This window comes from Photinus pyralis, unplaced genomic scaffold (assembly GCF_008802855.1).
Source record: "Photinus pyralis isolate 1611_PpyrPB1 unplaced genomic scaffold, Ppyr1.3 Ppyr1.4_LG7, whole genome shotgun sequence".
Lineage (NCBI taxonomy): Eukaryota > Metazoa > Arthropoda > Insecta > Coleoptera > Lampyridae > Photinus > Photinus pyralis.
Window position 1 is genome coordinate 23949094 of NW_022170738.1, and position 72089 is coordinate 24021182.

The following is a 72089-nucleotide window of genomic DNA, read 5'->3' on the forward strand; positions in this document are numbered from 1 at the left end:
TTTTTTTTCAAAGAATTTTCCGTATGTCATTGGTGGTTGCTGACCACCATCTACAGCGATGAATGAAGCGCTTGAAGAGGAAGTCGATAGCGGAACACATCTATCTGCTGGTCTGAGACTGTCTCGGAGAGAGATTACAGGGCCTGGGTATATATATATAGCACCTCAGCAGAAATAATGTGAAACTTTGGCGGTCCACTAAGCTCATCCAAAAATAACATAATACTTTGTCGTTGAAGAAAAAAATGTTATGCTCTCAAATTTTTTGCATTAGCTACTTTCAATGTTCATTCTCATTTTCATATTCATTTGAATAATTTTGAAAGTTGAAGATATTAGTACCTATCTATGGCGTGTTTAGATCATTTAGGGGTATCGCGTAAATTTTTACGGAAACTTTTGCACAGGTGTAGGCAGCTTTAGTTTAAGATTAATATACAGGGTGTTGATACAATTTAGTTTATATTTTTTTCAGTTTTTTTTTAAAGGTAGCATTTTGAAAATATATTCCATAAAAACTAAATTACTTACAATAATTAGGACAAAAACTAGAAAAATCGAAATTGGTGATACTACAAATTTTATATGTAGACCAATCGAAGCCGTACGGGACCCGTATTTTATATTTTAACAATTCCCAGGAAAGTGATTTTAAAATTAAGTTAAGATGTTGTCGGCTTGTACGATGAGTCGGTTTTTTTTTCCGTTTGTTTTACATGGGGGCGTAAAATATTGATATTCCCATTATTTTATTTTGCACAAATGCAAATCTAATAGAGTACACTTCCAAGAGTGCGGGAGTTTTAATGTGTTTTGTGCGTTGAAAAATAACAAGGCATTATTTTGGAGTTTTTAGATGCCATTTTTCAGTCAGGAAGTCAGAAACTGTTAAAGATAGCTATATAGCACATTGTAATGTCAAAATATTCCAATTTTGATTCTCTATCAAATGCAGTAGTAAGGAAATGGTCATGTCATTTAAAATTTTTTTAAATTTGAATTTCCATAGGTGCGGTCGTACGCAACCTAACTTTATTTATGTACACTAAAAGAAAGCCCTGTTTTTTCTCTATGCACTGTTAAAAATGGGTTGCAATACGTACAACCGTTTTCAAGTAATAAATTTTCAAGGTACCGTCTGCATCCGCTATTTTTTTTCTTGAAGTCAAAATAACTTAAAAACCATAAATGGCAGATATCAACATGTGGGATCAAAGGGACTGAAATTTCACGTAGAATCCAAAAATGCAATAAAAAATAGGGGTTGCCATTTAAAATCACCAAGTTACTATCTACTTCCGGTATTTACGGAAGTGCCACCATTTTGAAAATATTTTACATCGATCCGGACTTCAAAGTAACTACAAATTTTCAAAAACCTACCTACTATTTCACTATCCCAGAAACGTTGAACTAAAGCTACCAAAAAACACCCTGTATTGCATAATATGACTGTATTCGATTAATCAATATTATCGTATCTTCATCGGTTAATTTGATTGCTCCGAATATTAAAAATGGCTCATTGACTGCAATGAAAGAACTACTTCGTATATAGATCATGCCTCACTGAAACAAATAAAACTAAACATTATCACATGAATCATTTTAATTGCGGTGGAATATGGGGCTGGGTCGCAATTGGCGACTTGATTATAAAACGCGCCTTAACCTGTATAACACATTTGCTAAATTTAACTACGTGCAAAGCAGGTCAGCTCACTTCCTCGTTTACTAAAATATTCGTTACGGCAAAATTTCTAAATTTACCTTTCCTCGCGCACTTAAAATTTTAATTCAAAGGAAATCGAATAAAAAAGCTACTAAAGTCGAGTGCACAATACCAATTTTACGCACCAAAGAAATGCATTGTACAATTTGATTAATCTCGGAAAACTATTTTGAGAATTCCTATTTCTATAAAAATGAGGAAAAGGGAACGGCGTACCGAGCATTACTACAATGTCAGGAGCGTATTTATTGGGTGTCACAATTCTGCTTTTATATAACCTCCCGTTTCATTCCATTTCAACTTTATACTCAAAATGATTAATTCCGGGAAAAGTGTTCTCTCGAAACATATTTTCAAAATATGAAATATGAGTTCCATACGTTTTGTTTATATCCTTCTCATTTACTTGGTATGAAGCTTTTTCATTTATTTCAAATGGTTCGTTTCTATATTCTAACAATATGTTTAACCACACTTTGTGTTCCATTTCTATTTCATTATACCGTTCAAAGCTTTGTAGTTCATAATATTGGGAACTAAAGAACACAAAGGAAATTTTATTTCAGCGGGGATTCCGATAGTTACTTCATCTAACTTGCGAATCGGGTAAGACTTGAGACAAAAAAGATGCGTAGTTAATTGAAGAGTAAAAAGGCAATGCAATAAATGTTAAACGCTGGAATAGAAGTCTAATGATCTACTCTTTGTTCCATACGTGTAATCTAAGGAACGTCACGAAACGAGCGAATGGGGTGACAATAAAGGATTTATTATTTTCAAAATATTTTGAAGGAGTACAAAACGGAATACCTTCAAGACAGGCTGATCACTATCCACAATCATGCCATAGATTTCAAAATCTCCAACGTCTATATAGAAATCGCTCAACCCCTCCTCACAATCAAAGAAACTACACGCACCCAAAAAATTCGCCAAACTGACAATGAGACTACGAGAATTTTAGTTTAAAAGTCAGCGGTGTACCCTCTCCGGTAAATATTGTTCAGCAGGGTACCGACGCGGGAACCGAGGGTATATTTCCCATATTTCTGGCATTCATACCTGGAAGCTCAATGCATACCATAAGCCTAACTAACTATGGGAATAGAGGAGAGAGGGCGAGTTTTGATGAATTCGCATCTAGTTCCTGGGCACCTTTTCAAATGTAATTTTTGCACAATCAAATCAATTTGAAGTTTTAGTATTGCTCTTGGACCGTGATATCAGAGAAAATTACCTACATCCCAGTTTCATGGGCGAATAGCCAAACAAATCTATGGACACCAAGTACATATTATTTGGTTGCGGATCAAGTCCTTGTAGCATAGAATGGTGTACCCTTTTTTGATTTGCCTATATTATAATAATTTCATAATTTCCTTTTTTTAAATGCGCGCCATTCAGTCGGTTGATGTCATAGCTGAGCGCTAGTGGTCTCGTTCGAGAGGGCAGACGATAAAGCTTAATCCCGAAACAGTTCAGTTGCCACCATGCGTTGGAACAGCGAGGAGCGTGCTTTGACCGTGTAGGCCTACCTTTCGAGCGGATATTCTGTGATCGAAACCCAGTCCGCATTTCTGAATCGCTTTAATTTAGCCCCATTTGGCTCATGTCCAGGACGGGAAATGGGAATTCTTATGCCTTTGCATGCACCTAGTCACAGTGTGGTGTGCAATTTCGTCAGCTAGACTGACTGGTCCCTGGTTCTGTGAGGAAAATGAACTCACAGTGACAGTGAAATCGGACCGGTGAGTCAACATGTTACAAAAATTTGTTTCCCGTGGCTAGTTGAGTTAAATGTAGGGAACATTTGATTCTAACAAGACGGTGCAACGGCACACACTTCAAGAGCATCGATGACTGTGTTGAAGGAACGCTTCCAAGAGCGCCTCATCTCAATTAGGGGCGATTTGGAATGACCGGCACACTCTCTCGAATTCGAGCTCGATTTGGATCCTTGTGATTTTTTTCTATGGTTTTTTTAAATCCCGGTCTTATGTGAACCGGCCAAAGACTATACAAACATAAAAAAAAATTGCCAACATAACGCCTGCTATGCTGGCAAGAGTCCTGACAAACGCCAGAAATCGGTTTACTCGAGGCACGAAGAATGGGAGACGTCACCTAACTGATTTGGGCTTCAAAACTATGTAAATACAAAACCTTACGCATGCGCGTACATTATAAAAAACAAATAAAACTGTTCTGATTCATAGAATGGGTTATTTTGTACCTTGCACCTTGTATAATAAGTAAATAGTGAAGTATTGGTATATCAAAAACTTAATTGGTGTAGTTTTATGATCATAAAATTCGGGAAAATCGGTAGTTTTCCTCAATTATTCCTTTAAATCAATAGGCAATACACCGTCTGATTTACATATGATGCAAATGTTATAAGCTACAATTTAAATAAAATAAACTACTCCATGTAAGGTTTCGCTTAAATTGCAAAATTTATCTTAAATCAATACACAATTTAAATGAAAATCCTAATGATAAATTTCAACTGTAATGTACCCCAAAGCGCAAACAATATAACGAATTGTTCAGAGCAACCCAGACGCAATTCAATTCATTTAAAATACGTAGAATGTAAACATACGCATACCTTATCTTGACCTGCTGCTGTAACAGTGACGTCGCAAATGTACATGCAGATAAAGGCTCAAGTTTCTACAATTTACGGAAAACTATCATGACGACAAAGGCAGGATTATTACACCGAAGGCCTCTCTACGTATCTCACGTCCTTGGTCTTAACGGCAACTGCTTCATAAAAAATCCGATACAACTGAATATCGAAACAATAGCGACCTTTCTTATATCGTTAACAGCATGTGTCCCAATTTTCAAAGCGGTCGGACGTTTCAAAACAAAATTATCGTGCACACGGGCTGACTGACGGGCGAACAGACAGACAGACAGACAGAAAGACAAACAATACAAATGTCGTGTTAGTAACGAACGATGAAAACTTTTCATGCAAATGGTTGCTTTCTCCTACAAAACGTTAAGTAGGCCAAACGCAATTACCTCTTCTACACTGATCGATTGGTGTTGCAAATTGTCTGTACACGTTGATCTACCCTTAAGGTGTATGAGAAAACACTCCTGGAACAATATTTAGCACTTTTTCCACTAAACAAAACTAATTTAAATGCACATATAAATATGACTCACGCTTCTCTTGCATACCTCACGCCTCTTTCTAATGAATACCAATGCGCGCACTCGTCTAATTTACCCCGCGAAAGTTTCTACCGTTTAAGCAGTCATCGATAATGTTTCTTCTTATTTATCAAGTCAGTTCGAGTCATTGAGTTCAGTTTAATAAAGAAGAAGTGAAGTTTCCTGAAGCTGTCAGCGAGTGATAAATTCGCCTCAATATCGCAAACCTTACAGGACCACATTATTTGGATTATTAAGAAAACAACTGTAAGCAATTTTATGTTTTCTTATTGTATTTGTGAACCGCCTAAGTGCGGGGTAATGCGTCCAAACAAGCTTTGTAAGCTTTTCTTTATTATTATGTTTTAATTTGTTTCGGAATAAATTTTTTATTATACCTGAATCACAATCTCCGTTTTAAACACTCAAATGCGTGCGAAAAAGGGCCTTTAAAACACACGTGCTTTAAAGTTGCTAAGTAACGGTACTTCAAGTATGACTTTTGAAACTGTCATCTGGATGAAATAAAAAATCCTCGCTTTCTGTAAATGCAGAACATTTCTTTGGCTTTTGTACCTATCCTTTGGTTGAAGCTTTCACAAACGCGCGTAATTTAGGGTATGCTTCCGAATCTGTTCCACTTTTTAATCGCAGCATTGCTTTAAAGTTTTGAATGAATGCACCAAAATATAGAAAATTTAAATACCTTTGACATTTCCTTCATATATGCCAGCATTATGGATGCATTTAAGACTGTATTCGTAAGTAACTTCCTATTCATCCATGGAAACAACTTTTCATATTCTTCATAATAGGCTTTACTGGAGTTGGATTTTACACCTACCAACGTTTGTTTATATTTTACAACAATCGATTTAATGGGCGGTGTATTATCTTTTTCAACGGAAATCGTTTAATTCACAAAGACGATGATTTTTATAAGAAAACGTCAAGTGACATTTCCATGGCAATCGTGAAATTACGAACACCCAACCCACTTAATTAGACACGTATTCGAGTATAACGTCAATATGACTTCATTGTATAAAAAGTAATCGTACACGATTTACATAAAGCGCATTTCCACTTGCATTCATTTTTGTAAGATGCAACTTCTGTTAAAATCGTAAAAATCCGACCACAAATATGAAAGATAGCGTTGCACATGTGCAATCCATTTTTGACGTGCTACTTCAATTTCAGTTTATAAGAAGAGTTTCATTTCAATGCTTTTCTAAATAAGAAAGTTGGAACTGCGCATGCGCAAACCTAAATTTTGAAGCTAACGTTAGATTTTCCTTTGTTCCAAGTGGTTATGTACCGAATTTCATTTAAATCTCTCCATAAATAAGAAAGTTGGCACTGCGCATGCGCAAAACCAAATTTTGAAATTGGCTTTTATTCCAAGTGGCTATGTATCAAATTTCATTTTAATACTTTTATAATTAAAAAAGTTTGCAATTCGGTTTATAAATGGCCAAGAAAGGGCACTGTGAATTTTGAATCGATTCGACTCAACTTTTGGCATTGCCTATTATATGACTAAAGCTATGCCCATATTGAATTTGCAAGACTCGACTCGACACTATAACGAACCAAATAGCGAAAAAAGTAGAACAATAGCTCTTAAGATAAAAAACTAGTAGCGTTTCAAAGCGAGCGGACGGACGGACGGACGGACGAAGTGGCCACAATAGCGCATTTTTTTTAATTTTTGTGGAAATGCGCTAAAAATGCTGCAGCTGTATGCCAAGGCCCCACAGAAAGATGGCCTTCAAGAAAAGAAACAAGAAGAAACCCCACTAAAAGGGGGGAGATGGTATGAAGCCAATTTAAAGGTCACCAGGGAAGCGGAGAAATAACATCATTTAAAAGTTGTCATTTATAATTGATTGAATGTTAACGATCAAGTTGTGAATAAACCATATTTGTATTGTTTAACTTACCAAAAAGCTTCCCCAAATTTCCATTTAAATCATTATTGTAACTAGTTTCCGCTCTTTGTAATCGATGAACCAGTTAGCAGAAATTAGAATCAAACAAAAAAGATCAAACGATACGATTTTGTTGGGATAATTAAAGAATAAATAAACAACATAGGCAGTAGGAAACGTAAATCGAAATCAAATTTATTCGGTCATCATTACAGAATAATTGTTTCTGCATCAATAGATACTCAAATAATAGGTCGAAGATAAAGTCATCTGGGAGACTACGAATTTTACACACAGAAATTCATCCAATTATATAGATTATTTGATTATAATAATTCGAATCATCGTTTACTTGTTTATTGAAGAACCTACGGAGGGTAAGTGGGATCATTTTTAATAATGCAGAATTCTATATTTTCGATTCGTTTCTAGCGTTCAGCACGCCAAATAATTCTATGTATAGATTATCTTTTACCTTTGTAATAGAAACTGAAGGGAAAGACATCGCGCTTCACTAAATTGGAAGTCAGATTCCCCCTACCGTACTTCCTACTCTAGTGATGAAACTTTATTGTTGCGTTTGTTGGTGTTGGTATAAATGGGCAAACTTGCCCCTAAAACTTTTAAAACGCCCACCTGCTGTATTATTGAATACCCATTATACCGCATACAAGTCTTTAAAAACATGCTATTTCCAATTACCTACAGCAACTTTAAAAATTCATACGTGTCTATCATCGCATTGTTTGCTTGTGGTAAAAATTGAAAAGGCAGTAGGTATACTTTACTGAAAAAAGTACATATTTCCAAATTAACGCGGTATGAGTTTACGGAAACGTTAAAGAATGACAACCATCTGGTAGTAGGTATTCATATCTTTCGTGTAAAAAAATAAAGGCCGGCTAAAATCTACAAAACGGCGAATATATTATATTGTCAGAATAGAGGGTTAAGATGTTATGTGAGGGGAATACGCAACGCCGTCCGATATTAATCTTCCAAGTTTATATTCCTTACGTTTGTTTATGCGCTCTGTACTATACAAAACTCCGGCTTCTCTTTCAACGGAGAAAGCTCTAAAGCTCGTATAAATATTTAAAATGTAATCAAGATATCCTATGGCTCACGATGTTAAAATTTGATGTCAAAATGCTTAGTGATACTTCTTCTGAACATACATCAAGCTTCCGGGTAATGTATTTGCTTGTGTTCACAACGGCGCAGATTGACACCATTTGAGATTTTCATCCGCTTCGCTCTTATACTAAAATCGTTAACTCATTTAAGATGCCTAAATTCTCATACTCAAATTAGTTGTCCGTTATTCATTCCAGTCTGGATGCTTTAAAATATATATTTCAGAAGCATAAAGCAAAAGTAGTAAACTCACATGCAAACATTTTTGAGCGAAAGCGAAAGCGAAAGGTAAGAGAATATTAAAAAATGATATTCTGTCTTTTACAGCGGAGAGATAAAGCGCGGATAAGAGTCATAAATGTTATTTTTTGTACGAGATGAAAATGTACGGAAGCACTATGCTACGGGGGTTCCTTCTGGACTTGAAAATTACCATCGGTTCCGCCCGGCAAGGCAAACCGTCTTCTTCTTAGGCTGCTCAATCGATAAAAATAAATGCTCCGGCTAACTCAAATCGGTGGGCTTTTAACTCTTTTGAAACTGCGTAACAAACCTTAAACTGCCGCCTACCAGTCTCCTGCCTTAACTCCTACTCCTCCCTTTCCTTCCCCTCGTTCTTCGTTAAAGACAGGCACATTGAAACCAAATAGATAATATATTGAAATGAGATTAGCGATACAAACAATTGACAGGGATCTAGCAGTTCTTCTCTTCTCCTTATAAAAACACTAGCTTAACAATGATAACTAAAAAATCCTAACAGGTGAAACTAATTTACTCAAGGGGTGGCCATCCTCTACAGTTTGAAAAAATGTAACAACAGGTAATCAGTTTTTAATCCAGCGTGGGCTGGGACTTATTTAAATAAACACAAAAATTTATCCTACTCTTTGGTAATCGTTCATTGGACTTTAATAAACAATCAACTCAACAATTTTTTTTACGATAGCTTAATTACCAAAAAGTGGAATTTTACAGAATATTACAAATTTAATTAGACTAACCTCTACAACATTTGTACAGCCGATCTTGTGAACTGCTCTTTCCTCTGGTACAGGGTGGATGTGAGACACCTAGGTCTCTGTGACTTCCTAGGGGTGGCTTGAATTTAACACACGGAAACCAAAAATCCACGGTGCCTATCCTTCCTCGGAACGAAAGCAAAGTTTAGTGTTTGAACGGAAACTTAGTCCAGGAAATCCTTCGCGTGGCGAGTGGGAGACGGCTAGTTGCCAAAGTTTCTACACAGCACAGTGTATTTAATTTTTATTTTATTAGTTTATTAGCTTTGATCGCCGGCGGAATACAGATTTTTGAGTTAGCGGTACGGCAGAACACAAACTTTTATGATCACTATCCGACGGGAAACTGTGATGGTTCAAAGTATTATTTCACCAGCTCTTCTTGGGGCAAATATCTCTCCGAAACGCAGCGCTCCTTCGACAAATGACCTTACGGCACTAGTAGGAAATTCCACCTGGGGCGGATCCCGAAATTCTGCGCCTTGAGGACTAGGGCAGCACTTTGAATTATATATCCTCGAGAAATCACAACGTATCCTAACGCGATTCACTGCATCCAAAGTAAACTGGGGTGAAGCTCAAGGGTTCGCCAAAATATCACCTGATTGAAACTTGGGTCTTCTTCGCCAAAAAATCAACACGAAAAGAAAATAACACTTCGGAACGGGTGCAAAAAGCACGCAACTGGGAGCAACCGAAATAAGCCGGTGGCTCAAACCGCCAAGTGTACCAAAACTATCGCTCAAGGTACGTGTTGACCGCTTGAAGTACTAACCGCGAGTCTTCCAAAAATGATCCCCTTCTTCAGAATTGAAATGAAAAAACCACACCCAAATTACCATAAAACAAAAATGGCTCCCGCTAGAAATTCTCCCATTGGTTCAGATAAATAAGACTTAACCCACTCTAACTTCGTCATTAACCTCAAAGAACTGCTGACCCAACTGATCTCACGGTTTTCTGCTGATGACGTGGAAAGGCCTTATCTGTTGACGGCTCGATGCTACATCCGCTCCTTTTCTCGGTCCAGACGGCGCCAACGTTGATAAACTAACGACAAACAAACTCGCATTACTCATGATGACGTCAATCAGCTTTGCACTCTTCCCACGACGAAATTAAATCTGAGCGAAATTAAATCTATCGGACCATAGTCTTGAGCGAACCGAAATGCCCAAACACAAAATTTCTAACCGGAACAAATAATGAAATATACAGGGTGACCTGCACTATCATGACAAGAAATTCGAAATTTTTAATGAAATTTGGCGCGAAATAAAACCACTCGTTACAACTATAGGTACTTGAAACGTCAACACTGCAGTTGATTAGCACATTATTTAGTGGCAATCTTCAGCTGCAAAAACAGCTTTCTGGGTGCACCGAGAAACACCCTTTAAACTTACATTACCTATTGTTTGAATAACAAATCTGCAGAATGTTACCGAAGTTTCTAAATATGCAATTTCTCAAGAAATTTATGGAATAGAAAATAAACCCCTAAAGCAGATCTAAAAAAGTGGCAGAGCAGTAGCACCTCGGTTTGAACCTACGAGGTCATTGGATTTGACCCATATGCAATAATAATAATAATAATATATGAAATCTACTGTTATAGTTCCCATTATTCTTAGTGCTACCGGAGTTATACCAAAGACAATACACCACAATTTACAACAACGCAACAACCTTAACAGCACTACAGGCTCACAAAATACTGTAATGTCTCCACCAATAACCCAAGCAATAACACAAATACAACCTCAAGAACAAAGAAACACCATAAATACAAGTAAGGCAACATGTACCACAAAGACAGGTCCACCGAATAAAGTTACACGTCCTAGCACAATTAAAAAACACAAAAGTCCTTCTTCACCTACACACCACGTTATCACAACCCACTCGTATTCAACCCAAACGCAAAGCCAAAGAAACACTTACACAATAAACTCTATTTAACAAAATTACAGGAATTATTATAATGATATTTTTGTTTTGTTTTCTTCTTTCCTGATAGCGTTGACTATTGTGGCCATTAATAGCTATGTTGGTAAGTATGAATTACATACTATCCCTAGATTTCCAATGTGAGTGTGCGAATATTTATTATTTTTTTTTTCTTTAGAACCCTACATAACTTCACTAGACACAGACACAGACACTAATCGTTACTTGATTTTAATCCGTGCGATTAGTTAACCAGGCTAGACCTGAGTTCTCACAAGAAACACCGACAATAATAATAATATGATTTATTGCCCAACAGAATCAAATTCCAATTATAGGACAATTACTAATCTAAGAAAGCACAATAACTAAATATACTAATCTTAACCGCTAACCTAATAAAAACCAAATTAAATGGTATTAAACTTAAACAAGATTAAAAATAAGATTAAAAATATTCCATCAATCTTTTAAGATCAGATACTGAGCAAGTGTTAATGTCACACATATTAGCAATTTTGTTAAAGTTGCTTACCATAACAAATATTGGTGATTTACAAAGTAAGTTTGTATTGGCCTTAGCACAATTGAAAGTATATACATTACGAGCCGAAGAACGTGGCACATGGAACCGAATTTGGGAAAGAAGAGATGGACAATCTAGGTTATTGTGTAAGAAATTGAAGAGAAAGTTAAGGCTTGACAGAGTTCTGCGAACTTCTAAGGAATGTACCTGAAATCGAGATAACAGTAGTTGATGATCAGTACCAATCGCGGGATAAACTCTGTCCAATTTAAACGATAAAAACTTCAGAAACTTACGCTGCACTGCTTCCAGGGTTGTTTTATGGCAGTCATAGTAAGGATACCAAATAAGAGAACCATACTCCAGTTTGGATCGCACATAAGCAGCATATAGAGATTTGATAGCAAAAATATTGGAAAAATCACGACAATTTCTGATAATAAAGCCAAGCATTTTTAAAGCAGAGGCAATAGTCACCGATATATGTTCCGAAAAGGAAAGTTTAAGATCAAATATAATACCCAAATCCGTGACCGATGTACATCGTTTAAACTGAATATCATTAAATTGATAAGGATGTACAAGAGGTTGAGATTTTCTTGAAAACGAAACTACTTTGCATTTAGACATGTTTAAGTGAAGGTTGTTTTTTGAACACCATTCACCAAGTTTATTTATTTGTGTTTGGAGGTAAACGCAATCATCACTACTATAAATGGATGTAAAAATCTTTAAATCGTCAGCGAATAATAAGGTGTTACAGGAAAGTAGAGAAATGTATTGAACAAACACACACACTCTCCAACCCAGACTACGTTCAAAAGGTTCCTTCCTGAAAGTGAATAGTCATGGGCACTACAATATTTTCGCTTGACGAAGTGTAGAACCGGGGGATCTGGAGGTATGGAAATAATTTGTTCTAATGAAGTCTTGCATCTTGAGTTGATGATAAAGTAATAAAGATTTCAGGTACTCAGTAAAACACAGTATACGAAGTTCAAATGGTATGGATACACAAATAATTTTCATGATGACGATTGCAGAGGAGGGAGGCCAAATTTCTCTGTTACTGAAGAGTACTCGGCGCTGCTCAATACCTTAAATCTTCAACTCTCACTTACATAGGCCGGGCGCTAAAGGGTTTGAGCATGCATTGAAAGTCTAACGCAGTTTGACTTTTGATTATTGTTGGGAGCATATAGTAGATGAAAAAAATCGATGTCGTTGCATTTCCGCGGAGGGCATCACATGAGGGGGAGGGAGTGAAGTAGCGCGCGTGGCGATTCACTTTATCGTTTCTAACTCAAAGACGGTAATAGTTAGAGCAATGCTTGAAACGGCTATATTGCCTACAAAAAATGTCCCAAAGATAGAAGTCGTACTTTTAACCGTTTTGGTACAAATATATTATTTCGGAATATATCCAAATCCACTGAAAATCATATTTGCCACGTACTTCATGTACCTACAAGACAATTTTAAGAGTGTCGTGCCAAAAAAAAGGCAGTGTATAACCTTCCTTTTTTACCAAAAATCGACTGCAACAAAATTTCTCAGGAAAAAACTTTTTCTAATTAATTTTGGTGCGTAGAATCCAAAACGATTAGTACTTTTTCGATTAGACGTCTCAAACAAAAGTTATAGGCAAAAAACGAATTTCGACAAACAATTCAAAGGGCTGTAACTTTTGATCTAGTAGCCCGATCTTGGAACTGTTTGAAATTATGGATTCTACAGGCCACATTCTATGAGAAAATATTTCTTTCCGATCGATCTGAGAAAATTTCTTTTTTCGGGCCAAAAAAAAGGCAGTGTATAACCTTCCTTTTTTACCAAAAATCGACTGTACCAAAATTTCTCGGGAAAAAACTTTTTCTAATTAATTTTGGTGCGTAGAATCCAAAACGATTAGTACTTTTTCGATCTTGGAACTGTTTGAAATTATGGATTCTACAGGCCACATTGTATAAGAAAATATTTTTTTTTATTATACTTCATTGAAATCACTTTATTTACACCTGTATTAGAAATAATGGTATCTGGCCTTTTCCAGGCTAGCGCACGGAAAAACTTTTCCCGGTCCCTTTGATTCTTTCCGTGCGCTGAATATAAATACCCAAAATATTGCTTTAAAATACAAATTCACAGGGAAGTAAACTAATTTTCAGAAATTCTATATGCGTTGTAATGTTTCATATGTAAGTATTTTGCGTTTTAATTCGTAGATGTTTGAATATTTAGATAAACTTCTTTGAGATTTTGTGACATTTTTTGACGTTTCGTCAACCTTATCTGAAATAAACTAATTAAACAAATCGCCTTTGAAATGATTTGAGAGTAACCATGAAAACGCATTTTCTATAACTGTTGCAAAATAAAAATGTTGGCGAGTTTGTTGTTTTTTGTTATCGATTTAAAAGAAGTATAATAAAAAATATCGTTCATTACATGTCCAGAAATGCTTTTTCCGTGCTTGCATGACTTCCCGTGTTCGGCTACGCCTCACACGGGAATTTGTCACGCGCGCACGGAAAAAGCGGGCTTTCCGGACTCGTAATGAAATATACTATTTTGAATCGGCATTAGTTTTACTTTTATTCGACAAAATTTCATTTAAAATCTTAACAAATAAAAAAACTGGGATTGCACAAATATAAAAGTTGGAATGAGCATGCGCAATATATTTTTTTGAATTTGCATAGTTGCGTGAGATTTAAGGAATATTTCCTAATAGAGAAAACCGGACATTCATATGTTCTTTGTAACAAGAGTTATAACAGAAACCCTTTTTAGAGGTTTGGGCTGTAACTTGGTCTACGTAGCCAAAAAACAATAGCGACCTTTCTTATATCCTGAAGAACATGTGTAACAACTTTCAAAGCGATCGGTCGTTTCTACACAAAGTTATCGTGCACACGGACAGACGGACTGACAGAAGGACAGAGAGACAGCAATACAAAATTATAAACGATCTCGAGGATCGTTAATAATGGAGTCTTTCCTGTATTGTTTTTGTGATGGTAGCTATCTAGAACGGACTAAAGAACATGGATTGAACGCGCAATACAGAAATTGCAACGAATCTGTAGATTTAAAGACACACTTCCGTCGATATTACGGTTCATAACTGCGAAAAACCTCCGGTAACATTTCGCAAGGTCGTATAAAAATGTAGATTTCAAAATTAAATTTAGGTAGGAAATAAATGTCGTCATCCGGCAGTTAAATTTTATTAGGGACAAATGTAAAAATTGGTTAAATAGAGTTCCCGTACTGATATTTTCAGGTCATAAACTCGAGTTGTATAGTAAATTGAGTGGTCCTGTAATATTTTCTTTTGTTTACACACCAATATAATGAAATATTTACTTTCCCATGAGAGCATGTCTGTAATAAAATACGAATTATGAGAATTAAAAGGATTAAATTTCCTTTTTTCCTCGGGGCCGTTCACATTGGATTATATAAGCGAATTTGAATGACTATAAAGGAAGCTTGAAAATTCATTTTTATTCTTTCTGACATAATTCCTCTCCGATCGTGGGTGTAATGGGTAGTTAACAGATTAATTAATGTTGAAAGTGTAGTTACCGTAATCGTGAAGAATTTTTATTCGCTAATTTGTTTATTTGTGGGAAGTTTGTAACCTTTCCCCTTTTGACCTAAAATTTAATCGAGTGCTTACTTGGACCAGAAAGAACCGATACACCAAATGCAACAACCTAAGACCTTTCGTTTGAAGATCACCTTAGTCCTTAACACATGAATGAAAAATTGTATATACAGTGTGAGCCTTTGAAAAATTACAATGGGCTGCCAACAGACCCTGGAAGACGGTTTAATGAAGGAATTGAAAAAAAACTACTCTTGATGAGCCTTGAAAGCTTGCAATTTTTTTATTTCAAAGGTACGAAATACCACTTCACGAAACATGTTTGCAGATTAAAAAAATGAGCAACTTTTGTATCTTCACTATTTTCACATAACCTCCAATTTTGGTAGAAAAACCGGAAAAATTGTTTTTTTTTAATTCTTATTTTTGCGAAAAAAAGTCGTAGGGGTTTGAAATTTGGAGGAAACATAGCCTGTTTTATGATAAAAAAAGAAGATATTTTTTGGGGCCGTAAAGTCGAACCGTTTCCAAGATCTCACGATTTCTGAAAATAATCACCTCTTTTTGAAGGAGATGAAAAATCTATTTTTTTTCATCGTACAGAGGTGCGCGGGTTAGCAAAATTTTCGGGAAGATTTATATTTTAATAAACAAGATTAAAAAATATTATTCCTATAACAAAAATTCGAGAAAATCGCCAAAAACTGGGAAAACAGTTTTAAGATATACACGGTTTTTGACATGATAAATCAACATGTTGGATGTTAATAAAGATTTTTTCAAAATCTGTCTTCTTGCTTCTTTAATGTTCGCTTAAATATTCTCTTTTGTTATCTTATGCTCAACTGTTTTAGTTAAAACATCTTCATTATTTCTTTTTTCTGCATTTTTTTCGCAAGAAAAGCAATTCGAAATAAAATCGGATTATCTTACTTCCTGATTCCTGAACAATTTATGTTCACTGACCCTTCTTCCTGCCTGTTCTATAGCAATTGCTTTGGGCCTGTTGAAAACTTGCAAAATCTGCAATAAGAACGTTAGTTTTACCGGCCATTGGCCAAAGCAAATGATTTGAGATGTAAAACCTGGAATAAACTTTATGAGGATTTTATTCATAATTCCTGTAAATTAACGATCAACAGGCCCCGCTTAATCCCATCAGCTGTAAAACAAGCAGGAAGCAAAAGAATTCGATTTTACTTCGAATTGCTTTTATTGGGGTAAAAATGCAGAAAAAAGAAATACCTAATAAAGATTTTTAATTACGGTAGTTGGGCACTGGGAAATAAAAGAAAATATTTTAGCAACATTAAAGAGGAGAGAGAAGACAGATTTTAAAAACATTTTATTAGTGCGGATCCAATACGTTAATTTAGTTGCAAAAAAACTATTTACCTACTGTCAAAAACGGTATATCTTAAAACGGTTCCCCCAGTTTTTGCCGCTTTGCTTAATATTTTTTTATATTTTGATTAACTAATGTAAGTCCCTACGAAAATTTTGCTACCCCGCGCACCTCTGTACGTTGAAAAAAAATAGATTTTTCATCCCCTTGAAAAATAGGTGTTTTTTTTTCAGAAATCGTGAGATCTTGGAAACGGTTCAACTTTACAGGCCCAATTATCTTCTTTGTTATCATAAAACAAGCTATGTTTCCTCCAAATTTCAAACCACTACGACATTTTTTCGCAAAAATAAGAATAAAAAACGAAAAAAACAGTTTTTCCCGTTTTTCTAGCAAAATTGGAGTTTATGTGAAAATAGTACCGATACAAAAGTTTCTCATTTTTTTAATCTCTATAACTTTTACATTTAACATTTTCGTCTAAAATTAATAGTTTTGCCACAATTTGCAAAACACCACTTTCCACCCCTTTCAACCCCGTGATTCCACCCGCGGAAAAATTCAGCTGTTTTAATTATTTTTTCCCAATTTCTATTCATTTCACCTGCCTGAAAAACCCGGTTTCGCCCGGTAACTAATTTTTTTTGAAAATAAATTATTTTAGTGCTATTTAGCCTGGACTAATCATAAATCACTACACTTACAGATTTATCCCCTGGCCAGGTGTCGTACATGCAACATTAAAATTAGCCAAAAAGTTATTTCCCTACAATTCTGATTGTGTTTCTTCATTAATTACTATACAGATTAAATATTTAATTATCATTCAAGAAACCGTACAAAGTAAATTTCAAGAGTAATTTATAACTTTTGTCATGTAATAATATAAAATTTAAGACATTCGCTTTGTTCTGAGTTAATAATTTATTACAACCATAACGGAATGAGCGTTTAACACCTTCCTGTTGGATAATTAATCTAACAATTTTAGATTTAGAACTTGCCCTTTCGCATTTAGAAAGAAATTTCGGTGGTCGATAGACAGCGAAATTTTTTTAGGCAAAAACAATTGAGAACATGCAATACATTCTATCGTTTGAAGTGTAGTGATAAGAGTATCATAAACATTTCTGCCCATTTCAAGCCCGCACCATCTCGGGGGAGGCATTGTACGATCTGGCTCCAACAGAGATCGTTGCGACCAAAATACGATGACATTTCTACTAGTCGAGGGTGGTAGACGTAGCTCCAATGTCCTGCCTGCGTGTATTCCAGCTTCTTTGAGGTTGTATAATTATAATCTTTGTGCGATAAATTTAAGTTAAGGTAACAGCTAGAGATTTTGAGTTCAGTTATGTCGTATTAGATGTATTTATTGTACCGTGTGATAGGATAAGGTTTCCGCATCGACCATCGACTTTCTAATATCGTTTATACCTTGTGACGCGTATAAACTCACGTGCAGCAATCTTGAGCAATAAATTTCAATTCTGGAAATGTCAAATTTGTAAGTGACTCCGTAATTGAGCCCCTCAATATAAAATCCAAGTTAATCTGTTCGACTACACAAGCGTTTTCGCACTGGTGTAATTAGCTAATACGTAAAGCGTAACGTTGGTATCTGATATGCTTGAATGTGTTGAACATTGCTTGGAATTGTTTACAAGGTGGAAGAGCCGTTTTAATAGCTAATAGTAATAGTGAACAACAATAGCGCTTTTGCTACGACTCTCCCCTATTTACATCATGAGGGGTCTGTGAGCTTGCGAAGGGAATTTGTGACACACGTTAATGTTCAAAGATAAAACGTGCAATCCCTAACCACACACATGACCAAACTTAAATGTGGTGTGCAAGTAAAATCATAACATGTGACCGTGAAAGCACTCAATCATGCTGTTCAAAGGGTAGTAATTGAAGATTATAGGTAATCTTTCATCATCCACTATTTTGAGCTTAATGAGTCCGAATCATATAATTTAGACTGTGTTTCAATCAGAGGATGCACTATTTACAAATATGCACAGGTATTTGTTGTATTTGAAGTAATCCAAGTTGGAGAAGGGGGGAAAATAAATTTGTTTATTAAGGTCCAGATAGAGCCATTATGATGGGCTGTACTCTAATTATACAGCGCGTCCCAGGAGGGAAGGGGAATATTTCAAAGTAATATAAACTATAGGTATTTTTATTCTCAATCAATTCGAAGATAGAACCAACAATGAAATTGTCATTTTATTTGAATTACCTAGTTTTATTAAGGCCGCTACAAATCAATAATTGTCTTTAGCCAACTATAATCAGCTTGGGGTAACAATTGAGTATAAATAAACAGTGCATCATTGTACAAGTTAAATATCGTATAAAAAATTTACTGTGTAGAGTCGTAAAGATGGTCTCTGAACTTGAGAAGAACAAAGCAAGCTCGAAGAGTTAATTCTATGGACTTCATTCAAGACGATTTGAAACTCTTTTCTTTCGGTTAGCCAACATATTCGAAGAGAGGGGTCAGGTCTGAGAAAAACCATTCCCGAAACCCACTAAATCGCGTCCTACCGAATCAGAGGAAATGATTCTCATTCGCAGTTCTGAACTCGCTTTAGTGGCAACCATACCTGGGAGGTCTGAGGTTTCCTTTTTTTATTTTTCTTCGAAAACCAATTATGCTATTTTTCTTTAAATGCATAATCAATTTCTAATTAATAAAAGATTACGGCAATACAAGAACAAATTTAATAAATATTTTACACCTCCACATAAAAGAAACAACACCCCTCATCGCACACGCCAAAAAAAAACATCGTAGTTGAATTAAAGTCAACTTCTTGCAATCCACACTATCTCCCTACGCATAGACGAATATTAAGTAACCACCTTAAAATTTTAAGAGATAACTATTTAAACACCCTGTATATTATTCTCCAATGAAAGCTACCCACAGCTGTGAAAAATTCCACTCTATCTACTAAGGATCGCCAATTACAACACAACAGCTTGTTTTAACACCGTGTACTAATCTTCAACCTCCCCTTAGACTACCATAGCCGATGTCCACCATGAACCCAGCCATGAGAGTTTTTCTCATCGATCTCGTGAGGTATAGCGTTGCATATTTTTTTAAAGTGTGACCAAGTTTTGAGTTCTTTTTATATAAATTTTGGATTCCTTTCCCAAATAAATGAGTGGAAATTACAATAGCTGTGTTTTAATTACAGAAAGAAAGAATAAATCGATCACTTTGGGCAAAAAAGTTATCTGCGAAAAATTCTCGAACGAATGATCCTGTAATTTCTTATGGCGCGAGTAATGCAAGGTTAAGAAATGCTAATGCTGAAAGAAATTCTAGATATTAACACGTTGAACTGATCTTTAGGTTCTCGTTTGCCCTACCAACTTCAAGAGAACCTGGACTCTATTAAGGAGCTCCTAGCGAGTTTGCTGTGTCTGCCCGTCTGTCCGTCCGTCCGTTAGCACGATATCTCAAAAACGAATGGACCGATTACGATGAAATTTTGCAGGAGAATTCTTTATTAAATTTGTAGATCGGGGTTCGTGAATTGGCAATGTGGGTCAAAAAATAAGGAAGGCCCTTTTGACATCTCCGTTAGTTATAAACCGAATTGCATGAAATTCAAAATGAGCATAGCTTTAGCTATGTAATAGGTAATGCCAAGCCGATCCATATCCAGGAGCTCGTTTGCTATATTTGTTTAATTTATTTGTAGCAATTCTGGTTTAGATTATCAATTTAACTGATTTGTCCCGTTTATGTTTGCCTTATTTAATGTCCTTTAGCGCCCTTTGACTCCTTATCAGCTGAAATTTCGCTGTATTGGTTCATGATCTTCTTACTTTCTTACCTAAGCGTTACTTTTTGTGCTCAAGGACGCCATTTTGTATGGTTCTTCTTAGTAACATGAAATTCCAAGTTGTAGACCCATCCTAATTCGTTGGCTGCCTTGTTTCTTTGAAAAATGTTGAGCATGGAAAAATAATATTCTGAAAAAATGTATAAAGCGTTGGTGTAATATTTAAAAATCTGTTTGATTACCGTCTGAAATCAATTTTCCTTCACTCCACTGCCTAGTTGTAAATAAAAACTATTCAGAACTAAAATTGATTTGTTTTCCAAGAGAAAATCAAAATTGAACACATGAACTAATGTATTACAGAAAAAGTAAAGTGAAAACATTCGTGATAGACGTCGTAATGCTCACACAGAGCTCGTAAGCTTGTGGCAATTACAATTATGAAATTAATCAAATTACAAAGAGGTTAATCAAAATTTTGTAATATCAAAATATTTGCGTATAACATAATGACAACAATGTATCACACAGATCACGTATACCCTGTGAGGTAATTACAAAATTTACATGACGTTGTTTTTGCCTAAATACTCCACTTGGTTAAATATAATACCTATTGTGCAAAACAAACAATTTATTACGTATTTGTTTAATCGTCGACGTTATAATCTCGTCTCTAGCGCAATGAGCGCAGAATTAAGGCCCAAGCGGATATTCGATAAACATGAGCCCAACAAATTAAATCAAATATCAATTAATTTCTATTTCTATTTAACCATTGGACGTGGGTCGTCTTGGAAATGTATTTCGCGACTAAAATGGGAACCATTTACCTCGCCGATACTTTAGAATTGTTGATTTAGGAAAGGTCAAATGAGAAAGGGTTTGCTTGTTACCGTATCAATATATAGATTTAGTTCAGTATTGCGACCTTCTGTATATTAACCGTATATTCACCGTTCCCGTATCATTGCGATAAAGCTGAATTGTTGGCAATTTTCTTATTAAAACTATATCGAGTGTATTTGGACAACATCGAGGGAGATAAACTTGAATTACAGTAGCGAAGTAGCTTCAACTTTCAGTTTGCCATTATTCTAAATTATCGGGAAACTTGGAGATTTTATACTTCTTTACGCTCTATCGACTGTTACATAGAAAATCTTGTAGCAATTCGCATCGCTGTTGAATCAAACTGGTTTAAATCGGTTTTGTTTACCGAAATAATTATCAAATCGGGTTTAACGTACACATTCACATGTCGAAAATACCCAGTAAAACCTTTAGAAAAGAGAAACAGTTAACAATTTAAACCAAAACATTACTACACCACTTGACACTTTAAGAGCTAGCTTCTGATATTCCAGTTAAATCTATCTGTACGTTCTGTTTCTGTTATGTAATAATGTACTGGTCATACGTTTATTTGAACCATTATAAACCCATTTGTAGAAGTTTTTCTCGAACTGGGTTGTCGTCATCTAAGCAGTAATTGGGTGAACTGTCAGCAGTTTCATGATTTTAATTGTGTTTTTCCGTTTTTAGCGGTTTTTAGGTTCAATGCGCTCGCGGCATCTTGGTGAGCATGAGCATCCAGCATATGCTAACAGTAGAACGTGGACGAGTTAAATCCTGACGATACATAATCAAAAGTGCCAAAGCGGTGATATTACATTTTATTTTAAATATTTGATTTGATATATGGTTCAGACTGCCTATGCCCAGATTGAATTTCATGCAATTCGGTTCATAAATGGCCGAGACGACAAAAATTATCAAAATCCTGGTGAAATCGAAGGGATTGCAGCGAGTTTTTATGAGGCAGATCAGTATTCTATTAGCCATTTTTGACTGCACCATCAATAAGGTATTGTCGTAGGCTACTACTTTTTCTTTGTCGGTACCCACTGCTGACGCCCCCAGACTGCGAATGTTGAATCGATTAGGCTCAACTTTTGGCATTGCGTATTATATCGCTATGCCCAGTTTGAATTTCAAGCAATTCAGTTCATATCTAACGGGGTGGTCAAAGGGCCTCTTTATTTTTGGCCGACATTGCCAATTCGTGAACTTCGATCTACAAATTTGATAAAAAAATCCACCTACAAAATGTTTTCGTAATCGATCCATCCGTTCTCTTTTAAATCGATGGACATGAAGCCATCGAGCGCCTCTAAAAAGAGAGAAATAAGTAAAAGGACGCCTGTTGCTTTTATGCAATGATGCCAAAGTGCGAACGCATACTCATGTAACCCGGGCCCTTAAGGATTCGTACTTTCTGTAAAATTCTAGCGTAAACAATTGCTATGTTATAGTTGCTTATTTTAGTTGCGGTTCTCAGGCTTAAGAAGAGTAATTTTGCTTAGAGAATTTTTTTGGAAACGCTAGTTTATCTTTTTGTAATTTTTAGGTACCCCCTGAATCAGTTGGCCTCTAGGTTGGCCTTCTCTCAGTGTATCTGGGAGTGGTTTTTTCCATAAAGATTATGGTATTTAGAGTATACCGTTTTGGCTTCATTACTAGATATGCTATGTAGCGATTTATTTTCTCCATTACAAAATGATCCACTTTCATTTTACTCTTTCTGTCAACTAAAACAGCTGACAGTAAATTAGAATGCATGGAATTTTAATTGCATCATCCATATTTATTAATCTCTGGCGATTGTATTCATTAAATTGGGGATTCCCCAGTAATTAGGACGTATTCACCTGTAAACTCCAATAGTGAGGATTTTAATTGCGTTTTTCCTTTCTATCGTAAGTACCTCCAACGGCATTTGCATTTCGCGTAATTGAAGTGTGCCTTTCTTTAGGTTCGGCTGTAATGTGTGTACGACAATTTTTCCATCGACATGCTTCATATACAATTAGCCCTCTTATTTAAAAGGCATGTGCATTTTATGGCATCAGCGAAGGAGGAATTTCTTTTAGGATTCGGCGTATGTTAGTACATTTCATGCTTAGTAATGCTGCCGGGTCACGGCCTTCTCAGTTTAATGATAACTGCGATATTCAATTTTTACTGTATATCTACTTTTTGAAAAAACGACCAATTGCGGCTAATCGCCTAATTTTAGATATCATGTGTAATACATAAATCCACACTAAAATTGACCAAACAATCGAAATATGTAATAATAATATATAGGGGGTTCCATTTAAAAAATGCAACTTTGATATAAATCAGCCTGTATAACAATTGCAATTTCGGTGAACATATTTTTAGGTTGTAGCCTAAAGGGTTCCTCAACATGCCCCGACAATGAATTTTAAATATATGCGTTAATAAACCTACAATCTTCCACCCACACACTAATGGCCCACCCTGTATAAACAGGGGAGTCTCTAACTTGGAATAAATTCATCAAAGAAGGTTTTTCCATGTAATATAAAATTGTATACAGGGCGTTTCAACTTTGAGATATAACGTCATCGACTATTTTTTTAAATGGCAACCCTAAGACATTAAAAGGGTACGTCAATTCTAAAAAAAATGACAAACCCATACCTTTCGGGACACCCTGTATAAAATTATATTAAATCAAAAATACTTATCGACGTGTCCGAAGATACTTCAGAAAATATCGGCGGTATTTAAAAATAAAACTGTGTTTTATAAGATACGTTCGTCAGATTAATATGGATAGGTTCACAAGGACGACCAAAAACCAGAAAAATAAAATGAATAGCAAGGCAAACACTGTAGTATGTTGCATAAATTTTATCGCTTCCACGTATTTCGAGCACGTGAAGGAGTAACGAAGGGATAAAAGCCATTTCCTAAATGATTTGCGAAAATCTATCTTTCATTAAATTCAAATGAATTTAAGGGAACGGCGTGAATTTTTTTTAAATCGGATGTCAACACTGTTTGGGATTTTTTTACTTAGATCCGGTGCACTTTAATACAGGGTGAGGGGCGTGATCGGATATAAATGATTTGCGTGCACCGTAAGCAAATTCCCGTTTAAATAAAACGGCAAATGTGTAAAGGAATAAGTCACGAAAGAGAAATTGCCACAATTTGTCCTTTTACTGTTAACTAGCCCCGAGCTCTCCATGGACAATGTATTTATTACAGAGCTTGTTTGTTGTATTAAGGCTTATTTTATTTCCTTATATAAATCATGTAGCTTTCATGTTTCATTCGAAAAATATATGTATCCTTACATATTCGTCTTTCCTTTGTGTGTGCAATTTGTTGTCCGAAACACAGTTGAGAGCAACAAGCACCTGAGGGATTAGGACGCACTTTACTCCTTTGGTATATACGTTATGTTTTGTACTCCCGAAATCAATTAGGTACAGCAATTTCAATGTTATAGTTCAAAGAAAAAAAAATTGTTTGATTGTAGAATTAAGATACCTTGTCATATTAATTGTACCGATATAATAGTCAATGTCATACTCAAATGAAGATCCTCGTTCAAAACGACGGCGTACAAGTGATTGTTAGCTCTCCATTCCAACTGAATGATTCAAAATTCATTTCTACTTGCATAATTAGATCTAAATGAAATATACACTGAAATATTGCGTTGCAGTTCTATGTTCAAACGGTGTGCGGTAAATTCGCCCCGGAAAACTCGCCCCGGTAAATTCGCCCCCGAAAATTCGCCCCCGGAATATTCGCCCCCAAGTAAATTCGCCCCCGGAATATTCGCCCCCAAGTAAATTCGCCCCCGGAATATTCGCCCCCAAGTAAATTCGCCCCCGGAATGTTCGCCCCAAGTAAATTCGCCCCCAACAAATTCGCCCCCGGAATATTCGCCCCCAACAAATTCTCCTCCGAATAATTCGCGCTTAGAAGATTCGCCCCCGTAGGATTAGCCTCATAACATTTATTAACCCTCGGAAGTAATAGGTTGGTTTGGTAACATATTCCAATCCCGTAGATACCTCATTAAACTTTTTTTATCGTTATCCCTTTCAAAATTACGTAGTTCTTCACTTTGTTATTGTATCATAGTCTAATGGAAATAATGTATTTTTACCAAGAAAATATGGTTGGCCTACAGGAGCAAGGTACAAACTTAAAAACAGTGCGGTAATGGAGCTCATTATCAAACCGCAAACAATTGACAACGGTTCGCAGAAAAAAATTTATTCCGTTTCATCCCTCGCTATTTCATCTTGATCTTGCGATCCATAATCTAATTACACAATGACAATTTTAAACAAGATACAGTTATTTAGAAATAGCTATTTGTGTATTAAGAGCGCAAAATGATATATTGTCGATTGAAAGAGACAGTTGACGCGCGACGAAGGAGCGCGGCAATCTCTTGAAATCGACAATCAATTTGCGCTCGAATTACACACAAGATTTTTTCTACAATCGATCAGTTCACATATTTCCAGAAATTTAAATTTCTCACTCAAATCATTTTAATCTTATTCCCAAATGAAAGATGTCATTTACTCGTTGTCATTGGATACTCTGAGCAATGCATATTTGATTTATAGTTAATAATTGGGAGAGCGAGCGTTTTTTTCTATTTTGCGCTTATAAGCGACAAAGTGACATTCCTCGAAAAAGATGACGTTTGCGTTGTCAGATACGAGCGTAAATGCCTACTTTGGATATCGATTGTAGAAAAAGGTATTTAAATGTTTGTAAAATAGCACACAGGAATGATATAAATACGAAAATGTAACACGATTTTGGCTTTGGTAACACCTCAAATTAAAATAAATAAAAGAAGAAATAAATTTTATTATATAAAATATTATAAAGTATTACTTATAGTTGCTACAAATGCTATTTACCACATCAAAATGCACATCACTGCTGTGGTCCAGATAGACTGAACCACGAATATTATTATTGCATCGCGCCGGATCTGGAGAAATGATATGCCACGTCAAAACGTTTCCAAACTTTGACCATACATATATCTTTATGCCCAAAAGATTCGCGGTGGCCATTATTTCCTCGCTAGCCGCCCATGTTCCTTCAGAAGCCATCTCCGGTCTTGGGTTGTCAGCTCCTTCCGCAGACTGTGAATACTCTTCACAGATGATCCTACGGAACACTGCATGTTGTGATTGGTCACCTGTGATGGTAAAACAAATTGATCTAAAAAAGCAGTTCCCGTCCCCAACTATGCTATAAGTTTTACGTGGTGGGTTCCTTCTCGCAAAGGGAACTCCTAATGTGTTCGGAACAGTAGCCGATTTCCTAAAGAATTTTATGGGGCCCAAATTTTTGCATAAGAGCCGCTGCTCTTTCACCGATAAGGGTACGTACATTAACTCTTCTTCCATTGTTTGTACAGATTTTAACATTAAATCATTGCTGTCAGGTTCTTTAACTTGCATCGTTTCTGATTGGCATTCATTATCACCGAGATTATCACCACCTTCTTCATCTACATCTGAGTTGTCATCGCTTGAATGAGATGATTCTTTTGTAGGAACTAAACTTCCCGAGACACATGCCCCAACTGCCGCTAGATATACCAAATGTTCGTGGTTACCTTTGTAGAATTGGTACCTTTGGACTATTGTTACAATTCGACTGTCCAGGTTTTCGTATAACTTCATTCTGCAGCGCAATTTTCCTCCAACCTCCAAAGCTTTTCTGTCAAAAACTGCGTCTGATTCTGCTTCCATTAGCTTTTGTATAAATAAATAAAAGGACAGGTGTTTCCTCATGCAAATTTATGTTATGTTATGTTCAACCATCTTTTTTAAGTAAATTTCGGAAGGCATTGTTTGAGGATGCTGTTTAGCTGCCATTTTCATGTTTGCCGTTATCACTTTAGAATGTGCTGAACCCCAATCGGAACCATGGCTATGATTGGGTATTGGACCTCTAGCAATTGCCTCTTCATTTGGCGTAAGCCAAAGTCTGGCCTGACAAGTGCTACCTAGAATCTTCGTACCTGCTCGAAAGCGACATCTCCACGCTGATGTTCCATCTTTCAGTTGTTTTCCGAAAACATACATAAAACCATCATGCACTAAGCATTTCTTGCCTCTTTCAGTTGTTGTGAAATTCGGCATGGTATTATCGTTGAGAAGGTGTACAGAATCTGCTTTAAGAATGCTGCTGTCGTGTTTTTATTCTCACTTATAGATTCGTACGAGTTCCAAAGATGTGAAGTACAAAGAGTGGTTATTGTCTGAAGACGAGACATACAAACATTCCTCTCTCAGTTACATTTGAACGTAGGCGTCCTTCGAGACAGGATTACACATTGTCTTTGAAATTTTTAAGCAACCGATGCATTTTCCCGATTAAATAAATATTTGCAAAAATGACAATATTTGGAACTCAATACGGCGAGACTGGCAACTCGAAATTGTTCATATTCAATCGTCTTTCACCTGTAAAAGGCTGATTCAACGGTTCAACGTCAACCGTATGTTTACAATACATTTTACAACAAATTGCGTTTACAAAGGAGTCGAATTACTCATTTATGGATGTATTGAAATGTTTTTTTCATCAATGTATAAACAAAGGGTGATTCTTTCTTTAGACTTACATTTGAAAATTGGTCCAGATTTGATGTAGGTACCTAAATTAGTGTTGAAAAACACCAACTTAGGTGAAGTTTGCTGAAGTATCAAATCATAATTAAAATAATCTAAAAAAATCTAACTCGAAACTCCCATTTCTTTAAAATATTAAAAAAAGTTGGCTGATATATATATTAGTTAAGTAGGAATTAGTCTGCTACGGTACTCTTGTACTCGTTTCAAATTCATCCCGTCGGATCAAACTTAAATTTGAGAATTTTGATTTTCAATCAAATAAACTCTTCGTCTATTAGGATTGTAATATTTAAAATCTTAGAAAATCGTGCACAACATTCGGTTTTTTAAGTAAATCTAACTACCTAATTAAAAAATAATGCAAAACTTACCAGCACCACGTGAAACCGATCTTCTTCAATACTCAAAACTATTTTTTTTCCCACAGGTTTATACCAAACTCCGAAAGTTAAAAAAAACACCGTAGAATATAATCGTTACCTAACCAAAAATCAAAGTTCGTATTCGCGCCAAAATATAACAAGTAGGAACATAAAAAGTTTCAAAACACATACATCACCAATGACCAAACGAGCCATCAAACGTTCTGTTAGGAAGAAATTAAGAAGCTAACAACTCAGTCAATCAAAAATGTCATTTAAATTAGATTATAATATATTACCTTCTTTTGTAATACAAGAATTAAAGTGGATTTTCCATATGTCATGTCTGAAATAATAGAAGTCATTAAGTCATTTTGAATACAGGATTTATTTTCTTTGGATGTCAAATCCTTTGCAAATCACCCTTACTTGATTCAACCTTATCTTAATAGCCTATTCATATTTTAGTTAACAGGATTAATAAATCTTATGGGGCGAATCCTACAGAAGTGGAATCGCCGGGGGCGAATCTTCCAGAAGCGAATTTGTCCGGGGCGAACTTGCCGGGGGCGAATTTTCCGGGGCGAATCTTACGGAGGCGAATAGTCCTGGGGCGAATTTACGTGGGGGCGAATTTTCTTGGGGGCGAATTTTCTTGGGGGCGAATTTTCCGGGGCGAATCTTACGGAGGCGAATAGTCCGGGGGCGAATTTACTTGGGGGCGAGTTTTCGTGGGGGCGAATATTCCGGGGGCGAATTTTCAGGGGCGAATTTACCGGGGCGAATTTTCGGGGGCGAATCATCCTACGATCTCAATACCTAATTCGAACTGAAGCTGCAACTTCTATTTCAAATTCTAAAACTAGAACTGAATGTACCAACCTTCACATGAAAGTTTCATCTAATAGATCTATAGTAACATGTTGATACCTTACATTTTGGTTCAAAGTACAAGCGCGTCATTCATTTCAAGTTACATAATTAGCTCTAAAAATTACACGTTCGAATTTTTTATGTTTTATGTTTTTAAAAATCCATACTGAAAGACAAACTCGAGCTCATTTACTTGTGTAAATGGTTCATTTATCTAAACTGCTAAGAGGAACATCTGCTGCGGCATGGGTACCTAATTTCTGTCAGAATTTCTTTAGTATAAAATATAAAATGAAAGCAAAAAAATCAATAAACGGTGGTTTATTCAAAACGAGATGTGGCGGGCTCTGTAACGAAATAAGTCCGACCAATCAGCTTCTAGAACCATTCAAATGGCATCACGACTTGGGAATAGTGCAAGAGATTGTCATTTCTAACTTGCGTCACCTGTCACAGACGCTTGTCATTGGCTCTCGCGTGGGAGTTTGAGCCTCGCACAAGGTTGCCGGCTCACTTCTACGTGATTGGTTGTAGGTTTGTGATGTATTTAGACTGAAACGTTTCAAATTCGGACTAAAAACGCAGCTTTTCAGTAAGTTATTTTGGGTTTACTTTACTGGCATATAAAAATTGAGGATACATGGGTCTTTTTCATTTTTAATGTATTTTGTAGATCAGAAATGAAAAATGAAGCCTATATGCCCCCCTATTGTACCAACAAAATTATGTATTTTACGGGATGGCTCCTTTCTAACAATCAAAATGTTTGTTTCGTCGTAATATGTAGCACAAAATTAGCACAAAACTAACAAAATCTTGATTGGGATTAGAACTAGATTCTAAATAAATGACAACAAGAAGGAGGCATGAAGCAAAAAAGAAATATCCAACTCTTAAAAATTATATCAGCATAATGCCAGCAAAGTTAGTAAAAACCAAAGAATAAACGAATGCCGAATATTACCGCAAGAAAGGAGAAAATGTCTGCGTTCAATTTAAAAAAAATCCCCCTCGTTTTTCTTTACTCTAAGTCTAATTCATATTACGTGCTGACAGCATATTAGCAAACTAAAGAGAAAATGTCTACCGCCTGTGATCGATAACAAATTTTCATTAATCTCAAAGTGAATTATAAATATAGCAACACTTGATATACGAGTTTTAATATCTATAAAAGGAAACCACATGAAATAAACCCCAGTGTATCAATATCAAGAACTTAATTAATAATATATTTTGTATGAAAGGCGCATATGAGGATCGTATAAATCTTTGAGTCGCGTATAATAAAATTTGTTAGGCTGGTGATACAAAATTATTTTGTGGAAATTAATCTAAATGATTTGGAGTATTTTGTTACACGAAATTATATTCGTGACAAATTTGTGTGTGCTGAATGAGGTTTCTAAGTAATACTGTGCGAGTCTGTCGTGCACTTCTCCTTATTATATTTCGAATTAACAGATATCAAATTTTAAACCGACATGAAAGCTTGTATATGAATATATAATTTGAACATTATTGTTTGTAAAGCAACCTCTATAATAAATGGAAGGGTGAAGGCTGATAGCAATTAAGGACTTAATAGAGTTATGTTGGTCCAAGCTGATTGGGGTATTGAGTGATTGATTTTATGACGTCATTACGCAGCATTTGAAACATCGGGGACGGTAATTAAATCGATTAGCGGAGACAAAAATGAATTGAAATCCATTCAAAGGTAGTTGATTTTGAATGGATTCAAACGTATGGGAGATATCTTCGCTTTCGAGATGTATTTTTGTATGAGAAAAAAATTTAATAAAACATGTTTTCCATAGATTTTTATCTTGTCAGCGAGGGTGAAACTGCCCCAAGGAGCAAATAACTCGATCGTTCGTCATTTACCGCCCCGCCAATCATTATCAGGTTATATTTCCATCAGCTTAATATAAATAGATCGTTCGAGTATTAGTATTTTTTAGAGAAAATCGAAAAGTGGAAGTGTAAGAAAATTGCTTTGGTAATGAGACGTTCGGTTGCCAAGAAACATCTTTTACGTACGCGCGTTTGGTTGCCTGGACCAAGTTCTAATAAACTTGTTTTTGATATGGAATTAATATATCGTCACATTCGTAATTACTATTTGCTGCCTGTGTGTTCAACATTTAACTAATTGAAAATACAACAATGACAAAAAAGGCGACAGCTTGCTCTTTGCACTCACATGGTAGCATGACTCTTAAGAGTCGTGTAGCGTTAGAACGGTACCCCACAAAACGTTCCTTAGGGTCAAATACGCCGGCAGTTTTATACCACTTGTCTCATTTTCTACGGTTAGTAATGTTTTTTCAGGAGAGAACCGTGCTAGAAATGAAAATGTATTGATTTTCCTAATAGGGTTGAATATGAGCCTTTCTGGTAGAATATAATTCTTATCTCAGCTCAGCCTCAAATTGACAGTCTCATCCGACAATTTTACACGCATAAGATGGCGCAACCCTAAATTGTCGGTGCATCCCATCTCGGCGATGTACATCCCGGCGACGTACACTCCGGCACCGTTTTCCCGGCGACAACCCATCCCTGCGACCATTACTATCTTACGGCATCGGTCATCCCGGCGATTTATACCCGGTGACTATTACTTTCCCGGCATCGATTATCCCGGCAATGCACACTTTCCTAACCACGTCTGCCCATTTTTCTTTTTTTTTAAACAAGTTTAAATTAGGTACGAAAGTGGTTGTTATGGTTGAAATATGCAAGGAAGATCAAATAAGCCATCTTGTTTACACAATTGCAAGCGGTCAAAGGACGCATTTTTTTTTTAATTGCGTTTTACCGTTTACCTACGCAGGTATATACCAGAAAACTTTACAACTATAAATGGCATAATTTCAATTTGATACTATAGTCCCTATTCAGATTGTATTATATCTAGAAAGGAAAAATCACACTCTATACAGTAACAAATAAGAGAACTTAATTCCGGTGAATTGTTTCAATATAATAAACATGAATTTACTTCATATGTTTACTGCGTCTTAAATGTTCAAATTCCCGGGACGACCGAAGCCGGGATTGCCCAATGCTCATAGCCGGGTTTAAATCGCCGGGGTAACCGAAGCCGGGAAGTAAATGGTCGCCGGGATGGCTTGTCGCCGTGAAATCGGTGCCGGGATGACCGTGGCCGCTAAATTGTCGTGCGAAACATATTTCGATCTCACCTAAACTTAACAGGAAGTTCGCTTTCGAAAATTCCATGTTTATCGAGGTCGATTAAATTCAGATTTGTGATCAAATTTTTAAAACCCAGTTTCGGGTCGTTGTATTCCTTTTCAAAGGATTTCGTCAGGAATTTGAAGAAATTTTTGCAAAATTAAAAAGAGCGTGCCTACCCAAAAGCATAGGTAAAGGTTAGTTCTGCTGCTTCTGCACTCTGATGTGTTATTGTTTACAAAAAACTAAATGAGAAACGCAAGATTCCTTACTTTTAGTGGGGTAATTTTGGTTTTTAGTTGGGATTTTCAAATCCTAGTTGGATTTTCTAGTTTAGGTTTTACCTTTATGAATTTCTGATTTAACTTGTAGATTTAGTCATAAATTCAAGAACTCCAGCTTTAGGGAGATCGAAAACCACCTATTTAGAATGTTAGAATGTTCCACCGGAACGATTTCGCACTACGCAATATTCTTGGGATTTATTAAGAAAAGGAGAAAAACCCTCCAACCCCTCGTTAATACCTTATTTAACGCATTTAAAAGAAAATAGAAAATGGTATGTTTCTATTTAAAAAAAACGAGAATGGCGCCACTTACGGTATTTCCGGAAGCGGCGCTATCCTGAAATTATTTTATTTCAATTCGCAATGATCGATTATAGCTGCCAAATTTCACATTTATTTTCAACTGCAAGTTTAAAATCTTCTAAAGGACAGATTACTTGAACCACCCTGTATATAGGTATATGATCATGTTCGTTTCGACGCAAAACATCAAGTCCTAAGAAATTGAAAAGGGTTCTGAAAATATCGTGAGCAATTTTCTAAAGGTGTAAGAATGTATAAAACATGGACAGTTCCGGAACATGTAAAGGAGCACCCGATTTCGTACACAATTTCGACCAGCTTTAATGAACACCCGGTACATGGACGAGCGTTTCTCTATGAGAAACTGTAGTTTCCTCTCTGTTCTAGGAGTTCGAAATAGAAGTGAGAAGTAGTTGCTTTAATTTGTAGAATCATTTTAGCCGCTGATACGGAAATCAAGATACAATTTGCCGTTTGTTGCCGTTCCCGTTGAGGTAGTTAATATTATCTTTGCAGCAACCGAAGGCTCTTCTCAATTGCAAGCTAACCTATTTTAGTTTCCCAAGTTTTGGAATTTTAACTCGGTAAATTAGGTTGGTAAAATTAATTAGCATCGTTTTGTTGCATTGACCTAACATTTTCTAACACGCTGTGTACTGTGTAGGTATATTATTATAATAAATAATCCGGAGACTTCGCAAATCCAACGTTAACATTGAAACCACGGCAACCCACGTCCGTTTTACACTTCGACGTGTCTAAATTTAAACACTACTGCAATTTTATATCTTACACAATGTCAGTAATCGGGACACCATAGGTACTGAATATTGGTAAGATTGCCTATGTTTTTAAACGCGTGAATGCGCTATCGTCAACAACAAAACATGCGGCGTAAATTTTTAGGTGAGCTCGACACCTGGCTCGACATAAATTTCTTTGGAAGCGAATTTTTATTGGATGAGTATTTGTGGGGCGAATACTCAAAACCCAAATGTTTATGGAAACGCATGTATCTGCAGACAATCCTCCTTTTGGGGTGAATATTCCATGAAGGAACGATTTTAAGAATTGATTAAGAAATTTTTGTTCTGCTTCAAACTTTGGAAATCCACCGTACAGTTACCTATTGGAAACCTCGACAATCTTGTGGCCGTTGAATGAACAAAAACTGAATCAAAAACACCAAGAAACAAATAATCTCCGAGCAACCAATTGGTTTATAGTAAGACACAATTCATATGCGACCTACATTACGTCCAATGTTCAAAATTAAAAGACAAACTTGTATTTGGGTTGCACATTTTGTTTATGATATCTCGCTCAAGAATAACCCAACCGTACATTTACAGAATTAATTACACAGCTAAGAAAATAATAAATTGCTCCATCTACCATCCAACGCCATAAAATGTTTCTAATTTCCCAACCTAACCGAACGTAAAGACCGTTGCCTAAATTACATGGCGCGGAAGGTGCCGTAACCGTGTTAGTAAAAGTTTCATAAGGTGAGATCTTAATAAGATAAAGAGCATTATCATTTTGGCCACTCTCTTACAACAACAAATGTTAAACGAAACAGCCTCCTTAACCCCGTCAAGGGTTACAAAGTAGCTAAGATGTTTTTGTATAAAGGCGCACCTTAAAATTTCAATTATCTTTATCCTCTTCAGTGTGAGAGCGAGGCACTTATTACAGCGCCGTGGGTAAATATGACATTCAAGTTAACATAAAATACACTTCAAAGCCACTAAAAGTAAAAAAGTTCAATTTGACATGAAATCAAACAAGGAGTTTCCAACTTTCGATATTAAAATTTTTGTACCTGCCTTTGATCAATTTCTTTTTCCGGTCGAGATATCCGATACATGTTGACTCTTCAACAAGGCTGCGTTTATGAAACGTTTTCTTAAAAAAATCGTTTTTTTTAATAAAGTTGCCAGAAATTTACTGCTGCAATAGGATAGCAAAAATATTTGCTTAACTTTCATATACCTACGTTACGCTAAAAATAATGAAATTTTTGAATTTCTTTTTTGTTGGGTGAATATGAATGTAATCGTACGTTATCTTGTCAAACTTCAAATTATGCACATCGACCAAAAGAAAAATGGAATTTGCAGTCCCTCGCGTCGTGGATGTCATTTTTATAATGTGTGTTATAAACGAGGTTTTAATTCAGTCCTACCCGTTTAAGTGAGGCGGTAGGGAGAGAAGTGATAATAGTTTTTTGTGTTAAAGTGTCATCTTTCAAGGAGTTGACATGTTTACAAGCAGAAATTGTTCCAGAGTTCGATATAATACTTTCATATTATGTTGCTATTCACTTTATATGGAAAATCAATGTCTCTGAGCTCTTTCCTTGTAGATTAATATGTTTCGTTCTTGTTCTTTCTTCACACATATACCGGACGTTCTAAAATTAGGCATCTTATGATCATTTCCGCGTATTTTTTCAGAAATTCTCAGGAAAGGTCTTTTTATTTTCACCGATATTTCAAAGCATCTTAAGATTGTTTCAGTAAAGGTTCTCCGGGGATTCTTCAGAAGCTTTATTAGAATAGAATAACTTACGAGGTCCTTTCCAAGATTGTATGCTAGCTTGGTTCCATTTACCTCGACTCTAACGCAGCCCTAGCGGATATCCGGAGAACAGTTATGTAACTTATTGTTCTAAACGTTAAAAAAAGTCACCATTATAATCCGTTGAGATTTTTGACCAATCGCTGTAATCATTTTTGGTAAGAAAGCAAAGGTTTCAAATTATATGAAGACTTTGACGTAAACAAAGGTGAAGATTATTGCGCAATTGCGGGGGTTGTTTTTAGTGGTTAGTGTTGGCAATATGTACAATACAAATGGAGGGGTAAGTGTCAAATACCCCCGATTAAAAGATGATAGCGATTTTCAGATAAAAATATTTTATAAAATTAGCAACTTTAGTGGAGTTAAATTTAATTCAATAACGATTTTTTCCAATCCAGGTACATCGGATTCTTCCGATTCCAAATCTTCCAATTCTTTTAATTATTTAGATTAATATCTTCAGATTTAGATCTATATGGATTCATCAGATTATTTAGATATTTCGGTTTTCTCAGTTCCTTCGCAAGTTTCCGAGTAAACCACGTACTTTTTCGGATGTTTCAAATCATTTGGGGTCTTCGGATTCTTTAAACTTCTTATATTCTTCAAATCCTCCGAGTCCTTAAAATATTTATTAAATTTAAAAATGTCATGATTTTCATAATGCTGTCGTTTCTGAGAATCCTTCTCTTTGGGTGCTACATACGCCTCATTCCTTTCGTTTCTTTAAAACCATTTAAGTAAACTCTTCAAATTGTTCTGATATCAATTTATCCAAATTGTTAAATTTCTTAAGCTTCTTCCACTTTTACACACCCTTAACAATTGTTTTTAAAATTCGTCTTGATGGTAAGGGTTTTCGGATTACCTACTCCATTTCATCGAATTCTTTTAAACCATTTACTTTATCCTTTTGGTGCCTCGGATTATTCAGATTCCTAGGATACCAATAGGATATTTTTTAGAGATTATAACTAGTTTCTCCAAAAATTCTTCAAGGGATCAAATATTTCCGAAATATACTTTTATAAGATTCATCAGAAATTCAAATTAGGGAAATTATACACTGTGTCCCCACACCCTCAATGTTGGGCCTTGTCGGGGTTGTGGGGCTTGAGTGATTCAGTGTCACGCCAGGCACCCTCGTGTGCAAAGTGACTCGGAATAGCGGATGAAGTGGCGACAACACATTACTTAGGGTGGAATTTCGCTTAAGACGGGAAGTCCCACAATGATCAATCAGCTGTGTCGTTGGGTGAGACCGCCGACAGGGTGAGCATCTGAAGGGTAGTGGCAGCAGACTGACTAACTGAGGGTAGGCCGTTCTCGAATGACACAGTCCAAAGCGAAATCTGGCCTGTTTCTTGCTACCTTTTAAGAGCTACATCCTCTAGTAGCCCTGGTGTCTGGACAGACGTCTCCTTGTTAGGCTCCGTGGTGGGATAGGAGTTAGAAAGGCGAAATTCCTTTCTTCTGACATAGAGATCGATCAAATGAATAAACCAGAGGGAGCGTCCCAGGATACAAGGCCAGATTGCAATCCCAACCAAAGACGGATGTCAGTAATTGCTGGGGCACCGCGAAGTAGCTACAAGGAAGCTGCCGAAAGGCAACTCAAGGTAGCGGTCTCCGATACTAATAACACTTTGGGTAGGATAACGGCTAACCAGGCGGATATGGTACAAAATCACCTGGCCAAGGTTCTTGACCAGCATCTTTTCGTCCTAACAGGCGCTACACTAGCACCCAGGTTCTCAGGGTGGTCCTAAGGATATCGTGCGAGAACAACCATTCCTTTGAGTGGCTGAAGGAGGTGGTTAGCAACCTCCCACAAATTGTTGGAGGCTGCGCACACCTAAAGGTACTGCAGGAAGACTGCTCTCCTAGGCTCAGCTAGGTTGCCATCTGGGACGAGGGGGAACTTGAGGACCTGGTGGCGCTTGTAGGGACTAGGTGTCTACACAGCCGTGAAGGATCAACCTCAAGGAAAGATGCTAGTTTTGGTCAGAAAAAGGACGAGGTGAACTTAATCGCCAGGGAGGGAAGGCTCAGTTATGGGTTTTCCTCTCTAAAGGTGAAGGTTAATAACTCTGCCGAACCTGATTGGGTGGGGAGTACGTCAGTACAACCACCACAACAAGACCAAGCTGCAACAGGGGAAACTGCAAGAAGCTGCGGAGGCATCACCGCCCAGGCTGGCGCCTAGGGAACCTGGGGGCAGTGTTTGCTCCAGCGTTTGTAACTCACCCGGGCCGATTTCGATCTGGGAGGAGTTTGCGAACATTGAGGCGCTGATGGAGTCTGGGCAGTATTGTCTACATAGGTACATAAGTATGAAATAGCATTTTATAAAATTAAGGGCTGATGTTATCTTAGGCAGACGCCTCACTGCAAAGCAGGATATTGCTCTCATTCAAGGACCCTGGGTTGTTAAATCTAGGATTTCTGGTCTTGGGGGCACAAAAGGAACCGTTTTCTTTGATACACGACAAGAAACCTAGGACATGTTCCTAGCTACATTAACTGCACGGGAGACGTCCCAAAGTAGCCCTTCCCTTTTACAAACATCTCCTTGGAGAAAAACTTAGAGAACACCCTTGAGGGGGACGCCTCTCGGGCCCTGCTCACTTACATTACATAGTAGACCATTTTACCAACTCCATTGTGGAGTCAATTGAATAGGCATTTCCTCTGAGGACTGCCAAGAGGCCATATAACCATCCCTGGTGGTGCAGGGTGCAAAGTGCAAATGCGAAAAGCACAAAGCTCAGTTGGGCAAACTGTTCAATAAGGCAAAGATGAGCAAAGCTATAGCCGATTTGGAGGCTACCAAGGCCATATAAGAAGGATATTGAGGCATCAAAGAGAAGCATGGTTGATTTTTTACAGCTCTATAGAATCCAGCTCCTCTGCATCCCGTCTAAATAAAATTGTAACAAAAGGTTTACGAGTATATTATAATCCAGGTAACCTCAGACGAGAGGATGGTTCTTACAACCTTGCACTGCGTCGTTGGGCGGATTAAACGAGGACTATAAACAGGCTACACTGGGACTACCTATGCATAGATATAGAAGGGGATTTTGACAAAACAACCTTCGAAACAATTAATAGTATATTATTCAATGAGTGAGAACGTTGGCAATTATTTCCGAAGGTAAGATTTGCGCCACGAGTTGAAGACGAGTGGCGTATTTTACCTGAGTGAATAATGCCTTTCTCACGAGTTAAATGCTTATACTTTTTCTACTTGCATTAAATGGGGGTTTACAGTATAGTTGAATTCCGCAGTTCTAATTTAATAAGCGTGTACCTGAAACCATAAAACATTTTTTTGGACAGTAAAAGTTTATTTAAAAATAGAGGCTGATTAGCAAAAAAATAATGAACATGTGCGGTTTTAAAGGTTTATTCAAAACGATATGATTGTGGCGGGCTCTGTGACGTAATAAGCCCGACCAATCAGCTCCTAGAACCATTCAGATGACATAACGACTTGGCAATATTGCAAGAGAATGGCATTTATAACTTGCGTCATCTGTCACAGGCACTTGTCACTTTCGTGCTAGATGCAGTTAAACATCCCTCTCAAAACGTCAAATGTGACAAGCGTCAGACCCTCGCGTAAGGTTGCCGGCTCACTTCTACGTGATTGGTTGTAGGTTTGTGACGTATTTAGTCTGAAGCGTTTCAAATTCGGACTAAAAACACAGCTTTTCAATAATTTATTTTGGGTTTATTTTACTCGCAAATAAAAATTGAGGACACACGGGTTTTTTTATTTTTAATGTACTTTGTGGATCAGAAATAAAAAATGAAGACGGGATGACCCCATTACAGTTTTATTATGCCATCAAACAATTAACAAAATTAGTAATGTAAAAATGAGTAGGTGTCGAGTCGCCTTTGGAAGTTCAAGATAAGTACGATTTCCCATGTAAACAAAAATTCCAAAGGTAACTCAACAGCAACTCATTTTTGATCGCATGGTACTAAGGTGCACAGTAGTGAGAGGATGCTCCCAAAGTGGGGTGTTATCATCACTTCTGTGGAACTTAACTATAAACAGCCGAGTCAATGACAGTGGCTACTATACTCTGGGATAATCGGATGATATATCGATACTAATAACCGGCAAATTTGAGACTACTTCTAGGCGACGCGATTAAGCTATTGCCCATCGTAGAAGGGCGATCGGACTCATCAATTCTTATTAGGAAAAAACTATCACATCTTTCTTCATGAGGATGTAGCATCCCAACCAGACAGATTCATCTTCACAGATAGACTTAAAGCAATGGAAGGAACAGGCACCGGTATTCAAACCCAAAATTGAAGCTTCATATCACCAAACATGGTCCAGAGCCGACCCTTCCACTTATCGTTGCTACTGTAAACAACCCAATAACTTTAGACTCTCAAACACAGCACAGACTAGGTGGAACATGATGGTAGATTGTTGCCATTCGAAAGAAGCCTTCAAAAAGCCATCTCGTACCCTGGCTCGTTTTTGCTTATTAAAAAACAACCTGACGTTACTCGTGGGATCCTTTTTGGGCACTGCAAACTAAACAAACACATGCACCGCATGGGTTTCGTATAATCACCATCTTGTTGAGGTTAATCTGTTACACAGACGACTAGATGGCACATCACATACTTTGTGACAACTGAAACGATCCATATTGGGTTGGGGGTATCCCGGCCGGACATGGCTACGATTAGAGACGCCTCCCCTACCAACATCCTTAGGTTCATCTTACGTGTGGGATGGCTTGAGTAGTTGAGTGAAGGGATTTTTCTTCCCTCGACGCCTGAGTGACATTGAGGAGTCGGGCGACTCTAGTAGGAAGGACCCTGTCCGCCCTCTTATCCTAATCCAGAATCCAGAATCCAGAATGGGATTCAAGCGAAGACGAGATGGATACTATTGAGAAAATTACATAGGCGGCGAAAACAACAAAGGGAAGAAAATCAGTGCTGCCATTAGGTAAATGAAAAATGCTGGTTAACTAAAAAAATTCGTTAATCCGCTTGTGAGTAAGAGGCGAAGAGTGCACTTTGAAATCTGTTTTTTCGATTTTAATAACCCTTATGGACATTTCATCCCTTAACGGGAATACAAACATGAAATAATTTTAGTTTTTCATTATTCATTCAGTATTTTTTGAAAGTGAAAGTGCACTAAAAATGTACTGTGACTATCTACAAATCGAGTCGCTCTGGTTTACAAATTATCTAAAACATAGCCGACAAGTTTTAGGTTTCCAAAGCTATTTTCCATGAAAAACTTACGAAAACTTGAAATCAAGTTAAGTGGTTTCCACATTCGCACACCTATACACATACAAACTTAGAAACCTACGAGAGATAAAGTATGTGTTTATTTTATACTAAGTTTCGCATCCAAATTTAAAAAGGGGGACATATTTCGGTGTTAGCGTTCCTTGTTTGCAGAAAACACATGCTTTATGGGAATCCTTACGTTACATAAAATGAGGAACGTTTGTATACAAACATGGCGTTTACTTTATAAAACAAAAGGTTTAATCTGATCTTTGGCAGAACATTTCGTTTTAAACATAAGCCGAAAAATTACTGTTAATAATCAAACTATAAAACAAGGTTGCTTTGCTGCCTTCCGACTTCATAATCAATTCTCTTAAAGTAAACGCGGTAACAACCCCTTTAAGACATTTTTGTTAGTTTCTTAAACAGGTAGACACTAGGAATACGAGACTATAATCGATCAACATTTCTACATTCCCGAAAAGGCTCCTCTTCCTGGATTTTAATTACAACGAACACAACAGCTGTTAATGTTATGTAAAGAAAAGGAAAAGGTGTGCTGCTTTTACGATAATGCTCCATTCAAAATCTTTATTAAGACATGAAACAGCTTTTGAAGTGCCTACTTAAAGCAGCGGTAAGATTAACCAATTTCGGAACGGGTTCTTTCAGAGAAAACAAGGAAGTTCACGAGTACATAAAAAAATTCCGTCGATATATACAAGAATAGCGGGATCCGAGATGCCGCGTGACATCATTTAGTGACACTGACACGAAGTCTTGAAATGACATTTACTAAAATTTCGAATGTAAAGCGATATTAATTAATCGATTGAACAGAACCCTCGTATAAATTTACCAAACTACCGACAACACAGAAATGTAATTAAGTTATACCTAACATTAGTGTCAGGAATGAATAAAGTCGGGCCATTAAAAGATGTCCCGTTAACTAGATTTGTTGGCTGAACCTTACCTAATTTCGTCGTATTATTCAATAATAAAAGGGCGTTTTCCGTCCACCTTCTCCGAATCAATATTAAAATGGGATGACGAAAACAAAATTGTTTAGAAATGCGTCTTATTCCTTAACAAGCTGTTCATCGGTATCTTAGCAGCCAGTTGGCGAGCCGCGCCTTAGTTTACTTTCCCCTGGGACCCCAATTCCCGCTTCGTTTCCCAATTCCCCAACCTTAAACGTTCACCCCCCGCTACCTCCTGGCAAATACACGCTACTCCGGCTCGTCGCATTTGTCACACTTGGCTATCTTGGAGTTTAACTCTGACCTATTTAATACGAGAAAATCTGAAGGGGTTGCCTTTTAGTCACAGTCAGCGTCGCTTCTTCTCAAAAGTGAATGATTAGATCTTAGTTACACGGTTAAGCGACAAAACCTAAGAATTTCGGTTACATTTGAATGTATTCGGCATTCGTGGCAGTTATACCGTAAAGCTTTTCAAAAATGCTGATAAAGAAGACAAAACGTGTTATTCTCAAACGGAATTTATCCAAATTGTAAATCCAGAACGAATTGTAAATCAGCGAAGTACTCCCTTAGAATATAGAGCTTTGGAAAACCTCAATGCATGATTCTACTCATTATTTTTATCCGCTAGTGGTCTATTTCTTGAACGTCATTGGTTTATTAATGTCGAAATAAAGCTCGAGGTGATTCCCTACATTTTCATTTACAAATTTGTGTAATATGTACTATCGCAATCAACGATACCGATATTACTGCCTGTTATGATTATGACATCGCCTGAAGAGATTTCTCAATGTTGTGGCATGTACTAACTCTAGGATAATATTTATGGTATCTGATCAGTTACCTTAGCTACGCGTCTCGACGCCCACTCAGGATAAATTGAGTATCAGATTTCGCGTCAGTTACCATTGACTTTCGTATGTGTTACCTACCTTTAGATTTGATCAGGGCTGTGTACTATTTGCAATTAATTTAGATGTGAGTAGATTGAACAAACACTTAAATATTTGACCATGTTTCTGAAGTTTGTAATCCAAGTTCGTCATAAAAAACTCTTCTTACAAATGGAACGAAAATGCTAAATGTTCGAGCCATCATAGTCAGTTTACGCTGTATACACCTACTTAACTTCACGTTAGCTTCAGATATCTTTAGATTAATGAACTTTTCGGGATTTACTATCCAAAAGTTTCTGAATAACAAAAAAAACTCCTCCTCCTCCACCTAACTCAGGTCGGCCTCTCTTTCTTTAGTACTCTAGCACAATAGTTTTGTATGTTTCTGTTACAAGGTTTTTTTTACTTCACACAAACCTACTCATCTCAACCAGGAAATTTCACATCAGTTTCAGACTTTGATTTTCAGATTTATTCTCATTTTTCAAACTTCCACTCTCAAATTGGCATCTGACCTTCATTTTCAGGTTTCATATGTTCAATCTCGATATTTTGTTTGAGCTTCCATCTGCAAGTTTCAGACTCGAAATTGCAAAACTTGACGCCATAAATGTCAGGACTTCCCACGTTAATTCAATGATTCAAACTGCAAACCGAGGCACGCTCTATAATTGAAACTGATGGCTTTCAAATTTAGTTGCGTGTGTCTGGTAGACTACTGGATTAAAATCGGGACGTTAAAGGAATTTCTACAAATTCAAGCACAATAGGCCGGATTCAACGCTTCTAGAACAATTCTCGCGTAAATCATACTTAAGACCACAAGATTCAAACTTGTATCTTCAAAGTTGAGGCTTTAAAGTTCCAGCATAAGTCTTCAAGATTTACAGTATAGTAATACCCTTTAAATTGTGTTTTAGAATTTCCATTTTCAAACTGTATTCTCTCGTGGATGAAAATTGAACCTGATGAAGGCATCAAAATTCAATAGAGTTCCTGGTTTTTAATAATCCGGAGAAAATAACTTTAAAGGACCCATTTCTAAAATAGAAGGTTTCAAACTTGAGGTTCAATGCTTCAAATGATATTGAACTGTAGTGGTCGCTTTAGGCTTTAAAGATTTTTTGTACAAAGTTGAAGGTATAGGAAATTTGATACGTGTACCCGTGCATAAGAGAACGGAACTAATATGCGAGAAAATAAAGCGCGTTAAGATAAGAAACGAGTTTCCAAGCAGATAAGAGTCAACACGCCACAGTGTTGCCGGTTCTAAAAACCGTCGTGACCGATAATGAGCGACGGTGTTTCTGCTACATCTTCACTTGTATAAAAAAGAGAGTGAACGCTCTCCTCACCGGTCCATCATTCGTGCTCGGCAAGTGCATAAGTAAAAATTGAATGGGAGAAAGGCATTCTCAGTCAAACTTTCCGGGCGAATCTTGCAGGTTGAGCACTGCATTTTTCGATCGCGTATTAAATTTTTAGCCAAACTTTCGGAACAAACCTACGAAACGTAAGCGCGGCAATGTTCAGATCGCGTGACACGAAATTCTTCGCCAGGTCTTCAAGGTAAATCATGTTCCGCCATTTGATCGCGTGAAGACTTGTTTTGAATTAAAAGTTAGAACCGAAAGTCATATAGCCGCAGTATATAAAAGAATCGTTAGTCGCGCAACCGGAAAATTGGGCCACCATTTTCGACGAATTTATTGTCATAAGGACTTTATCAAGTCAGTTTTTCGAACTAAACCAATTTTTTTTATGCAACAAGGGGCGGATTTATTTTCAAACGTAAATTGTGCTGCCTCTTAAAGCGGAAGCGAGCAAGTTCGTTTCGTAGTATTATCGGATTAACGTGCTCTCATTGAAATAAATTATCCACTGCCACAAAACTGTTGGGGTCCAAGGTAGAAAATGTTCATCGCGGATACATTTGGAGTGCCTAGTTATTTGAAAAATTTGTTTGTCAATAAAAATTGTGCACCTGTCTTGTGTATACGGGGTGTTATTAAGATCCACATTAAACGGCAACCGATAAAAAGGTTAAGGTCAGTTAATTCGCGCTTTTGTTAGCTGTCAAAACTCTACGTTATAACGGTAAGTTTAGAAAATTCTATACTGCGGAGATCGGTAAGTTATTCCACCAAATGAACCAAATTTCTAATTTCTAATTTGAGCACGGTTTGTTCCGGATTTAAATTTGTCAACCATCTTCCGAAATTTATGTTCAACAAATAATCAAATTTTACTTGTCGATACAAAACGTCGGATTACATTCTACAAGGCGTTCCACCATCCAGTTTTTCAAATTGCTCCTACCTACCCTTCCAAAGGAGAAAATCAACTGTCGATTGGAGAAAATTGTGACGCAATAAATGTAAATTATTTTGAAGTTTTACCATTTTGTGACCATAGGAATCGATTTTTAGGGATTTTGTATAAAAAGATTTATGTTCCTTATAATATTCCTGATTCCATTTCGCTACAATCGTCACTGATATGTAAATAGTTTCAGCTCAATAGCGTTTTTATTATCAAATTTTGCCGGGTTAAATTACAGGGGGACTAAATCTCCCTTTATTTTCTCATACGTAAATAGTTACCAGATACTGATTCTTACACAACACACAATTTAACTGATATAATATTCAAAATCTGTAAAATGGAACAATCTCTTTGTTGATAGAAGTAACGAAAGCGGTTCTGGACAGTTTTGGACTTACCCCCATAGTGCCACACAGATCCACCATTCCGATTTTTTTGGGATCTCGATTAATTCATTCTTACCTGAAAAGAAAAATAAGATGTACAAAAATGGAAAAAGTACTTGTAAACTAACAACTTAAGAAATGGTTAGGGCGTATTGTTAACATGTTCTTCCTTTATTTCTGAAATTTTGGAAAAAAGCGGTACTATTGAAAGGCATGTTGGATGTTTGGGACCGTGTGATATAGTCCCCTCGTGTTTTACTCAAAACCGGTGGTTTCCGTCACATCTACTAAACTTTTCCAAACCAAATTCAAAGATAAATCCAAAAAAACACTTGTCGACACGTTAAACTGTACCTTAGCTGATGGCGTGTTTCGCAAAAATTGCGAAGATCGGTTTTCCAGACAATCACACGACAGAGATGCACTTCTTCGATAAACGTGTCCCACACTAGCAATCACAATTTACGCCACATTCCAGAATTTTGCACTAACTGGACATTACACCCGCGAATTTTGCAAACGATACGCCGCCCACCTAACTTAAACTCGAACTACTCAATTAATCGACATACATACAATGTAGCTGAGGTTTGTTATCTAAAGTCAACATTCCTTCTCTACCCGATACTTTTAATGGATGTTCACCTTTGTGAATACTTTTATACAGTGGTATTTATTAAGAAGTAGACATAGGGATTTACGTGCATTGTTTTTCTCTATGGGTACTTTATCACTACCAGGTTATTTGATTGCATAAAGTCAGGCGCCCTTAAGAAGCATGTTATATTTTAAATAAAAGTAGATCTAGGGAAAACAAAACACACAAGTCCCTATGTCTACTTCTTAATAAACATCACTGTATATGTTATAATCAAACACCGATTTCGGCCAATGGTCAAAAAATGTGGACAAAATGAGTTCTGGCCACCAACATACTGCCATTGCCCTAAAAACTGCTTTCCGGCTGTTTACTGAAGCTCATAATGGCCTTTGAACGTGTTGGCTGCGTGTTTTGACAATATGACCCATTATGACATTGTTAAGGATCCAAAACGGAAAGCGACATTTCGGACATTAGTAATATGCTGGTAGCCAGAACGCGTTTTGGCCTTATTATTTGGAAAATGAAAGAGAGAAGGCTAACCTGGGAAGAAATATCTCGATACGGTCCAGTTTTAAACGGGTATTGGTCTCAGCGGGATTCGTAACCTCTTAAAAATGGTCTTCTGAGGAGGGTTCTAGAAAATGATGATCGAACCCCCAAAATTTGAAAATGCGACAGATGCACGATGGTATTTCATCTAGGACGTAAACCATCGGTACGGTATCGCGACGATTCTACTTGGTAAATTGAAAACAAGGCGCGAAGGGGCAGAAATGTTCCACAAGCAATTCGGACCACTAGGAAAGAAGAAAGCACCAATGTGCCATATAACGCGACTAGTCCTCCCCAGAGATAGATTCTGGAAACAAATTCATCTTGTTGGCCATGAACTATTTCATCAAACTTTTAAGCTTTAACAGTCCTCAAGAATTTGTAAGATCTTTTTTCTTCAAGAGTGCGGTTATTAAAAACCATTGACAAGGTTTGAGCGCCCTTATAACAATTTAAGAGCCTTTAAGGTTTCCTGACTGCTTCCAAAATCGTCCAAGGGATTTCTGAGTCTCCTAAAGACTTTTAAAATCTATTAATAGTCGAAAAGCCTTTGAAAGCATCCACTACTCTATATAATTTCCAAAAAGCTGCAAGAGTCTCTACAGGACTTTCTAGAAGCTGCGAAAACCTGTGATTGGCTTTAAAGTCGGAACGCTCCCCTTAAGGTTTTTCTAATGTTTAACGCACCCTTAGAGCACTTATGAAACCTTGAAACGTTAGTAGATATATTATACCGATTCTAGGCCTCTTTGGCCTTAAGTTCAAGGTCGATTCAGTCCTGTTTGTCGACCATTTATCAGAAACAACTATGTTCCGCATATTCTTACTCTTGAAGAAAAAAGATCTTACAGATTCTTAAACAGCCGCCAGGACCGTTAACGCCCTTAAACGCTTAAGAAATCCTTTAAAAAATTCTTAAAGCTCTCCTTAAAAACCAAGGCTCTTACAGACTAGTAAGGGCTCTAAGGAAGGATTCAAAAATACTCAAATAGACTCTGTTAGGAAGAGACTTTTGAAAGCTCTTGAAACCTTAATCAGTAAATGATTCTAGAATGTTCTGTTCTGGAATACTGTAACAGGTGGTCGATTAGCGGATTTCAAAAAGTATTTTTTCGAACTGCTATTTTATTAACATAGGAACATTTACCGCTTCGTAGCGAACGTGAACGACAGTATGTCTGGCAATAAGAGCGATAACAACGTGCATTTTCGAGATAAAACGCTAGTAAAACGGGAAAACCGGTATGATTTAGGTGTGAGAATCTTTATTTCGGATAATTTCGAATATTTCGCGGTGAGATTCTTCAAGAGTGAGCACGTACCACTTTGTTCGTGCAAATTGTTTGTTTTATTAATATAGTGCCCAGTTAAAAAAATTAATTACGTCATTAGGACACATTTAAACGAAGTCAAACTTGTGGTAAAGTGCGACTTACGGTTGAGTTTAACTTTAAGAGAAAGATAGAATGGACTGGCAGCCTAATTCGTAACTGTTCATTAACCGTTTAAGAGTCATAAAATTTACACAGAGGAACATTTTCAAATCGGAGAAGCGCTTTCAAATAAAAAGCCATTAAATAATCCCCTGTTAAGACAAATGGTAATAATGGCGATAAATTTAATTTGGTATAGGTACAACGGCAGACGGTAGGAAATTTAAAGACAATTAATCGATGCATTTACCCACAACAAATATGTTAGTTTCGAGAATTTAAAGCTGGTTTGCTTGCATCCAAACGTAGTACGGGCATCTGTTCGCGCTAAATTATTTCATTCCAACTAACGTTACCGGGGCGCTGCAGAAAGTCAACTGGACCATCAAAGTCCCTTAACATTCATTTTATGCAAGTGAGGTCCTCGATCCTTGTTAATGTAACAAGCCGTTACAATACCAATACACATTTTTATCACTTATAATTGTAGGTTTGTATGTTACCGAGTAAATTTGGGTTGTTTAGGTAATGAAAATCTGTTGCCTAGCAATTAGAAGAGAAAAACTGTCAACTAATAAAAATGCGACACCGCAGGTGGAGCATTTTTAGGTTGACAGTTTTTCGAGTTCAATTGCTAAAAGGAAACAGATTTGAGTTGCAACAACCCAAATTTACTCGGTTTAAATACAAACCTCGAGTGTAATTCGGCAGGACAATTTAACGAACAAGAAATTCACCAAACTAATCAATTATTGACAGACGTCAAACTAGTCATATGAGAAAGGATAATGCGATAATTGGTTTGAAAATGAATAGTGAAAAAACCACTAGTGCATTTGTCGCTGGAAAAGTTGCAGGTAACTTTTGCCGCTGTCAAAGTGACAATTGCACTCCGGCTTATGCGATTTTTTATACATGAGTTGAATTGTCTGCCATAAAAGCTCTAGTAATGATCTTTCTTAAAAAGTGTTTAGAAGGTTCTTAGATGCTACTGGAGACCCTTCTAAGGTTTTGAAATCCCCTGAAGAGGCTTATTTAAAAAGAGTTACGGATGTTTGGTGTCTCACGTAGAGTCTGGAGTGAAATGACACTTTATGTTTTTAATGTTTGTCCGTCCGCCCGTGTGCGTTATAATTCTTTTTAAAAATGACTGGACGTGTTGAAAAACATCAAGAAACAGTCATTTGAAACGAGGCATCACGTTCTACATTCACAATTTGACAGATTACAGTACAGACATCTACCAGTGCGCATTATAACAAAACGCTGATTAGCCGTCGACTGACGTCGCCTAAATATTAAACCACTCGATTTTAAAAATGTGTCATACCCAAGTATATGTGGTTCACAGTATATCATCCAAAACTATATTACAAATACATACTGACAACGTTTCAATTAGAAGTAATATTGTGAAGACCGTGCAGGCTTTTCTGAATTGAAATCAAACGCTATACTCAATTTGTGTGCAGGATTGAAGTGGCAGAGGCCAAACATGTACCTATCTTTGAAAAGAGCTGGTGAAGTCATGGAAACCAGCAAACTTCGGCTAAAGTAACAAAAGTCGCTATTTTAATTTGAAATCATTCCAGGAATTAAAAAAAAATTATTTTGTTGATTTGATTAAGACTACTAACAATAAAGCCAATAAGAAATTCTGTATTGTTGTACATGAATTTAAAATTGAACTTCGGATGCACCTCATATCCTACTTATAACGTGCACCGAAAGCCATTATTTGGGTAATCTTGATTCAACAGAACATTAAACGTAACAAAATGTACCCAGGTTGGCGATTAGGGACAACTACTTAAATGTGAAGTACTAAAATGGTTATCCACTTTCAACAGGACATAACTTATTCAGCTTGCCCTAATTCGATTTTTGATTTTCAAGCAAAAGGTTAAAAGTGCATAATTTACTCTGCACTGAACATAATTGAGTTAAAGCATGGAATAAATTCCGCTCACGTACTTTATTCTCCACAACTTTACAATGAACTGCAATATATGCAACTACAAAAAAGGAAAGCCGAACAATTCGTTATTAACTTTAGATTATGTCAGAAAAACACGTAGCGCTACTGCAATTCCTTTGGCCATTGTATGCAGAAAAGCTAGCGAGCGCATTTAACACATCAAGTGCGTTCGTTTTTACAACCCCTTCTCTTTGAAAGCGCCAACTATGGTTAATGTTGATTCGCGGATAGATCGGTGATACAATTTTCTCCATGACGAATTAAAAAATAAATCTTTGTTTGGTAGGTATATATTTTTAGTATAGCTGTAGATATGAGTTTTTATGCTTTAGATCAAAGAGAAATAATCAAAATCTAATATTCTTCAAGCTGAATCCGGCCAAAAGGCGGATTAGGATTAACGAAACCGCAAGCTATGAGGCATAAATGGAACCTTTACGAAAATTTTATTTCGTGCAAAGCGTAATTAATAAATAGACCGGAAGTTAATACCACGAAAGGAACTTTGATGAGCACTTTTCGAATGAATTTTTAACCATTGTATAGTACGCCTCTACTTATAAAGTAACTAAATGTATGCGGTGGTATAATGGTATTCCAATTAAAGTTTCTACTCCTACTGAGAAACGCGAAACTTTCTGCAGCGTAACCGACTTCGCCAAGTTTCTGCAGTTGCATACTGAAATAACAGATTTTAGACTTGTAAATCGGCATTCGCCTTTGCGGATTTCATTACTATGCAAACATTTCGCGGATTTCTCCAGTTTTAACATGAAACTGCGCCACGTAGGTACCTATACAGTTAACACTTGCCGAGCCGTCTTTATTCCTCGACTGAAATTAAAAGACAACAACATCCGGAGCTAAAATAAATTAAAAATTGATCAAATGCCAAATCTGGATTCGTTTCGCGTCGCGGAATATTAATCTCGCCCCTGTAAACGTAATAAAAAGGGAAGTTTTGACGAAATCCGAAACTGTATACTCTTCACAGCCCGAACTTTCAATAGCTCCCACTTGATCAAATACAATAACGTTTTGATAACTATTCAGAAGTGCAAGTGTATCTAAAGTACATTTCAAAACATTGGAAAAGCAGTTTGAAGAAGTACGAGATGAGTGTGTTGAATTTTGCGAGGGTTACGATCTATAGATGAGCACAAGGGTGAAACGCAAGGGTTAGAAAATGGCTTTGAACAAAACGGCGATATGCAAAGCGTCCCCTCGTAAAACTAAGGTGGAAAGGTGCCACTTCTGCTAACGCTATAACGCTTCGCATCAACCAAAACCTGTGTTACACATACAGATGTACTTTTTTGTGTAACACCATCTAGTAATTCAATAAAAAGTGGATGCCTTTTCGACGACTATTACCTATCATAAATAGCACTTTGCCGCCCTACCGCTAGCAATTTGCACATCCTTTTCGAGTTGTACATTAGTTATAATGACGACCCGAAGAGCATTTTTTCTCCACATTACGCAAAAAGAAAGTTTGCGTTGTATAAATTCTCAAAAGTTATTATTTATTAGGTTAGAAAGTTATTATCCTTCTAATGCCACAATTGTGGCTTTATAAAAAAAGAAAACATATTACTAGAAACTTTGGCAATCTAGTTAGTTGTCAAACTTCGAAATAAAGTGTAATAGATCTTGCGATTTGTTAAAATGTGGGCCGAACATTGGGAATAACGCGATGAAAAAATGTGGCCTCTTTCAATTCAAACACTTACCCAGTCTTAGAAGATTAATGTGAGAAGTTGAAAAATTTGGAGCGTAACTTAATGAAGGATTAGATGACTGTGCAATTCGAAATGGTTTCGTTTGCGTAACTACCAAGAGCTATAGCGCGCTGTTTGTTCCCAATTTCGATTAGGTTAAATGCACGACTCAGAAAATGGTGTTGCAATCATTTATGGTGCTGGAGTAGCCGTTGTTTTACAATGCGAACACAAACAGAGCTTTATTACAGCTTAAATCTTATTAATGAAATGTATTCTTCTAAGAACAATGCGCATAAAATCCCATTTCTTTTGTTCCTCATTGTTCAACAAAATCGTCTACTTTTTGGAACTTCGCGTCACATCCATTGTTTTGCCAAATTAATGTACTCGAGCAAGTTTTTTTGTTAATACAATTAAGGTATTGCACGACCTCGTTATAGCAAATATAAACGTGAACCCGAAAGACTGATCGTATGCAAGTACCTCATCAAATTATAGTATTACCTTATAACGGCCAGAACTTGCATTGAAATTTTAAATCCCAAATTTGATCGGTAAGTACCTACCTCTATACGATTTGGGGGATTAAATGCCTTCAAAGAGATCTAAGAGATCGGTTAGTTAAACTTTACAGAAACCCCCGTGCTTGATTTTGCTTTGATATGCTTAACATTTTCATTTTCGTTTCGCATGATTTATTGGTAAAACGCTTAACTTTATTTTTGCATGAAACGAGCTCTACATAAGAATATGTAAATTTACTGCTGAGAAACAACACTTTTCCAATTTACAGTGCGTAAATCAAAGAAATTACCAAATTTACTGCTAAGTAAGCGGTAAATATTCGTTATGTATAGGAGTAAAATCCTTCTTGGTATTGATAAAGTGTAAATATCATTTAAATAATGCATTTAAAAATAATTACCTACGGGAGAAAATTATAGGTAATTGGGGGTTTTACATTCCAGGAAAGAGGGAGAATAATGCGTTTTTACACAACAAACGGGAAAAAGAGGCTTTGGGGTGTCATAAAGCAGCTTTCTTGTACGAATAAGAGAACAAGGAAACAAAATTTCAAGGTCTTACGTCGATCTATTTATTGAGCTTCATATGAAAGATGGGGAATCAGTTCGGATTGAGTGTGTACACTGTTAATCGAAACAATTTTAACGTCTATTTTTTTTAAGTTAATGATCAAATTGGATTGAGGGCTTGAAACTCGAAGTTAAATTCTATATTACAAACCTCGTTTAATATTCGACCAAATTATTTATTCAAAACATAAAATTAATACTGTAGTAGTTTAAATAAGGAACGGAAACCGAAACCTAACCGAAATAATCCATCGTGCACTCTATTTGAGATTAAAAGCTTTGAATTGAAGGTCAAAGTTCAGACCATTATGTGCCTGCATTTCAATTTCAATTCTATTATTATCGGTGAGTAAAGAGTTAGTTTAGTTCGAATTGAGCACTTGAAACTTGAAACCGAAAAGAAACATTTCAACGTGAGTATTATTTTAGATCTAACCATTGAGATCTTTTAAATGAAAGTTGAAGAATATGGTCGAAGTGCGAAACGCAAAGCTCCCACGTCCGATGAACGATGGAAAATTACGTTCGAAAAATTTGAACTGAAACACAAAATTATACGTCTATAATTTTACTTTAGATCCAATTAATGAATCTGAAATAAAAGGTACCTATTAATTCAAAGATAGTACCTTAGTTCTAACTTGGCACTTCCAACTGAAGCATAAAATTTCAATGTGTGTTTTACTTTAAGGAAAACTTGAACCAAATACCATAACTAAGGCTTTAAGTTAGAATTGGGAGCTTAGAACTCTGACATAAGTTTCACATTGCCCCTTCGGCTTTAATTTATACCAAATTAAGTAGTTAAATATAACGTTAGTGCTTTGTTCGAATTTGGAAACGAAGCAGCAAAATGTAATGCGGAGTTTATTTCATATCAGATAATTACACTCCCAGCCAATGACCTTTAAGATCGAATTGGGAGCTTGAAACTCGATTTCCAACTACCCTGTTATACCTATAACTTTATTTAATTTAGTTAAAATTTGCAAAATGAAGCTTCGTCCAAAATTCGTACTCTATTTTATTAGGCTCGCCAGGAGAGAATGCGGGTCACAGAACCCTTGATGCAGGTCTACAGTCGTATGGTTTAGTATGAAAAATGTACGATTGTAGACCGGGATCAGATGTTCTGATCGATATTCTTTCCTGGTGCCCATTTATATATCAAAAAGGGAAAATAAAGACTGTAAGTAGGTATGAAATGGGAGCTCAAACTCTAAGTTTGGTTCAAGTGCCAAACTCCAACTGTGGTAGATACTAACTTTGAGGTTCAAGTCAATAATTTGGTGTAAAATTCAATGTATAATTTTAAGTGTAGAGTTTGCGCTCCCATTTCGAACTTACAATCTCTACTTTGACCTGGAGTTTTTTTTATGTAAAATAGAGTAGGTATTGGAAATTTAGTGGGTAAGATGGGCACAAAATTGTAAACAAATATGCTATATAATCTACATTTTGATAATACAAAAAACTTAATGGATATACAGAAAAATTCGGAGGAACAGGAGAATCTGAAAGACCTTAAACTTTCAAAGAAGCGAAGGAGTCCGAATATAATGTAATGTTGAAAGAGTTTGGCCGATTTGAAGAGCTGGAAGGGTTCCAAATGAATAGGATTTTACGAATCACAAGAATATGAAGAAATGAACATTATGGAAAATCGAACTTTTAGAATCACAGGATTTTTATGTGTTGCAATAATTGGAATAATCCGGAGAAACGGGAATCCATGGAATTATACGAATCTAAGATAGTAGGCTCGAGTCAACAATAAACGTGCGCATCTAGAACTCGTGGACTGTTACCAAGGTAACTGATAACTGTTTGGGCGGTTCCGTCTTAGTCAAGACAAGTAAGTATAAACAAAAGATCCTGGTCTACTATTGCTTCAAACGGGAAAACGGTTGCAGAAATTTCGTTGGTTCCGTTTTGTCTTAGTATAAATAGCGAAGCACAGAAAAAAGAAAAAGACGGGTGGCGACTGTGAAAGCATAAAGTTAGACCGTGCACAGACATAATCGGTTGATTAAAGAGTGCAACAAAAGCCTTACCGCCTTGAAGACCGTGGCTCATCACACTTGGGGTGCAGAAACAACCATGGTTCTGAGAATGTCGATGCGATTATTAAAATTTGGGGATAATATAATATTCAAGTCAGGTTAAATGTGAAAAAGGCGATCACCTAGGGCCTAGGGACGTATTATTTAATTTTACTGAACGTTGTTGAATTCACAGGATTCTTCGAAAATTGTATTTCATTTAAGCATAAAAGCATCTTATGCCAAACCTTGATAAGGGGGTTAGAATTTTGGTATGTGTTAACCAGCAAAAGTTCTGGTTAATTTATTACTTAATATATTTATATTTTGACCGAATACAAATCTTAAACCTGCGGTGACGTAGAAAATCTGCGCAAACAGAAAATCGGAAAACAATGAAGAATCGGAAGAATCTAAAATATATGCAAAAAAGAAAGGATCAGAAGCACCTGAAGAATTTATACAATTGGAGAAATGTGGAAATTCAAAAAATCTAAAAATGAAGAATATAAGTATTCGAAAAAAATGAAAGAGTTTAAAGATTTCTAATAACAGAAAGAACCGAAATAGTTAAAAAAAGCGGAATAATCCATAGAATCGAGAGAATGAAAAGATTATAGGAATTCAGACACTTGATAAATAAATAAAAAGAATTCGAAGTTGGCTTTGAAGCATTTGAAAAATCCGAATAACCCGATCAATAGGAAGAAACTGGAATTCTGAAGACATGAAACATTCTCAAAAAGCTAAGAAAGAATAAAAGAAATCTACAGAAATTAAGGATTTCAAGAGTCTAATAATGCTGCTGAAGAATCAAATTTGATGAGATGGAGGAAACGAAAGAATCCGAAGAAGAGGAATTTGAATAATCTGGAAAGAATTTGAAAAATGTACAGAACCACAAATGAAGGTTCAGGAGAATCGATACTATCGGAATCATTCAAAGAATCCCAAAATTCAGAGAATGCAATAAGAACTGAATGAGTCTGAAAGAGCAGAATAAGCTTGTGCACTTCCTCCAAAAGCCAAATATGCATTACCTATCTAGTTACTATGCTATAGTTTTGATTGGTATAAAACGATTTAATTGTGAAAAACTGCCTACAATGGTCACTGTCTACATTGTCTTCAGTGTACGTGCTGAAAATTGTCTACTTCTATGTCATTGTCACATAATAATATTATATAAATAAATATTGATCATACACAAAAATCTATATAAATCCATTTTTGATAAATTTTTGCGTGCCACTCAAAAAAAAATGAGGAAGCTAAAATTTTCTGTATTTTGCAAACCCAATCATCTTCTGAAAGTCCAAAATTGATGCTGGTTGTTGGGTTGAACTGTAGCGTGAACCGACTGACATTTGGCAACAGCTGAAATTTGTTTGCACACCGTACGACCCGTATTCAAAAATCACAAATCCGATATCTCTTACCGTTCACCAGCTTTGATTTGAACAAATAGTAATTTTCTGTTTTCAAGTGAGAGGGTTCTAATGTATTCGGTCACTACTTGTTGACGTAACAAAAGGGCTCTATATTAAATCACATATACCTTCTCTCAAAACGAAGTTACATTTTCTTTGGTTTTAATTTTTCTAAAGGACTAATCTTACAAACGACATGTTGACAGCCTTTCTCCTGTCGACCAATCTAACAAGCTTCATCATTCCCTTGTAAGAACAGGCTTCGGAATAAGGTTGGAATATGACTTACAACTACGGTTAAAACAATTACACTAGCTCCCACAAGTACAGGGTATATAAAATGCTCACGTTGAGTTGAATTGCATCTTTAACGACCGAAGAGCATAGCGTAAACGGCATCAAAATTCCTCGAATGCCTTCCAAATATCTGAGGTGGTGTAAAGACTCATTTTATTTCTTTTCTAAACCGAGACAGAAATGCACTTAGAATACTCATAATTTATAAATTATGTAACCGAGTATGAAAAGTCAAAACTTTGAGTTTGTTCCTGAGGACGGTCCCAGCGGTGATAAAATTAAAGCACATACACACCCATAAATAACGAAAGTAGTACGAGATCTGAACTGATATTGATTTATGTGTATGCAGTCTGCATTTTTAAAATTCACCCAGGGATATAAAATCATTAATCCGTCTACGAACTTTGCAGGTTTACGACTTTTGAATTACAATTAATAGTCAATTGTATAACGGCGCCAGTTACAGATTTAACCATTAAACTTTGGGTAGGAAAATGCTATTTGGAAGGGTTACATGTAGAAGTTTCCTTTGTAGGATCTGGGAGTAGATGAAAAAAGAGTATGTCGTATACCCAATGCATGCACAAAAGAAATTGAATTTGGCCACTCGCGTTCAGAGGGAAAAACTTCAAAGAAAACTATAGTAACTGCTTTTTCATAAAAGGTTTACAGAAACATTCCCAGTTAAGTACGAACTTTAAGACTGCTGAAAAAAAATCTCTCGTTTTAAATCGGCAACTCGCAAAGTTTAGTAAGCGGACTTATTGTTGAACTGCATTAGTTAGTTGGATTTGTCCGAGGTAATTTCAAAGCATGGAGATTTACTTAAATTACATTTAATTGCAACCGTGCATTACCGTAAGGGAGCGGCATTAAAGGCTTATTACCAACTTTCTAATAGTTGCGAACGTGAAAATAATGAATGAATGAAAAGATAATGAAATTAAAGTGCAATTTCTATAGAAAATTAAATTTCCATATTTAAGTCTTGCGGTCATTCCCGTACAATGCGCACGGTAGTCTAAATTAATAATTAAGGCGGTCGTGATGAAACTAATAATGCGTTTTTATTGGCGAGGTACATCTTGAACTCTTGAATATGAAAGTTTTCAAATTGTAAAGTGGCGGAGACCATGCGTGTGGTTCCAAATTTAGTCTACTTTACACAGTATAAAAAGCTTTCGATTCATCTATATTGAAATAGGGTTTTTGTGCTGGAAAATAAAATATATTTTCAGAGCTTTTGAAATGTTACTTCATTTAAATGTCCATACAAATTTCTTTAGAGCTTCTTTTACGATCCCGACGTCAATTTGAATACAAACACGTGTGTTACATGAATGGCTCTACGGGCACCAACAGCGAAAATAATGACGCGTTTATTAAAATTTTTATTAGATTGGCAAATCTATTCAAGAGGCCTGATTAAATTTTAATTATTTAAATGGTACGCGTTGAGTGGAAAAAAATCCTTGATTTTGTACAAAATAGCTTTCTGGCGCTGCTTAGTAGTCCCACTAATCATAATAATACACGTGCAAACATTCTCTAACGTATAGGAAAGAAATTAATTATGCTTTTTGAAGGCAGAGTATTGCAATTGATTTGAAAAGTCCGTACTGAAAGGCACGGACGAGGTCAGTGTTGGATGTTCCGCCAATCTTTTCAAGTTTACTCACATTTGCCTCATTAACTGACCATGGACTGTTAAGAGTGTAATGCACATCAGTAACACTCACTGTGATTCAAACATAATACAAATTCGTATAATTCATTCGAGTATTGGAGTACATTTGCACTGAACCATACACTCGAAGATTATACAGAAGTAAATCGAATATTAGAAACTTGTAACATTTTGCATCGCAGCGTTATAGCATCAAACTGCGATTAGCGAAAACGGGTTGAAAGGCAGTTCGCGCATTTGTTCGCGGTTAGCTTTATTATTTTATTTACGTAACAATATTATTGATTGCTTTGGAGGATTTTGTTACGCAACACAGATATTACGAGATACCTCATACATAAATAAGTGAGAGCTTCCAATAAAACCTATCAGACCGTGTACATTCCAACGCAGAGAATTTAGTACGATCGCTTCAAAGCTCTTTAGATTGTTACACATTTCCTTTAGCGCGAAAAGATTGCGCTGAGTATAATTAAAAATCTCAAATATTGATTTTCTTGATACAGTGGAGGTAGGCAAACAAAGGGGGTATATTTTAAAATTTTATTAAATTAGTAATTGAAGTAAACAGTGCAGACTTTTCGGGAAAAAATATTAAAGATCTTGTTTACTTACAAAATAATTAACGAAACTTTCTACGAAAATATGAACTTTGTATAATTGGAAGCAGAAGATAATAATTTGATCTTGCTTTCTTGTCAAAATCATTTCCAGTTTATATTATATATTTGACAGACACACATCCTGAAATATAGCGCAGCTACCCCGAATCTCATATTTATTTAAACCATTAACTATGTTATATTTATGACAGCCACTCAAACACGCTATTTATTACAACACAGTTAAGATTTTTGAGTCGTGCTACTAAAAAAAATTTGTGATATTCAATTTATTGAGATATGCATTCAAAAAAATAGGTCAGATACTGAAGTAATATTTTCTTAGCGATTGTAGCAAATTGTGCTAACCTAGTGCTAGAGTGTTGCGAGTCCCAAACAGCAAATGGGTAGATCCACCTTCATGGTGAAGGTGGTGGCGTACTCATCGATCCAAATGTCTCCTACTTGCCAAAGTTTACATATCTTATAAATTATGTATAATCTGGAAAAGATACCTATTCCTGAAATGTCTAAAGCTGCACAGTTAAAACGTCCATAATTAAACATCAGGTTATTTCAACCAAAAATTAACAAGGGACTTTGTGGTCTAGGTTAAAGTCAGAGAGACATTCCTTCAAACAGTGGCACTAAAATAATCTCACTTGAGTCCTTGCCAGGAAACATCTAATTTATGATAATTAACATAATTGATTAATGTTTTCACTTAAATAGGTACCTATCTTACGTGTAGGGTTGAATTTGAGGATTAATAAAAAATTCAATGCATTTGAGCGCGTTCTTCTAACTATCTTCTAAACCCTGTAACGTCCCGTTGTTTCGTTGAATGTACTCTTAGTTTTAGTAACTGATTGAATGTGCTTTAGTGTGTTTGGTGTAATTGGTACCATTGGGATTGCGGGAATATCACATTTGCTTTTATCGTTGAAATGACAGGTTCTTATTTTGCGAAAGGTGTGGAAATCTCATGTGCAAAATTGTCTAAAATATAAAACGTACTTACCTGAATGGGACTATATCTTTTTGTGGTAAAGTTATTCTCATAGGATTCATCATTTGTTTAACACGTTTCCTTTTAGGTTATGTCATACGTATTAATTTATTTACCTATATTGCAATCCGAAACCCATTTATTAATTGAGTACGTAAGTGTGATGATTGGATTTTAATCTGATATTGACATTGTTGGGAGCCACATTTTGGAGACATACCTGCGTAACGTAGCATTTTGGGCAAGATTTTAATTGTAAAGAAAGTTTGGTTTTAATTCCATTTACCCCCGAACTTTTTTTTATTTTATGTTACATCATATATAATAATTTGTAATACCTTTAATGAGATTGTGATGTAACATATCCGACAGTTTTTGAATGTTATCGTTCCGCTCTTATGCATTTCCGCATGCATTCTTGTGGATCTGGATGTGTTCTGCCAGGATATCTCCCAGCGTACTGCTCTGACGTCAACAAATAATTCCGGTAACAGTCTCCAAGAATAAACACCATATCAACCAGTTCTGCTTATGTTTGGAACATTTTCGAAACGCTGATTAAAAAACAATCACACACTGCCGACACTGTACTGTTAATTGTAAGAATTGAACATCTTTTGTATTATCATGGCACACTTGGGTTCGGAAAAGAATGTTTTTTTTACAAATTGGCGCTTCGACTTGGGTTTTCTCTGAAATTTTCTTATAGAATGTCTGGTTTTGTGTGGAAAATTTGGCTACCCAGAGGTATAATTTGTTTGGGGGGTGCCATTTGAAATTTTTAAACAAATATGACATTTAGCGAAGATCTAGACATCTTATTTTTTCGATAAAGTACCTAAAAAAATTATGTGATTGTGGAAGAGGTCTCAACCTGTGCCTCAGTTTAATAATTAGCTGCATGCGAGATTTAGTTTCTCTCAAAAAAAATTTCGAAAAACTGTCAAATTTTGACGAAAAAAGGTTATAACAACGAAATCGTTAAAGTTAGGGGTACATCATGTTATATAAAAAATTAAGTAATTTTCAAGTACTCTCCAAATCAGTAATAAAATAGGGGTGTTCTATTTAAAAAAATGCAAGTTTGATACGCCACTGGAATACAGCACACCCCTGGTGATCAGGCGGTGGTTGGCGGTAATTGTGTACAATTTTACTCTAAGACTTTTTTTTCGGTATCTTTTATAGTAAAGATCAAGTTATGATCTGAGGGATCTTAGGTGCTACACCCTGTATAATATACCATAATTTTTATATTTTTTTGTTTTGGTCTTTGTTTTTGAGTGGGCGGGTTTGAGCCAAGGCCTGCTCTATACATTTACAAATATTTATGCCCAAACCCGGATTCTAACCAGGGACCCTTACTACCGAAGTCGAGCTTCAACTGTGACACACCGACCGGCACCTATATAAAATAGATGGCGCTTTTAGGGTTTTGTTTTTTATTATTTCTGGTGAGCTGAGCTTTGACGAATTTATCATACGTTAATCGATATATTTGCCGTATTGTTCATTTCTGCGGTGAGTTTCATATTAACTGACAGTTAAAAGGGGCAGTGTTTCCTCTGTTTGTTTCCCGTAGACGTAGAGAAATGGTTACCGTTCCCATTCTGGGAAATCGTTATTGTTGTCGCGTCCATAATTCTGTTTTAGATTCGCCTTCAAATGAGAATGAATAGAGTGTATTATTTGTTGAATTAAAGTTCTATTTCTATTTGCTAAATTGTTATATTTTACCAAGATCCAGTTGTGCGGGTACAGGATGTTAATACATGCTTAGTAGATACACTGGAATTTTCTACAAGTGTGGGTGGCTTTCATTGGAGATTAATATACAGGGTGTTTAGATAATGTAGAGCATCTTGAATATATATAATTCGTCTATGCGTAAGTAGATAGTGTAGTATCTTTTATGTGGGGGCGTAAAATATTTATTGAATTTGTTCTGGTATTGTCATTAATGCTTTATTAATTAGAAATTGTTTATGCTTTGGTTTTCGAACCAAAATAAAAGAGGTAAACCTCAGACCTCCTAGGTACGGTTGCTACTATAACGAATTCTGAACTAATAAGGAGGTATGCAAATGAGAACCATTCCCCCTGATTCGGTAGCACGCGATTTAGTGAGTGACCCCTCCGTTCGAAAATGTTGGCTAGCCGAGTAAGCCCTGATTGAGGTCCATGTTTATGATTCTATTTTAATTGTAAATGATTTGGATCTGGCTATGGAACTAACTTTGCCTTCCTTCCGAGTACAAATATGCGAATATTTTATTATCAGTAACACAGACCCGTGACGATAATTATAATTACTATAAAATTACTAACGAATAAATATTATAGCCCACTATCTGGTGACTTACCTAGGTTTGAACTAGAGCAAATGTCTTTACCCAGTACGAAAATAGATGGCAATAACTAGAGCTTGACACCATCTATTACCTACTAGTAGAACCCTTGCCAGAATATTATAAATGAAAACTGCCTCAAACGAATTTCGCATGTACAATCACTTGCCACAAGCGAGATTTAAATGCAGCGCTTCCAAAATTCTTTATAAATGCATAAGAAACGCAGACATAGTAACTAATTAAACCTTTTATTACGTAAATTACTATGGAAGCCGCCTTTGAGCTGCAAACAGACTCAAAGAGCGAATGGATTAGGTAACTGAAGGAATTCTTATTCTAATTAAGGAAAGCACTTTGATATACTAACCGTGGCTCGTTCTTTTGTAGTTCATTGCATCTTCTGTTAATCTAAAAAAAATTGGTGGTTGGTCATTAGACTGGGCTCTACCATGGAGTAACATAATTTTACTCTATGGGTCTACCTAATCGTATGTGTAGTACAGCATTTAGTCATTTACAATAGCAATATTGTGGTGTAGTCAATAAACATTTGTATGCGGGTGAAGTATATAAAGTAGAATAGAGTACTGCGAGTAAACTTCGTCAGCAAACGTTTCAATCAGGGTTATTGGATTGTCTTGGTACGCGACAGATTTTCATTTGGCGAACGATAAACTTACTACCTACTTACTGATTTTGTACCGTTGCGCTTTGTGGTCGTGTCAACTTAATTAAGGCCTTTCATTTTTTGCCACATTTCCCGTTTTAATTTAGTGGGCGCCGCAATAACTTTCCGCTTTCCTTCGCGCTCGAAAGCTACTTAGCTCTCTCAAGTGAAATAAACTCACGTTTAAGGTGCATAATCGTATTAGCGCACAAATAAACTACCCCCATTTCGGTAATCGTCCAGATAAAACAATCGTCTTAAACGGGCCCATTAAAACAAACTTTAAACGTCGGCGTAAGATTTTCGAGACTTCTTTTATGTCAACAAAAAAATAAAACTTAAAGCTCGTATATTTGTCGTTTCTTACGCGAGAGCTGAGACATTGTGTGCATAATATTTTATTTATTTCTTAAAACGTACACTGCAAGCTCGCGCCTTTATATATATCTGAAAATCCAGGAAGATATTTTGCACCTAAGGCGTACGACGCAGCCGTTCACATTTCACACGGTTTTCCTTTTTCTTCCATTAGACGAATGATACAGCCATGGTTTGTATTTCCTTATACTTTTCATCCGGACATTGATCTTATCCGACTAACGTCAAGACGAATTCTCATTATTTTGTTTCCGTGTAAGCGAATTTTTTTCTTAATACGAAATCCTTATCTCGCATATAGGTTTATGACACATCCACAAAAACGTTGATAAATACTTTTCCTCCAAAGAAGTAACTTTATTTTTAAATTGAGGGCTGCATTATGCATTTATCTACGATTTGTGGATCGTTCCGGCCCCTGCAGATTTATGCTTAAAATGCCACATCCCTCAAACGTTTGCTTTTCCGCAGATGCACTTTAGATTATGAATGATTTTAATTTTACAAACGTACAATAGAAATTCATAACGAATGATGTTAAACGTTTCTCAGCTACCAGAAAATTTCTCTTGTTAAACAAAGACTGCCAACAATACGTATCGAAATTAAAAATTCAAACTGCCAACTCAAATAAACTCACGATTACACACCCAAAATTAATAATTTAGAAAATTATGCATATATAACGGGCACAATTTTAAAAAAATCTTAAATAAAACGAAAACAATAACAGATCGGTGTAGAATTTTTTTCCACATTTGAAAGTGCAAATACGAGTAAATAAATCAGGTTTCATTTGAAAAAATCAACTTTTTAAGGTTTGAAGATGTTAAACTTGCCCATTAATTTTAATCACCATTTAAAAGGGCGATCCAAATTTAAATCATTCGCATGTAGCATCATGTAAGTATTGTTGATTTTGGGAGACATTTTGAAATTCTAATCAACGGAGCCATAGGTACAGGGCCCTAAAGAAAAGCAGTCAAACGTTAATAATTTTGAAAAACCTTGTATAACTTGAAAACCTTCGATTCTAGGTATAGGGAAATGTGGTATCAAACGACGTAGATTTTCATGTAGATTTCGAAACTGCAATAAAATATAGGGTGTTTTATTTAAAATAAGAAAGTTGCTATCCACATCCGCTAAAACCGGAAGTGAAATGATGATGATAATATTTTCTTTCGATAGATCATGAAAAACTATGTTGGTATGCAAATTTTCAGATTTAAATTATTAATAGAAGTTTAAATACTTTTAGGTAACGGTTCACGTGAAACAGCCTATATAAAGAAAGATAATGACCAGTTTATGAGACGAAAAGAAAGGAAAATTTCCACAAAAATGTAAAAAATAAAAAAAGGAGGATAGCACGCCACGTGGTTAAACAGCAACCGACAAAACCCGTAAATCAGTTCTCATATGTAACAGGAACTCTTTAATGTTTTACGTGTTTGCAATCTTTATTAAAATTTGTACTTTTTACTTCAGAAATAATTATTACACATGAGTATTAGTTCATTTTAAGGGATGGTTTCCACAAATTAATGGTTTACAATTAAATTCCGTTGGGATAACTCAATGTTAGGTAGGGCAGTTTTATTAGACAGTTGGTATTCCAAAATTAGGATTTAAATTTTTTAATTTAATAGTTTACGTTTCGTATTTTTGCAAGTCGAGGGATTTTTTATTTGCATGATAGAAATTAATCAGCGTCAATTTGACTTGCTTGCTGTATATAAGCTCAGGTTCATGATAAGTACTCTACAGTACAGCTGGCTCATGTCCGATCGTTGCTGACGTGTAGGACAGTTGGATAGATAGACCGGAAAATTAATTCATTCGGGTTGAACGGTCGAAGAGAGCCCTTGGCGAGTAATAAGAAACTTCAAAGCGACGGCTTCCACGGTCAGACTTACTGATGAAGCCTCCTACTAAAGTTGGCAAAACCTTGACTTTTCGGTTAACATTGACACGGTCCTACCCCGGAAGTTGCTCGCATATAAATACAAAAGTTTGTTTTGATCCGCGGTAAAGCGAGTTAGTAGCTCATTGCAGGTAACAAAAAAGTAATTCGTTCTGGGCCATCATAAACTTCATATCAAAGAAACTGTCCCTCAATCCAATTTCGAAATTCGATAAATCACGCGAAAGTCTTTAATGCGAAAGTGTTACGGATTTAAATAAAGTAAACAAATTTAGAAAACGAGCTCCTGGGTATGGCTATAGCATGTGAAAAACCAAATTTTAAACCTGATGTTAGATTTGTTTTTATTTAAAGTGTATATGTATGAAATTTGATTTAATTGCTTCCATAAATAAGAAAGTTGACACTGCACATCCTACACAAAACCAAATTTGGAAATTGGCGCTCCATTTGCTTTTATTCCAAGTGACTATGTATCAAATTTCGTTTAAATACCTTCATAAATAAAAAAGTTTGCAATTCGGTTTATAAATGGTCGAGATGCTAAAAGGGCACTGTGAATGAGGATTAGGCTTAATTTTTGGAATTTCGTTTTATATGGCTAAAGCTATACGCATATTGAATAATGAATTTCATGCAATTCGGTTCATAACTCACGGAGATGTCAAAAGGGCCTTCCTTATTTTTTGGGCTACATTGCCAATTCACGAACTCCGATCTACAAATTTGGTAAAGAATCCATCTACTAAATTTTATCATAATCGGTCCATTCGTGATCGAGATATCATGCTAACGGACGGACAGACACCGTAAAATTATAAACTCGCTAGGAGCTCGTTAATAAACTGCGTTACGCCCAGTTTACATTACAAAAGGAATATTTAGTTCAGTAATGAAAACAAACGTTAAATTAACTAGGTCTTTTGGAACATAGGTTAGAAGAGAATATCGTAAACGAAATTCACTGTCATAAACGGTCTTCGCAAATCATACTTGTGATCCATAATGTTAATAGAGATATCTCAAAATGGGGGCGAATGTCGTATAATAAATAGTAGTTAAACTTCAAAGATCAACCCTATTATTCATTTTATCTATGCGGAAGGTCTAGGATTTTTTCATCTGTAAAGGTAGTGTAACTATGTGTAAATTCGTAATCAGAACTGTCAAGAAATTACAACGGTATGAATGAACCTTTTCCGCGCATAGATCAGAGTTAGAGAGAAGGCTTGATCAATAGAAAATTCCAATTCGAAATTCAAAGAGACAAATTAACCTAGTGTAAAACTGAACTTTATATGACCTTTTTGCACACAGGAGATTATAAACAGAAGGCCCTTGCCCGATCATTTCCATACGAAATGTAATACCCAGAAATTGTCCTCAATAATCATTCAGGAGAGCTGATTTTAGTTTCTATATTGTCCAGATATAAGACACCATCTTTTCGCGTACCGTACCGTTTTGTGCCATAGGGAAATTAAGGTAACGTAATTTTTGATGATTTGTATGAAAAGTGCCGATCGGTTTTGTTTAAGGAAAACGTTAAATTTTAAAAGTAATCGATCTATGTATATTGATTGCATCGATCAAATTTGTATTATATTTAATAACTATAGTTGGACACATCTGGAAATATGAAAGTTTTGATTTTTCAGGCTTAAAAGAAAAGCCCCAACTTCCATAAAGGTAAGCGCATTAGAACTTGTTTTGGAGCCAGCGGTCGGTTAAATAATTTGTATTTGAAAAAAACTGTCAGTTGCAGTAGAAAGTTAATCTTTTTCAATACGATTGAGGGTTTTTAACCCTCGTATTGTAACAGTTACACCTATTAAAAAGTAGTGAACGCGGTAACGATCTGTGTCAAATAGTATCCGATCTTTTGCTAACTAAACCTTGCCATTTACTTTACTGTCTGTACGATTAGTGAACTTTAATAATTGTAAGTGATTCTAAGGTAATGCTACTGTTTGAGTTCTTCATAAATTGTGAACATAATCCCAATATATGTATAGGTATAGTATTCGGCTCCCCACCATTTATTACTTAAAAGGGATGCTTCTATTAATATTACATTATTGCTTTTAAGTACATCAAAAGACCATTCTAGACCTGAATTGATATCGTATAATCTTTCACAGGCAGGAACAATACAAATTTCACAAGCAACAAGCACAAAACGTCCTTTCCAATTTATATTTCAATGCGGTATATTACATTTTCCTTCAAAACGTATACTTGTTACAATAAAATATTCAGTAGCCATCATCACCTGTGAGTTATTCTGTCTAGCACCGCGTCGTTTACATTGTGTAAAGTGCAAACGAAAATTGGATTCGAACGCCGGTGCATCTCCGTGCAACAAACAAATGGACATTTTAGTATAAGTGCTCTGTCTCTGCTCCAATGGAACAAGGTGACGTATACAACAGTGACGCAGGGTTATGACATCTTTGGTGTTGCTGTATTGTTTTGAGATGCCATTTAACTAAATTACCTACACATATCTTTAGGTGGTGAAAGTATACCCTTGAAGTAATTAGGAATCTCACACCCCGCACTGTTTCAATTTAGGATAATGGAGATAGTAAACATTACTAAAGCTAATGTTCCAAGTTAAAGCGCAAAGATGCCAAATCTAAACGTGAACTCGTATTCCTTGTATGGAAATATGTTACGTAAAAATAAAATGTATATGTGTTTATTAAAAGTTGAGCTTACGATCTCGCGGCCAACGCGATGATTGAGCACGAATTCAACACAATTTACGCGATATACATCAAGCCAACATTTTCTAATTCGGGTATAAACCATTTAATTACATAGACCTCAATTAATCCGAAACAAATTATTGGAACGAATTGAGGTCATATCCTTCATTCACGAAGGGACACGAAGGTGTACGCAACAAAAGCTCCCTTTGCTTATATGGAGATGTTCCATTAAAATAATCATGTAAATGTCCTCTTCTTTCGCCTCTTCCTTAAAAATATTTACATACCTTATAAGCCGGTATGAATCAATAAAATCCGTGATTTTGTTTACGGCTGAGTTCGAACGCGGGCAAAGGAAGTGAAGAGGAGTATTTTCCTCACTCCCGGTTCAAAGCTGCATTCAAAGCTCCCGTTTCCATGGCGACGGCTAGTGATTGCTGACTATGACGTCATACTGTGGTGCACTTCTCATTATTGAGATAGTTTAACGTTCACGGTGACGTCATCTGTTCCCGGAATTTGACCCCTATTACGCCCGGCACGTTTACGCGTTCTTATTGTACAGGGCGTTATCAATATCGAATAAATTTTAATGGAATATTTTCATTTAGAGTATCTCCATTTAATGAGGTCGCGTCCATTATTTATCTAACGCCATAACGAAATTATAACTTTACACTTAAGTTAATTGAACACATGCAAATGTTGAGAACGAAGTTACATTTTCCATGCTTGTTTGCCTTTCATTTATTCTATTTATAAAGTTGTTTTCTGAGGTAGTAGATGCCAATAATTACGCGAGGTATACATTCATGGAAACGAAAATAAACTTCTTGTAACCTAATTTGAAATTGTTTTTCTTCAAAATCAATAGTTTAATAAGTTTTAGTACATCCCCTTGTAGGGCTGTAACAACAACGTGCTGGAAGTGGTACGTGACATGAATTTTAAATTTAGCCCTTTGTTTATTAATAGCAGCATACTCTTGTATCCTTTTCCCATCTTTCTAAGGACCTTTGATTTTTACGCGATTACTTTTTCATTTTTGTAACCCCGTGAATTTGAAATGTTTCATTTCTGGTATCTTTTAGTTTGAAATGTAGGTATATCCACGTAGTTTTTCTATGGAAGAGCGCAGCAAAGGAAACCGATTAGGGAAGAGTAAGAAAGAGTTTTATGCAATTCGGAATTGTACGCTTTTTTTGTTTCCACGCTCTGTTAAGTTCCTAATATATAGTGCGTCGCAAAAAGTAACGCCAAAATTCGAATTCCTGTTGTTTTCAGAAAAATGCGATTAGAATATATATTTATGTAAAAATTTCCATTTTGTGACATTAGCTCGAGAACTTCCGAACCATATTTGACGGATCTTTTTTTATCGTAAAGTAATATCCGAGGTAATATCTTTGGATATAGGGTACCTAGTTTTCATTCACAAAAACTGTAAAAAAAAACGCAAAATTTGTTCTTTAACAAAAAGTGTCAACATTTGACATTTTTAAGAGTGACAGTCGTAAACAGTTCTAAGTTAGACTGCAACGCACTTTCACTGGAAGCTCGCGCACAAACGTTGGTTTCGGTTCTCCTTTAGACAAGAAAAATAAATGATATAATTACAAAAATGAAATTTAATGAAGTTAAAATAAAGGAAAATCCAGCGGTAATTCACAAGTCACAATGTGTAGACGGCGGCAGTCGGCGAAACGCGGAAACGACGATGCTTCGGGCGCCACCAGAAGTTTCAAGTCTCTTGCTTTGGAACAAGATGAGGTCGGTGATGGTACGATCTAGGTAACTCGAATGGAGAAAGGTGGTCCCAGGGATTGTAAAGGGAAATTCCCTAAGCGGGAACAGTGAATAATCGGATTCAGTAGCGGTTTCTACGGGAAAGCAATTGCAGGAAGCGAGACAATAGATCTTACGTTTTGGTTAAACGTACGTTTTTTCGGTTAACCACTAAATGCAAAAGATCCCCTGTAAATTAACCGTTGACTTGGGGAGGGGGGGGGGAGGAACCTCGGTTTTTCCCCAACCCTTGCGATAACACTCGAAAATGAAAACTGATTTTCATTAATGACGTCTTTCCCAGTCGTCTTAAGAATACGGGACCGGTGTCAAAATTGAAATTATTTAAAGCGCACCTAACGATGTAATCTTGACTTAATAGGAGTATACTTATCCAAATAGGCGGAATGAAAGCTCCAAATTCGGTAGTTCAGCAATGCCCTTTTGTTCCTTCACGCTTAACTTAACTTAACGCGCAGGTTATCTGTCAAAAATATCATTTTGCCTATAGTAAATGACGCAAAATAATTTTATTGATGTATGTCTCCATATTGTTAATTACTTTATATTATTTGGATTATTGGGTATTAGGTGAGTAATTAAAATATATTTCCTTATGGGTTATCGATTTCGCTATTTATTAGCATCTTCGGACCTTAGCGTCAAAATTATTTGAAATACAATTAAACATCTAATAAGTCGAATGATCGTGGTTGTGTTGAATTTTTAACGATTATGTTTCGGATTATGTTGAAAAGTGTGATAGTGTGGTGTATTGTTAACTTGTGAGGTTATAACCTAATTACTCACCTAATACCCAATAATCCAAATGACGCAAAATAACTTTTTTTGGCAGATAACCAGCACGTTAAGTTTGACGTTTCTTATACATCGCAGGGCTGATAATTATTATTCCACAAATTCGTATACTCCAGTAGAATTGGCGATATGAATCTTTTTCTGGGTGATAATATGAATAAAAATGGTACTCTAACTAGCAATCTTTTTTTTTTGAATTTTGAAAATCTAATTATGGATTTGGTACTTTCGTATGTTGGAAAATAGCCATATACCAAATTTCTTTCTTGTATTAAACATTTTTCTAAATTTGTATTTCAAAATACTTTAATACCTTAACTTAAATCAACTTAATTTACTTAAATAAAAATACGATCGGATTAGAGGATTTTTTTAAACTTCTTTTTTCGTGGATGTCGCACCGATTCATTGCGTACAGTGTCGATGTATTTAGAATTTTAAATTATGTAAGCTGGGGCTCCTTTGAAAATACTTGCGCTTTTTCTGGTACATAGCCATTGTAGTGACTTTTGAAGGCAATCAATTTTTGGAACCCGCCACGTTATTTTCTATTTTTGACATACATTTCAGCTTTGAAAAAGTGTACCATATCGATGAGGCGATGAGCCAAAAGGAAGCAAGTAGAACTTGTTCTGTCGCAGTTTCCACACTTTTTGTCTTAACCACGAAATCTATTTTTCAAATTCTTTGTCGGGGGTTTCAGATGTTCTGAGAGCAAAAATAAGCCGTACTTACACAACTTTTGCACTAATTTCGTCTTTTGATGATGACGCTTCCATTTTCTAATTTTTCGGTAAAGTTAAATTTTTTGGAAAAACCATCATAGCAATACTGCTTAGCACATTTTGCCATTTTGTGTTATTTGTAGTTTTATTAAGATAAAAGTAAAATTAAACCGGTGTTCCATTGCGTCTACTCGACTACAAAATAGCGTAAAACATTCGTTTATAATGTGCTATTATGATAGTCGTTTTTGTTATAACACTTACTTCATTTGTGTTATAACAATATTACTCCTATCATAATCACTTACAGGTTACATGTTACATTACTAATGTTTTAACATACTATTTTCGCACCCTCAGTCGTGTTTAAAACAGCGATTCTGATGCACGTATAATAAAAAAGGCAATTAAAGGCTGAAACAGTCTGTTGTCACGTCACGTGATGGCACGTGCCGGTATGCTACCATACATCACACGTTACATGCAGTGTATTTCTGAGTGTAATGTCCTATGCCGTTCTTTTTCTTCGTCTCGCCGAGCTTGAAAGCTATCTGAGTAACGTTCTACAAGAATGACATATATGAGACCATAATTTGGGACTGAAATAAAAAAAATCGTCTCATCGATTTCTGCAAATGCAATGCGTATCGTTTGTTGGTAGCTTTCACAAACGTACTTGGTCAAAAGTAGGTATGCTGCCAAATCTGTTCCACTTTTTAATCGCAGTATTGAGTGAAGTTTTGAATGAATGCACCAAAGTGTAGATTTAAATACCTTTGATATGTCCTTCATATATTCCAGTATTAACGATGCATTTAAGGTTTTGTTTGAAATATGTTTCCTATTCATACACGCCAACAGCCTTTGATATTCTTTATAATATGCTTTAACATTTGGATTTTGCAGGTACCAACTTTTTCTGCTTCTGCAACGAGCCTTTGAATAGACGATGTATTATTGGTCCGCTACGCGTCGTACCTTTAAACACGTTGCGTGTGCTTTAAAACTTGACTATACACTTATTTCT